Raw genomic sequence first — 69238 nt, forward strand, 5'->3', positions numbered from 1 at the left:
TCCCCCAGGGCCCTGCCTCTGTGCCCTGGAGATCGGCTGCTGCTCCGCCACCCTCCAGAGCGGCACCCCCCTCCTGACGTGCCTCCTCGGCTTCTGCCTGGATGGCATCTGGGGGGATGGGTAGCAGAATGAACTCTGAGCTGTTTCGTTGGAGGAGGAAAAATCGGAGGTCGCTGGCCCGTGTGGAGCCGATGGTGCCCTCAGTGGGGCTGGGCAGGCTACGTCCTCCTGTCCGGGACTCCGTCCGACCGTCCTCAGGAGAACCCCACAGCCCACCAACGAAAAAAATGACACAGAGGGGCTGCCGAGCGGTGCCGGACGCCGCTGTGGGGGCCTGGCATGGCAGCAGGCTCGCGGTGAAGGCGCCGCAGGGTACACGGACAGTGGCCTGCCAATGTGAGGCGAGCTGGTGGGCTGCAGGCCGGTAGCAGCCTTGCCCGGGAGCAAGGATCCTGAGAGAGTGCGGCCCGGCTGGGACCCGGGCTGCGACCCGGGCTGGGACCCGGCTGGGACCCGGGCTGCGACCCGGCTGGGACCCGGGCTGGGACCCGGGCTGCCCGAGACCTGTCCCTCATAGAAGGAGTACAACTTCCAGCCACAGAGGCTAGAGCCCCTTGCTTGGCCAGCAGAGGGGCCGCGTTGGCCAGGCAGCCGTTTTGCCCCTGCTGGGCTGAGGGTCCTTGCTCACCGGAGGTGGTGCAGAGCAGGTCCAGATGGGGCAGGCGCACAGACTCCAGCTTGGGGGGGGGGAGGGAGAGGGAGGGGGGCGAGCCCTCGGCCTCTGCCTCCCAAGGCGTTAGCAGGGCTGGGGGGCAGTCTTGGCCTGCCTGGGCTCCGGGCGGGCGGAGGGACCCCGTAGCTGTCCCTCCCACAGGAATGTCGGCTGAGTGGTCTCCATGGGCCTGGCGTTCAGGCGTAAGCCCTGGACCCTGGGCAGGCGTTGTGGTGGTCCGGGCCTTGGGAAGCCAGGAAATCATGGCAAACCGCAGGGGTTCCCATGGCCCCAGTGAAGCAGGGGTAATGGTGGCGACTGGATTGTGGGTGCACCCCAGGAACCCCGTCTGTCCAGGAGCAATGAGCGGAGCCACTGTGGTGGTCTCTGTGCTGCCGGGGCCTGGCTGGCTGCTGCGCATGGACTTGACCTCAGGATCAGGACAGGAAGTCCAGCAGGCTCTGGGGGGACCGGGTGTGAGGGCTGGGGCTGCTTCCTCCCCTGCAGCCTCCGCAGAGAAGGAAACCTGCAGGTGTTACTGTGTCTCCCCCACGCGCGACGCCCGACTCAGTCACAGAGGACACGGCTCACTCCCAGGCTGGCGGCTGGCGTGGGCTGGGAAGCGGCTCTGCCCCTTGGATGGGAAGCTTCCTGCTGGGGGCGGGGCAGAGAGACGGGGAGGGAAGGAGGGAGAGAGAGTTCTAGATGCCAAGCAGAGGTGGGAGAGGGTGGAGCTGGGAAACCTGAGAGAGACGGGGAGGGAAGGAGGGAGAGAGAGTTCTAGATGCCAAGCAGAGGTGGGAGAGGGTGGAGCTGGGAAACCTGAGAGAGACAGGGAGGGAAGGAGGGAGAGAGAGTTCTAGATGCCAAGCAGAGGTGGGAGAGGGTGGAGCTGGGAAACCTGAGAGAGACGGGGAGGGAAGGAGGGAGAGAGAGTTCTAGATGCCAAGCAGAGGTGGGAGAGGGTGGAGCTGGGAAACCTGAGAGAGACAGGGAGGGAAGGAGGGAGAGAGAGTTCTAGATGCCAAGCAGAGGTGGGAGAGGGTGGAGCTGGGAAACCTGCCCTTCCCCCTCCTCAGCTGGGAGCTAGGTACCCCCCATCCAGTGCCCTCCAGTGCTGCTTCCCATCAGTGGGCACCAGGCATTTCCAAGGGCCTTCCCCCGGCAGAGACAGCGGCCAAGAGCCTTCGGTGGAAGTTTGGACAAGCCCTGGGGGTGGGGGGTGCTGGGGAGAAGTCCAGGTCCAACCAGCCTGGAGGAGGGGGGGCACTGGAGGAGAGGGGCACCGGGGAGGGCCCTGGGGGAGGGGTCACCGGGGAGGGCCCTGGGGAAGGGGGGTCACCGGGGAGGGCCCTGGGGGAGGGGGCACGGGGAGGGCCCTGGGGGAGGGGGCACGGGGAGGGCCCTGGGGGAGGGCACGGGGAGGGCCCTGGGGGAGGGGGCATGGGGAGGGCCCTGGGGGTCACTGGGGAGGGCCCTGGGGGAGGGGACACGGGGAGGGCCCTGGGGGGCAGGGGGAGGGCCCTGGGGGAGGGGGCACGGGGAGGGCCCTGGGGGAGGGCACGGGGAGGGCCCTGGGGGAGGGGGCATGGGGAGGGCCCTGGGGGAGGGGGCATGGGGAGGGCCCTGGGGGGCAGGTGGAGGGGCACAGGGAGGGCCCTGGGGGAGGGGGCATGGGGAGGGCCCTGGGGGGCAGGTGGAGGGGCACAGGGAGGGCCCTGGGGGAGTGGGGGGGCACCGGGGAGGGCCCTGGGGGAGTGGGGGGGCACCGGGGAGGGTCCTGGGGGAGGGGGCACGGGGAGGGCCCTGGGGGAGTGGGGGGGCACCGGGGAGGGCCCTGGGGGAGGGGGCACGGGGAGGGCCCTGGGGGAGGGGGCAGGGGGAGGGCCCTGGGGGAGGGGCACGGGGAGGGCCCTGGGGGAGTGGGGGGGCACCGGGGAGGGCCCTGGGGGAGGGGGCACGGGGAGGTCCCTGGGGGAGGGGGCAGGGGGAGGGCCCTGGGGGAGGGGGCAGGGGGAGGGCCCTGGGGGAGGGGCAGGGGGAGGGCCCTGGGGGAGTGGGGGGGCACCGGGGAGGGCCCTGGGGGAGGGGGCACGGGGAGGGCCCTGGGGGAGGGGCACGGGGAGGGCCCTGGGGGAGTGGGGGGGCACCGGGGAGGGCCCTGGGGGAGGGGGCACGGGGAGGGCCCTGGGGGAGGGCACGGGGAGGGCCCTGGGGGAGGGGGCATGGGGAGGGCCCTGGGGGGCAGATGGAGGGGCACAGGGAGGGCCCTGGGGGAGGGGGGGGGGCACCGGGGAGGGCCCTGGGGGAGGGGGCACGGGGAGGTCCCTGGGGGAGGGGGCACGGGGAGGGCCCTGGGGGCAGCCCCACTCTGCCAGGCACGGTCTTCAGTCTTCAGCTCCTGGAGCCTCCACTATCTCCAGAGGCACAGGCGGTTCCAGCTTGCCTCGACGTCTCTCAGGCGCTCTGTGTCAAAGCCAGCCCCCACCAGCCCTACCCTAACCTCAAGGCCCGCCCCCGTCATGTGATGCCCCTACCCTAACCCCAAGGCCCGCCCCCGTCAGGTGACCCAGCCGCCTGTGCTGAGAGATCAGGCTGCTGCAGACGCGCTCTGCCCCAACCTGAGGCCAAGAGGCTCACCAGACCCACGCGGACCTCACCTGTACATGGGGGCGGGGACTGCAGGAGAGCCCAGTCTGGACACCTGTGGCTCAGGTCTATAATCCTAGATACTCAGGAGGCTGAGAGCTGAGGATCACAGTTCAAAACCAACCAGAGCAGACAGATTCTTGAGACTTTTATCTCCGATGAACCAGCAAAAAGCCAGAAATGGAAGTTTGGCTCAAATGGTAGAACACCGGCCATGAGGGGGAGAAGCTGATGGAGAGCATGAGACTGAGCTCAAGCTCCAGTGCTGGTTCAGAGAGACAGACATGCAGACACCGATCTCGATGCCAGCAGGGAGGCCATCGGTGAGGCAGAAGGGTCATCGCCCGGGGAGCAAGTGTGCACACCCCCACACCACTCATACACCGCCCCCCACGCTGGGCTCGCTCGTGCTCTGAGCAAGGGACGAGGGCTGGGGGCCGGTCCCCTCACCAGCTTCACTCTGGGTCATGTTCTACTAGAAAATGATACACATTTAACTTCCTATATTACATGAAGAGAAAGACGAGACTTAGAAGCAGGCTGGGGCTGGGAAGGTGGCTTGGAGGTAGAGTGCTTGCCTTGCATGCATGAGGCCCTGGGTTCGATTCCTCAGCACCACATAAGCAGAAAAAGCCGGAAGCGGCACTGTGGCTCAAGTGGTAGAGCGCTAGTCTTGAGCTGAAGAGCTGAGGGACAGCACCCAAGCCCAGGATTCAAGCTCCACGACTGACCAAAAAAAGAAGAAGGAGGAGGAGGAGGAGAAGGCTGAGAAGGGGCTGGTAGAGAGGCCCCAGTGAGCAATGACCAGAGAGTCCTGAGGTGCCCCAGGCGCTTCCTTGAAGGCCCCAGCGCAGCCTGGCTGGCTGGCGACCAGAGGTGTGTGTGGTAATTTCTATATCAAGTATGTATGAGGTGCTTTCCAGCTGGAGAGGGAAGAGATGTGGGCACGTTCGGTGGCCAGGGCAGGTGGCTGGGGTCACTGGGCCAGGGGTGGACAGGGAAGGCGGGTAGTGCCCCTTTGGCAAGCCTGGGTGTGTTGGGGTCGTGGCAGGATCATGAGCAATCTGGGGAGTTTGTCTGGATGGTCGGCACTCTGTGGGGCTCCTTCCAAGTTCACGTGGAATTGGGGTAGCTTGTACATGTCAGATAACTGTAACACAGCCAAGAGCTCCTGCCGAGCCCAGAAGCCTCTCTGTGGAGGCAGAAGAGAAGGGAAAGGGCTTGTCCCCGCCTGAGTGAGGCTGGGCTGCCTGAGCCAGCAGCAGACGCAGCAGCGTGCGCTGTCCCGGCGATAAACACAGCTAGGCCTCACATGGGGGGGAGGGGGCAGCACCATTTGTCACTCATACTCTATCCCAAACCCACCTGGGGATTGTGCCGGCCATCTGTGCTAGCTAATTGGCTTTCTCCAAAGGGAGATAAGCTTCTGTGTCTCTATGACAGAAGCTTGTTTGGTGCAACCTGCAGCTGGCGTTTGGCCCCGGCCTCCCCAGCCGCCCTCCAGTGCCGGCCCCGTGCGGTACGAGCCCTGACTTTCCTGCTCTTGACATTTCAGAGAGACAGACGACTCCCGGGTCCTGCCGGAAGAGCTCTGGCTGTGTGCAGCCAAGTAATCCTTAGCTTCTAAAAAGATGGACGCACGTGTCAAGTGCAACCCGATTGTGTGTTCAGAGTCAAAGCTGAAGGAAAGAGGAGGTTGCTCTCCTTCTGGCCCTGAGAAATTTTTCTTTTCTCTTTGTGCTTGGCAGTTACCCAGATGGAGCATCCCTCCGCTCAGCATCATGGGATTGATTGCGTTGGGCCCTGGGTGCTCGGTGGCTGCCAGAGGGGAGCTAAGGGCAGAGTGGTGAAGGACCGGCCCCCCGCCTGCCGTTTTCCTTGCCTGCCAGAGGGCGAAGGCCATGGAGCTCCTTCCTCTGGGGGGTGTGCTGCGGCTCCCTCCAGGCGGTGAGCTGGCCCAGGGGCAGGTGCCGCTCAGGGGAGCAGGGAGGAGTGAGCAGGTCCTGGGGACAGAGGATCGGAGGATCACCGAGGCGGGGCCAGGACCCGAGGGGCTCCAGGGATGAGACAGGAAGTGCCCAGGTCTGGCATCTGGTTGCCAGGCACAACCAGCCCTGGACAGGATCTGGCAGGGCCGAGCCCCCTGCTGAAGATGTTGCAACACTGTGATGTGGAGGCCAGAGGGGGCTGGGGACCGTGCTGCCCTGCCGGGGTCAGGGGAGGTCAGAGGGGGCCGGGGACCGTGCTGCCCTGCCCAGGGGTCAGCGGAGGTCAGAGGGGGGCCAGGACCGTGCTGCCCTGCCCAGGGTCAGGGGCTAACGCTGTGATGCGGGGGTCAGGGGTTAACGCTGTGATGCAGGGTCAGGGGCTAACACTGTGATGCGGGGGTCAGGGGTTAACGCTGTGATGCGAGGTCAGGGGCTAACACTGTGATGCGGGGTCAGGGGTTAACGCTGTGATGCGGGGGTCAGGGGTTAACGCTGTGATGCAGGGTCAGGGGCTAACACTGTGATGCGGGGGTCAGGGGTTAACGCTGTGATGCGAGGTCAGGGGCTAACACTGTGATGCGGGGTCAGGGGTTAACGCTGTGATGCGGGGGTCAGGGGTTAACGCTGTGATGCGGGGTCAGGGCTTAACGCTGTGATGCGGGGGTCAGGGGTTAACACTGTGATGTGGGGTCAGGGGCTAACATTGTGATGCGGGGGTTAGGGGTTAACGTTGTGATGCGGGGTCAGGGTTTAATGTTGTGATGCGGGGGTCAGGGGTTAACGCTGTGATGCGGGGTCAGGGGTTAACGCTGTGATGTGGGGGTCAGGGTTTAACATTGTGATGCGGGGGTCAGGGGCTAACGTTGTGATGCGGGGTCAGGGGTTAATGCTGTGATGCGGGGTCAGAGGTGGTAGGGGCTGTCCTGCCAAGGTCAGGGGTTTCAGGGGTGGAAGCTAGATTTGGAGCCTCTGCCACATGCACGTCTCAGGCTGACTCCTCCCTGCGCTACCGTGCGGGGCCCTGGGGCAGAATGCCCCGGGGATGGGGCCTCCCCTCCTTAACCCATGGGCAGGGAGCCACTCCTCAGGCCGCCGGGAAGCCAAGTGCTGCCGTCCAGTCCCCGCAGGCCCAGAGCCACGGTGAAATGCGGGTCCATGGACTGCCTCCCAACACGCACCGCACGCACCGCACGCAGGCTCCCCATACCCCGTGCCCGCTGCCGTACCCGGGCGCAGGCTCCCCGTACACCCTGCCCGCCGCCGTACCCGGGCGCAGGCTCCCCGTACCCCCTGCCCGCCGCCGTACCCGGGCGCAGGCTCCCCGTACCCCCTGCCCACTGCCGTACCCGGGCGCAGGCTCCCCGTACCCCCTGCCCGCTGCCGTACCCGAGCGCAGGCTCCCCGTACCCCCTGCCCACCGCCGTACCCGGGCACAGGTTCCCCGTACCCCCTGCCCACCGCCGTACCTGGGCGCAGGTTCCCCGTACCCCGTGCCCGCTGCTGTACCCAGACGCAGGCTCCCCGTACCCCGTGCCCGCTGCCGTACCCGGGTGCAGGTTCCCCGTACCCCGTGCCCGCTGCCGTACCCAGATGCAGGCTCCCCATACCCCGTGCCCGCTGCCGTACCCAGATGCAGGCTCCCCATACCCCGTGCCCGCTGCCGTACCCAGATGCAGGCTCCCCGTACCCCGTGCCCGCTGCCGTACCCGGGCGCAGACTCCCCGTACCCCCTGCCCGCCGCCATACCCGGGCGCAGGCTCCCCGTACCCCATGCCCGCTGCCGTACCCAGACGCAGGCTCCCCGTACCCTGTGCCCGCTGCCGTACCCAGACGCAGGCTCCCCGTACCCCCTGCCTGCTGCCGTACCCGGGCACAGGCTCCCCGTACCCCCTGCCCACCGCCGTACCCGGGCGCAGGTTCCCCGTACCCCGTGCCCGCTGCTGTACCCAGATGTAGGCTCCCCGTACCCTGTGCCCGCTGCCGTACCCAGACGCAGGCTCCCCGTACCCTGTGCCCGCTGCCGTACCCAGACGCAGGCTCCCCGTACCCCGTGCCCGCTGCCGTACCCAGACGCAGGCTCCCCGTACCCCGTGCCCGCTGCCGTACCCAGACGCAGGCTCCCCGTACCCTGTGCCCGCTGCCGTACCCTGGCGCCTGCAGCCTTTGCCCTTTGGTCTGGACATGTCGAGGGGCACTGAGTGGTAAACAGACGTGCCTGGCAGAGCAGACTATGAAAACGGTGCAGAAGCCCCCGAGGACTGTAATCAAGCCTGGGATCTGTGGGTGCGCCAGAGTCAGTCCTGGCAGGCCCTGTCCGTGTCTCCAGTCAGGCCCTGTCCGTGTCTCCAGTCAGGCCCTGTCCGTGTCTCCAGTCAGGCCCTGTCCATGTCTCCAGTCAGGCCCTGTCCCTGTCTCCAGTCAGGCCGGGGTCTTTTGGATCACACTGCCAGTTAGACTGTGGTCCAGACTATCTGCCTGGACCCTGGGCCTTGGGCCAGAGGTGGGGTATTGGCTCTGCACTGGCTGGGGGCAGAGGTGGGTGTCTGCTCTGCTGGAAACTGAGCTGTGACGCAGACGGATGAACCGGCTGTGTGGTGGAGCCGCACTGTCGCACAGAGGAGGCCGTGATTAACGGCAAGTTGGATTCAAGAGAAATGGCCGACGTGGACAACAGAGCCAGTGCTGCCGGCTGCCGCCCCGACAGCTTCAGTGGGTGTTAGGTCCCAGCCACAAGCTTGAAGCCTGGGCTTAGTGTGGGCACAACGTGGCTGCCAGGAGCTGTGACTCCTGGCGTCAGTCCCTTGGCTGCATACCTCAAGACCTAGAGATAAGAACCCCCCTTTCCTGACTTCTCCCTTGGCTCACCTGGGCTGGGACAGGGAAGGGGAAGGGAAGGCCTGGGGCTCTGCGTCCCACCCTTGGGCACTGGGCTGGGCTAGGACGGGGGGGGGGGGGATTCTGAAGCTGTTCTCCTTTGTGGCCCTGCCCTGCCCTCTCTGCCCCTCAGTGTGGCTGAGGGCATTGCGTCTGGTGCCCCCACTGCCCACCCCCAAAGACCGGCTCTCTGCTCTGTGCTCGGGCAGCAGACCTGAGTGTGGCTGAGCTGGTCTGGGTCCCCATTTCCCTGAAGCCTCCTCCTCCAAGCCTCCTCTTCCTGGCCTCCTCCGTGGCTCCTCCTCTTCACTGCTCCTCAGCCTCCTCCTCCCCGCCTGCTCCTCCTCACTGTTCCTCCAGCCTCCTCCTCCTCCTGGCCTCCTCCTCCCGGCCTCCTCCTCCCAGCCTCCTCCTCCTAGCCTCCTCCTCCTCCTGGCCTCCTCCTCCCAGCCTCCTCCCGGCCTCCTCCTCCTAGCCTCTCCTCCTGGCTTCCTCCTCACTGTCCCTCCCGGCCTCCCTGGCAGCCACATGCGACTGTATGCAGGGAGGCTCACTCCTCTGGGTGGGTGCTTTGGGGTGCAGTTCTAGGGCTGTCCTCATTTGCTCCTTGGAGCTGCTGAGATGTTGGGTACCATCACTCTTCTAGAAGGATGGAGGGAGGAGAGCTCTGGCTGGCAAGTGGGATGGGAGCTGCTCTGACCTGCGCAGTCTTGAGGTGCTTGGGGTGAGGCAGAGCAGGCCTGTGGCACTTCAGTACCGGTCTGTCGGGCACCGTGTGGCGTGGAGTCTGAGAGCGCTTTCCCTGTCTGTTCTGGCCGTGGTTTGCACGTGGTTTCGGGTGGTCCCATCTCTGTGGGGCTCAGGGGACCCTGTCCTGGGCTCCAGGCCCCGCTGTGCCTGGGGAGGGGTCAGTGCTGAGATCCCCAGCATCTTCTCCTTGAAGCGTGCACAGCCTCAGCCAGGGACACGGATCCTGCTCTGGCTCACGCTCCTCCACTCCATGCTGCATTCCCACAGCCTTCCCAGCACCCCGAGGGGTGAGGCGGCCGGGTGCTGCTCTGCAGAGGGGACCCGGGCCCGAGGAGGCCACAGCACCTGAGCCTCGGCCTCACCTTACCCTCCTGTCCCTCCCCTCCCGCCCCCCAGCCCCCAAAGGTCAGTGCTGCTGGACACCAAGCCCCGGGAGGCTGCCCCGGGAGGCTGCAGAGGAGGCTGCCCCGGGAGGTTGCGCCGGGAGGCTGCCCTGGGAGGAAGCTTCCACGTTCCCCCCACAGCCCGCCTGACTCCTGGGCTGCTGAGGACTGCCCAGCCTCAGTGGCTCTGTCCTCCTGGCAGCCTCGAGCGGTCACACGGTGGGGCCGCGGGTGTCATGGCGGGGGAGCTTCCTGGACTTACCTGGCTGCTCCTCCTTCACCCCACGTCCTGTCACTTTCTCCTGGAGATCTGTTCCCAACAAACCTGTCACCCCTCGCGTCCCGGCCCTGGGCACAGCGGAGTCCCGAGGGCCCTCTGCCTCCACAGCCCTGGCGGCGGGCCAGGGGCCTGGCTGGACGGTGGGCAGCTCCGGGCCTCTCTGGGAGCCTCCTTTGCTGGCTCTCTGCCCCCAGGGCGGCCTGCGGGGTCCAATTCTTCCAGAGCGGCTCCTGGTCTGGCAGCACCTGCTCTCCTGGTGGCCTGCTTGCTCTGCCTTGGCCCGCTGGCTGCCCACCTCCTGGCACCATGCGTCCCAGACACTGTCCCCATGCCTGCCAAGGGCGAGGCTCCTGGGCTCATGTCCTGCCGGCTGCTAATGAGCCGAGAGCTTCAGCAGCCCCTCACCTGTCTGGCCTCTGTGGTCCCGAGTGCGGAAGAGAATTCCTCAGCCTCAGCCTCTCCCAACGCACGGCATCACTGCTGTGTGCTCCGGAAGGCATCAGTGCCGGTGTGACGCTCCCCCCCACAGCAATGCAGGGACTCCCCCCCAGCAATGCAGGGACTCCCCTCCCAGATCACCTGCAGGGACTCCCCCCTCCCCCGCAGCACCTGCAGGGACTCCAGGTGTGTGACAGTGCCCCTCCCCCCACAGCACCTGCCGGGACTCCAGGTGAGATCTGGCAAGGAGCAGCAGCAGGCCCTGGGTGTCTGACATCAGAGATGCTGCGGAAGGAGAGAGACTGCACCTGTGCCCCAGGACCTTGACTCCCCGTTTTCCACCCGTCTACCAGCCCTGTGTGGCTGCTGTGCACTTGGAGTATGGATTGGGCAAGGAAGGAACAACTTTTCTTTTATTTGAAATAATTTAAGCTTCAAAAAACACAACCATAACAAAACTTGATACTCGACGTAGTGATGAGGAAACTTCAGTAATTACTGTGTTTGGAACAACATACGTGAACTTATTTTCTGAATTGTGCAGTTTACAAGATCTAAATACAGATAAGTATTTCCAATGCAAATTTAGTGTCTAAATCGAGAGGCACTGAGCGTAAAAGATGGCCAGATTTCAAAGATTTAGCAGAAGGAAATGCAGTGCTTTGTGATATGAGTCTACATCGAAGTTACAGTAATCTGCCTAAATTAAATATGTCATTGAAAACGAGTATCTATTTCTCCAGGTGTGAACGTGGGTCAGGTCCCTGGTCTGCGGCCCTCATGTGGAAGGAAGGTTCCAGCACCAGTAGTGGTCTCGGGCTGGCGATGGGTTTCACCCCCAGGGGACAGGGGAGAGCTGTGACCCTGAAGAGGGGCAGCTGCCAGTGGCCTCCACCCACAGGCAGCCCAAGGCAGAGCTAAAGAGCATCACCTTCATCTGTAGGCCATGGATCCGATAGTCGCAGTGAGGTTAACATAAAGAGCCAGACATGGTTGTGCACGCCTGTAGCCTCAGGACTGCAGGCTGAGGCGGGAGGATCACTTGAGCTAAGAGTTCAAGACCTGCCTGGGTAACACAGCAAGGTCCTTATCTTAAACAAGACGAAACATACCAAAAATAAAAATAGCCAGGCTTGCTGAGTCCGTGGCTCACGCCTGTCATCCTAGTGACTTAGGAGGCTGAGATCTGAGGATCGTGGTTCAAAGCCAGCCCGGGCAGGAAAGTCTGTGAGAGTCTTACCACCAATAAACCACCAGAAAACCAGAAGTGGCGCTGTGGCTCAAGTGGTAGAGCACTCGCCTTGAGCTGAAGAGCGCAGGGACAGCGCCCAGGCCTGAGCTCCCAATCCCCCTCGGAGTCTGGAGGGCGGGATTACAGGTATCGGGCCATGCCTGCCTCAAAGACACTTCTCTCTGGCTTGGGTTTGCAGCCCAGGAGGCCCGGGTTCGGTGGGAAGCCACGCCGCATTCGCAGAGGCCAGGCCAGACTGCATCTCGTCAGCGAGGTCGCACAGCGCGACCACGGCTGCCGTGCGGGTCGGGTCTGCACCACGCCTGTCCTGGGCCTCGCTGCGGGCCTCTGCCGCCTGCCGGCTCTGCTGGCTTTGGTGGGGTTCTGGTGGGCCACAGTGCCCATCCCGGCACTCAGTGCTCCTCTCATTTCATCTGATCTCCAAACCTTTTGTCAAAAGGATGGAGAGAGAACAGACCCGATAATAATGCTCTTCAGCCCCATACTCCGCCTTGCAGCCCAGGAGAGAGGGAGACTGTGAGCTGTCAGCGAGGCTGAGAGCCTGCTCAGCCCTAGGCCTGTCCCCAAAGTGCTTCATCACAATCACTGGGCTATCATTTGTTATAGCCCCATAATTAAGGGCTACCTGGCTCACGGGGTCCCTTGGAGCTGAGGCGATCAGAGGCCGGAGGCTGGGAGGCCGGCGATGGGTGACAAGCAGCGGCAAGGAGCCCAGGAGCACCTGCCCAGCCCAGCCTTGTCTCAGGGCGGCGAGTGTGGCCCGGCCTGGGGTGGCTGGGGCTGCAGGAGTGGGCGTGCAGCCCCTGGGGCAGAGCCTGGGCCGGGCGCCTTCACCCGCACAGCACCATCAGGTACAAACCTTGACCTGGCATGAGGTTCCTGGGCGCAGGGACGAAGGGCGCCGGGCTGGGCACCGGCCTGCCGCAGTCTGTTGGAAGAGGACACAAGTCCTAGCAATAGGTGGCGGGGCTGGTTTCCTGGGGATCTGGGGAGCTGTTGCCCGTCCCTCCCTCCCTGTCAGCCTCCTGTGGCTCAGGGCACTGCTCTGTCTTGCCCTCACGCTGCTCTCCCCCCTCCCCCTCCCCCTCCCCCCTCCCCCCGGGGTGTCTGAGATGTGTGAGGGCTGGCCTGCTCCTCCTCTCCAAGCGTGACTCCAGGGCAGCTCTGGAGCTCAGAGCAGAGGGCGGGTGCTGAGGGACACCCTGATTCCACCCCCAAGCTGAGCACAGAGACCTTTTTCTTTGCTTTTGGCCCCGGGGCATCGTCTCCTGAGAGGGCAGCGTTTGAGGGCTTTCCTGTGGGCACAGAGCCCTGACCACCAGCTGCGTGGTTTTGAGGAGAGCAACACTTCACCCAGGGGCCGTGTGTGTGTGTGCGTGTGCGTGCGTGTGCGTGCGTGTGCGTGCGTGCGTGCGTGTGCGCGTGTAGGTGTGCATGTGTGTGCGTGCATGTGTGTGTGCGTGTGTGTGCATGTGCGTGCGTGCGTGTATGTGTGTGTGCATGCGGGTGTGTGCGTGCCTGTGTGTGTGTGCGTGCCTGTGTGTGCGTGGGTGTATGCGTGTATGTGTATACGTGTGCGTGCATGTGTGTGCGTGCGTGTGCGTGCGTGCGCGTGTGTGTGTGTGTGTGGTGGACCTCATCCCTGGCCTGCAGGACTCTGTGGGGCGGCAGCTGTGGGCTGGTGGGGGGCCCAGGACAGGAACGGCTCCCAGGACCCCACCCTTGGAAGGCAGGTGTGGGAAGCAGGGTCCTGCAGTCTCTGGGTGGGAACTTGGGGGCCTCAGAACTGTGCTGTGCAGTGACCGGGAGCCTCTGCCTGCCTGCGCCCGGCACACGCACAAGCCGGCCGCCGCCCGGGCGGAGGGCAGGGCCTGGGTTTAGTTCCAGCCCGCACTGGCATCTCTGGGACCCTAGAGCAGTCACTCCTCTTTTCTAGGCCTCAGTTTCCCCAACTGTACCATGTTCACAAGAGGAGGAAGGGCCCCTCCAGCGGGGAGGCTGTCTGGGGGGGGCCCTTTCCACCCATCCTCCACTGCCCGGTGGAGGCAGGGAGCCCTGGGTGACGGCAGCTTTGCCTTTGCCAGGACCATTCCCACCCCCCGCCCCCCGCCCCTGGCCTGGGCACAGACCCATTCCCCAGGAGGCCTCTGCTGCGCCTCTTCTTCCTGGCCCTTTCCCCTCTCCTTCCCTTCCCCTCCTTTCCCTCCTTCTCTCCCTCCCTCCCTCCCTCTTCCTTCTCATCCTCCAGTCTCCACACCAGAACCAGGGCTGGGCCCTGGGGCCTGGCCCAGCTTCCAGGTCCCTTTGGCTGCCTGGCCTGCGATGGCATGGGGAGTCTTGGTCTTGTTTGCCAGGCCACTGACCGGGAACCAGGCTTGAGTGTTAGCCACTCATTCGTTCATGAGGTGACTCCGGGAAGCAGAGTGGGGTGGGGGTCTGGAGGGGCAGAGACAGAGGACAGGGGTTATTCAAGGAGGGACAGCTGGCCAGGGGCACGAGCGCTGGTGTCTGAGCTCAGGAAGGGGGAGCTGGGACCTCGTCAGCTCCTGTGGGTCAGCGGGTGAAGCTCAGGGTGGCCCTGGAGCCTGTGAGGCCCTTTGGGGCTTCCTGCCCTCCTCAGCTGGGACCCGCCGCTGCCCGCCCTCAGCAGACAGGGGCTGGTCTTGAGGTGGGGACAGCAGTCTGGGCCTGCCCCAGGCTCCAGGGAAACGGTTGCTTTGGGGACTGACCAGGGCCTTCCTGGCTCCCAGTGGTTCTGCTTCACAGCACGAGAGGTTCCTGACTCACAGGATGAGAACAGACGAGTCCCAGATGAAGACGAGGCCCTAATGGTGAGGCAGGAGGCCCCCGGGGGAGGGCGAGGCATGGTCTGCACGCGGTGCTGCGTGGTGAGGTGTCAGTGCGTGTTCTCATGCCTGCAGGACTGTGTGCCTGCGCTCCTTATGAGTGCACGTGTTGCTGGTGTGTGCGCAGGTGTGTGCACTCCCATTCCACAGGCCGTGTCTGTGTGTACGTGTGGAGCACGGTGCGTGTGCAGGTGCCTGCATGTATGTGCAAATACAGAAGTGTGCGTGTGAATGGGTGCATGCAGGTGTGGAAGTGTGCGTGTGAATGGGTGCATGCAGGTGTGGAAGTGTGTGTGTGAATGGGTGCATGCAGGTGTGGAAGTATGCATGTGAATGGGTATGTGGGGGTGTGGAAGTGTGAGTGTGAATGGGTATGTGCGGATTGCTGAAGTGTGAGTGTGAATGGCTACGTGCAGGTGTGGAAGTGTGCGTGTGAATGGTGCATGCAGGTGTGGAAGTGTGTGTGTGAATGGCTACGTGCAGGTGCATTGCTGAAGTGTGCGTGTGAATGGGTATGTGCAGTGTGGAAATGTGTGTGTGAATGGGTATGTGCAGATTGCTGAAGTGTGCGTGTGAATGGGTACGTGCGGGTGCATTGCTGAAGTGTGCGTGTGAATGGGTATGTGTGGGTGCATTGCTGAAGTGTGCGTGTGAATGGGTATGTGCAGATTGCTGAAGTGTGCATGTGAATGGGTGCATGCAGGTGTGGAAGTGTGCGTGTGAATGGGTACGTGCGGGTGCATTGCTGAAGTGTGCGTGTGAATGGGTATGTGTGGGTGCATTGCTGAAGTGTGCGTGTGAATGGGTATGTGTGGGTGCATTGCTGAAGTGTGCGTGTGAATGGGTATGTGCAGATTGCTGAAGTGTGCGTGTGAATGGGTGCATGCAGGTGTGGAAGTGTGCGTGTGAATGGGTATGTGTGGGTGCATTGCTGAAGTGTGCGTGTGAATGGGTATGTGTGGGTGCATTGCTGAAGTGTGCGTGTGAATGGGTATGTGTGGGTGCATTGCTGAAGTGTGCGTGTGAATGGGTATGTGTGGGTGCATTGCTGAAGTGTGCGTGTGAATGGGTATGTGTGGGTGCATTGCTGAAGTGTGCGTGTGAATGGGTATGTGTGGGTGCATTGCTGAAGTGTGCGTGTGAATGGGTATGTGTGGGTGCATTGCTGAAGTGTGCGTGTGAATGGGTATGTGTGGGTGCATTGCTGAAGTGTGCGTGTGAATGGGTGCATGCAGGTGCACGGCTGGGCATGCCCCTCGTGGTGAGGCTGGCCTTTGTCTGTCTGTCTGCCTCTGTTCCTCTTTGATGCCGTCTCCAGCCTTCCCTCACCCTAGTCTCTCTATGTTGGCGTCATTCCTTTCATAAATTCAGCCTGGACATGGTTTCCATGGAGTTCTGATAAAAACTGAAATTCAAATCATAATTGCAGGGAGCCGTTAGGGAGGAGGCGAGGGGGGAGCCTGGACCACATGGGGGAGGAGGGGAGGAGGGGGGAGGAGGGGAGGAGGGGAGAGCCTGGACCACATGGGGGAGGAGGGGAGGAGGGAGGAAGGGAGGAGGGGGAGCCTGGATTACACAGCTCTGGCTGCTCCTTCCTTTAATGCATTTTTAGAACGTACACACTTGTATGTACGATTCATACCCTGTTGCCTAGCGATGGTGATGGATGCGCCAGCCGGCTCCCCCTGCCCAGGTCTTGGAACAAGGGTGGAGCTCAGAAGAGCTGTGTGGTGGGGCGGGGCTCAGGGCTCCAGTTCTGCTTCCGGGGGGTGGTGCTGGTGGTCAGGGCTGGCTGTTGCCCCCACTCTGCTCAGGAGCGGAACCACTGGGTGGGGGGTAGTTCTGGTTCTGGGGTTTTTGCGGACCCTCCGCCTCGCTTTCCATAGTGGTTGCACTCATTCCCAACCCCTTGGCCAGCGTAGAAGGGCTCCTTGGGTCAAGATGAATGCCCAGCGCGCGTGCGCGGCATGTGAATGGATGCACACGGCCCTGGACCGAAGGGTCCACGTTGAGGTTTGCGATCGCCTTTATTGAGGGGGAGGGGGAGGGGCTGTTCTATTCCGGGGAGTATTTGGAGGGAGACGGGGGCACACAATGGGGTTCTGGGTTTTCCTGTCGCCACCGGGCTCCTGGCGCTCTAGACTCGGTGGCTGGATGTGCTTGTGGCAGCTGCAGACTCAGCTCCACGGTGACAAGGGCCAAGGGGTGACCGTGTCAGTGTCACGAGTGTGTCCTCACCCTGGAGGAAGAGAGGAAGAGCATCTCTGTGGACCTCAAGCGCATGCACAGGAGTGTGAGGATGGCCGAGCCGCAGGCCTCCGGCGCGGCTTGGCTCGGGCTCCTGGTGCCAGCGGTCCCGGGGTCTGCTCTGCTGCTGCGGGCTGAGGCCTCAGACGAGACCGTGGGGCAGCCATGCTGGGTCTAATAAAGCGGCTGTTTTGTCGTCTGGTCTTTCTTGTGGTAGGGGAGCTGGGGGTGAACTCAGAGGCCGCTGCACTCCACCACCTGACCCACATTCCCAGGCCACCATGTTGTCTTCGGAGGGGAAACCGAGGCTCGAGAAATTGTGGTGCGCCCCAAACTCTGAGAACCTCACAGCCGATGGCCGTGCTGCCCAAGTCCGAGACCTCATCCATTGATGGGCCTGTTCGCAGCGCGTGCCTGCTGAGAGTGGCACCTCACGAGCTCAGGCCTCACGGGACTGGACAGGGCTCCCCTGTCCCCAGCTGACCCCCATGGGGAGCTCCGGGTGGAGAAGGCTCCCTTCAGGCTGGGGTCAGTGAGCGGGCCTGGTATGTCCAGACCCCGCCCGTGGTGACCAGGAAAACCAGGTTAGCTGGCAGGGGTTTTGTGGGGTTCACTAGCATGCCGGCTCATCGAGTGGCAGGTCTAGCTGCCAGGAACACTGAGTCTTTCACTCATCCTTCCATAGTCCTGGGCAGTGCGGGCCCTGCGCAGAGGCCCTGTGTCCCGAGGACATCGGCCCTGCCGACTGGCTGTCCGTTCCCCTGAGTTCCCTCCTGGGAATGTGGGCAGTGAAATGGACTTGGCAAAAAGCCAAGCTCTGCCTCCTGGTCCTGCTGCTCCCGCTGCTCGGTCCAGGTCCCGTCCCCCCGCGCGGGGCAGCCTTCTTGGCAGGGACCTGGCCACCTTGTCCTGAGTGGAGAACCAAGCGTACCTGCTCTTCTGTCCTGTGTGGGGCCGGCTCTGGGGGCCAGGTGTGCCTGCTCTTGTCCTGCGTGGGGCCGGCTCTGGGGGCCAGGTGTGCCTGCTCTTGTCCTGCGTGGGGCCGGCTCTGGGGGCCAGGTGTGCCTGCTCTTCTGAGTGTCTGCTGTTCTAGCGGCCTGGAGTCTGGGGCAGGCCACTGCTTGGTGGCCGGTGACCAAGGAGTATTCATCTCAGCTGAGGGCTGCTGGCCCATGGGGTGGGAGTGGGGGGGGGAGGGTGCTTGACCCCTTCTCTTCCTGGAACGTGGGTCCTGGCACGTAGGTCCTTGCCTGGCCCACATCCATTTTCAAGATCCTCACCCTCAAGGCCCTCAAACCTTAGCCCACACAGCTGCGAAAGACCCAGCGGTGCCCCGCGGGCCAAGGCTGGGAGGGAAAGGCCAGACGCCACAGGTCTGCCGTCTCTGTACTCATCCGAGAGGCCGGGATCAAACGCCAACCGACAGCATCCCTGCTGGTCCTCCCCAGCGTGGCCCGGTGAGGACAGGCCGGAGAAGGACAGGGCTCTCCTCCCTGGGCCGTGCCAGCCCTGACTCCTTTGACTTTGTGGGAACGTGGAAGCCTGGGTCCCCTCGGTGGACCCTGACTGCCCAGGGGAAGGCAGGGAGACGGATGTCCTCACCCTCAGCCCCGGGCTCCAGGAGTGAAGGCGCTGTCAGGAGGGTCTGGCTGTGAGGCCCAGAGCTGCGAAGCCCACTGGTCCTGGGGCTGGACTGAGCTTTGAGCTGGACCGGGCGGGGGGGAGGGAGGGGAGCCTGGCCCAGGCCCAGGGCCTGCTCTTTAGACACTGGTGGCCCTGCCTGGGGGTCTGCGAGTCCATCAGCGGCCCGTGGGCCCAGCCCCAGGCCACCCTCCTTCCCTTTCTCTAAAATCCATTAGTCTGCGAACAAAGGAAACGGCCTTCGCGCAATTAGCTTTTGATCAGTGAGAGCAGCCATCTCTGCTCTGGCTTTAGAGTGGGGGTGGGAGGGAGGAGGGAGGGGAGGAGGGAGGGGAGGAGGGAGGGGAGGAGGGAGGGGAGGAGGGAGGGGAGGAGATGGGGAGGAAGGAGGGGAGGAGATGGGGAGGAAGGAGGGGAGGAAGGAGGGGAGGAAGGAGGGGAGGAAGGAGGGGAGGAAGGAGGGGAGGAAGGAGGGGAGGAGATGGGGAGGAGGGAGGGGAGGAGGGAGGGGAGGAGGGAGGGGAGGAGATGGGGAGGAAGGAGGGGAGGAGATGGGGAGGAAGGAGGGGAGGAAGGAGGGGAGGAGATGGGGAGGAGGGAGGGGAGGAGGGAGGGGAGGAGGGAAGGGAGGAGGGAGGGGAGGAGGGAGGGGAGGAGGGAGGGGAGGAAGGAGGGGAGGAAGGAGGGGAGGAGATGGGGAGGAGGGAAATGGAAAAGAAATGGGTGAGCGGCCGCAGGCCTGGTTTGCGCGGCCAAGGACCAGTGCCCCACCACATGTGGCCAGCATGGGGTGGCTGCCGGGCCTCGGGGGGGGGCCAGGGGGCGGCCGGGCCTAGTACAGCGTCTCCCGGGTGGCGCTGCTGGAGAAGGCGTGGTTGCTGGACACGCTGTTGGGCTTCCTGGAGAGCGCCGGCCTCTTCCTCCTGCGTCGCCACACGGGGCAGAGGCAGGTCAGTGTGGACAAGAAGACCTGGCGGAAGTTGGCGGAGACCAGGTTGTACAGGATGGGGTTGATGGTGGAGCTGATGTAGAAAAGCGCGTTGGTCAGCATGTAGAAGTAATGGTAGAAGTCGTAGAGGAAGCTGAGGGAGAAGGAGAGAGGTGCTCAGAGCTCGGCCGCGGGGCCTGGGGGACTGCAGGGTGCTGGGGTCCCGGTGGCTGCCTGGGGTGCTTCTCAGCCCAGCTCCGCTCCCTGGCCGGCCAGACCTGTTCCTGCAAAGGTTGGACCCGCCGGTCCCTCCGCCGTCTTCTCTGTCCAGCGGCCTCACCCAGGCCGGGGGCTCAGCACCCCTCACCCCTGCCTGCATGGGGTCCCCAGCGTCCCAGTACTCACGGGGTCCACTGCTCATCGGAGACGTAACAGAACATGAGGCGCCGCACGTGGTAGGGCAGCCAGCAGACCACAAAGGCAATGACCACGGCCCCTGAGAGAGAGAGAGAGAGAGTGTGTGTGTGAGAGAGAGAGAGGGAGAGAGAGAGGGAGAGATGGGGGAGGGGGTGAGAGAGAGAGAGAGAGAGTGTGTGTGTGAGAGAGAGAGAGGGAGAGAGAGAGGGAGAGAGAGAGGGAGAGAGAGAGAGGGAGAGATGGGGAAGGGGGTGAGAGAGAGGGAGAGAGAGAGGAAGAGATGGGGAGGGGGAGAGAGAGGGAGAGAGAGAGAGGGAGAGGGAGAGATAGAGGGAGAGAGAGGGAGAGAGAGAGGAAGAGATGGGGAGGGAGAGAGAGAGAGGAAAAGAGAGAGAGGGAGAGAGAGAGTGTGTGTGAGAGAGAGAGGAAGAGATGGGGAGGGGGAGAGAGAGGGAGAGAGAGAGTGTGTGTGAGAGAGAGAGGGAGAGAGAGTGTGTGTGTGAGAGAGAGAGGGAGAGAGAGTGTGTGTGTGAGAGAGGGAGAGAGAGTGTGTGTGTGAGAGAGAGAGGGAGAGAGAGAGGGAGAGAGAGAGGGAGAGATGGGGGACGGGGAGAGAGAGGGAGAGAGAGGAAGAGGGAGAGAGAGAGAGAGGGAGAGATGGGGGAGGGGTGAGAGAGGGAGAGAGAGAGGGAGAGAGAGAGGGAGAGAGAGAGGGAGAGAGAGAGGGAGAGATGGGGGAGGGGGTGAGAGAGGGAGAGAGAGGGAGAGATGGGGGACGGGGAGAGAGAGGAAGAGGGAGAGAGAGGAAGAGGGAGAGAGGAAGAGGGAGGGGGAGAAAGAGAAGGAGAGAAAGAGGGAGAGAGAGAGGGAGAGAGAGGGAGAGATGGGGAGGGGGTGAGAGAGAGGGAGAGAGAGGAAGAGGGAGAGAGAGAGGGAGAGAGAGGAAGAGGGAGAGAGAGAGAGATGGTCTCATGGGGACACCTTGACTTTGTAGATGGGAAGAAATGCTATTAAGATATTATTGCAAGCCAGGTGCTGGTGGCTCACACCTGTAATCCTAGCTACTCAGGAGGCTGAGATCTGAGGAGCATGGTTCAAAGCCAGCCCAGGCAGGAAAAGCCATGAAACTCTTTCAATAAACCACCAGAAAACCAGAAGTGGCGCTGTGGCTCCAGCGGTAGAGCGCTAGCCTTGAGCTGAAGAGCTGAGGGACAGCGCCCAGGCCCAGAGTTCAGGCCCATAACCAACAACAACAACAACAAAAAGAGAGATATTATTGCATTAAATGTATGGACAAAGCTGTCCTCAAACTTATCCATAAGTGAATGGATAGAGCTGTCCATACGCCCAGTGCGACCCTGTCGATGTCCATTTGTTGGCAGTGATGTTTGCTGCAGTGATGTTTGCTGCAGTGATGTTTGCTGCAGTGATGTTTGCTGCAGAAAGAAAAACATTTGTCCTAAAACTCAGGTCTTCAGAGAGGCTCCGCACAGCAGCAGCAATGCAAGGACTTCCGAACGCGTGTGGGTAGCGATGTCGTGAGCGTGGCTGCAAAGCACGGACCACAGGAGGAAAAAGGAATCAAATGGGACAACATGAAAACAAAAGAAACTTCTGGAGCAATCATCGGCGTGGAAGAGCAGCCCACAGAAAGGGGGAGAAATCTCGCCAGCCATGATATGGTGATTATCAAGACACTGTGCTGAGACAGCCATCTGATGTTTGACAAAGGATTTCTGCTTTGTTTTTGTTGGTCATGGGGCTTGAACTCAGGGCCTGGGCACTGACCCTGAGCTCTTTTGCTCAAGGCTGGGGCTCGTTTTCCAGTGGTTGATAGGAGGTAAGAGTCTCACGGACTTTCCTGCCTGGGCTGGCTTCAAACCGCGATCCTCAGATCTCAGCCTCCTGAGTAGCTGGGATGGCAGGCGTGAGCCACCCGTGCCAGGCTGACAAAGGATTTTCAATAAATGGTGCTGGGAAAACAGGATATGAACCCATACCTTTGCCTCTCATCCTGTGTCAATACCAATTCAAAGTGGATTGAGGATTTAATGTAAGACCTGAAACTTAAAAATCACTGTGGGAAAGAGCAGAGAAAACACTAGAACATATTGCACAGGCAGGAGCTCTAATGGCTCAGAAAATAAGAGCAAGGATTGACAAACGGGATCGCGTCAAACCAAGAGGCCCCTGCCCACCAAAGAAAACAGTCACTAGATTGAAGAGACAGCCTACAGAACGAGGGAAAAATCTTTGCCAACAGCACAGCTGGCAAGGGATTCATAACCAGAATAAACAGGGAGCTCAAAAACTGAGCTCCCGGAGAACCACAATCCAATTAGCAAGTGGATGAGTGAATGAAACAGACAATTCTTGAAGTACCAATGAAGAACTCCACAAAGAACTACATCGAGAAGTGCTCATCATCCTGGCCATAAGGGAGATAGAAGCCAAAACAGCTGTGAGGTACCTCTCACTGAGCAGAACGGCCATCAACACAGACAGGAAGTGCCGGAGTGCACAGGGAAGGGCCTCATGCACTGGAGGTGGGAATGTAAACCAGCGTGAACAGGGAGGAAGCTCCTCAGAAAAGCTAAAAGCAGGACACCACATGATGGATCCAACAGGTGCTCAAGGATCGGAGCCTGGGTAGAGAAGCGCCCCTGACTCTTCACGATCGCCAAGCTCTAGAAACCGGCCAGATAGCCCTGCAACTGGCCAGTGAAGACGCGAAGGCCGTCGCTGTACACAGGGGAGCTCTCTTCAGCCCCGTGGAGGAATGACACCATGTAGTTCCCAGAGAAGTGGACAGAACTGGAAACCACAGGAACGAAACTAGTTCAGGTTCAGAGGACAAAGGTCATATGCATCTTCTCACAGGTGGCCGCTAGACCTAAAAGATAAGCAAGCATGTACAAGATCGTGTGTGTATACGTACACACGCGCACGCATGCGTGCATACAGAATGCTTGTGATAAGAGACCACTTGAGGGGGTGGTGGGGAAGGGGAGGGAGCAACGCTGAAATGCACAGCACTGTCAATGAAGATGACAAAACGAAGCCCTGAAAGCTGCAACACAGGGGCCAGCGTGGTGAAAACGTGTGCAGCGTCACCGTGAAAACGGAACAAAGCACACGCTGAAGAACGTGGATGACAGGAATGGAGAGCAGGCGCTGTCTAGGACAGGGCACGCGTGTGGGAAGAGGGACGTGGAGGGAGGGAAGGAGGGTGAGCCCAGTGACAATGCTTTACACAAAGCTGAGTGCGCGTGGAACAGTGCTGGCTGGGGCTGGCTTGGACGGGGGGGGGGGGGGGGAAGCGAGGGAAAAGGAGGGCGGGTGAATCTCAGCATGGTACCTCCGACAGAGCCCACCCATACAGCTAACTGACGCTAGCGAAAGACACAAAAAAACTCAAAAAGTGATGTGAAGTTGCCTGCCAGTGAGCCATGCCTGTCATCCCAGCGACTCAGGAGGCTGAAATCTGAGAGTCACGGTTCAAAGCCAGGCTGGGCAGGAAAGTCAGTGAGACTCTTATCTCCAATAAACCACCAGAAAACCAAAGTGGAGCTGCGGCTCAAGCGGTAGAGCGCTCCCCTGGAGCACACACACTTAGGGACAGTGCCTAGGCCCTGAGTTCAAGCCTCAGGATCAGTGAGCTCTCTCTGTCTCTCTGTCTCTGTCTCTGTCTCTCTGTCTCTGTCTCTCTGTCTCTTTCTCTGTCTCTCTCTCTCTGTCTCTCTCTCTCTCTTTCTCTCTCTCTCACACACATATACACACAACAAATCTTGTATGCTTCCATGTATTTGGGGTCCCTACCAGAGTCAGAGTCACAGGGACAAGAGCTGAGCAGGGGGTCTGGGTGGGGGGCTGTGGAGCTGGTGTTTTGCAGGGACAGAATTTTAGCTGGGGAAGCAGAAGAGATCTGGAGATGGTCCATTTTATGCTTTTTTTGGGGGGGGTTGGTCATGGGGCTTGAACTTGGCCTGGGCACTGTCCCTGAGCTCTTCAGCTCAAGTGAGCCATGGTGCCACTTCTGGTTTGTTGGTGGTTCATTGGAGCTAAGAGTCCCACAGACCTGCCTGCCTGGGCTGGTTTTGAATTGTGATCCTCAGCTCTCAGCCTCCTGAGTAGCTAGGATGACAGGCGTCAGCCACCAGCACCCAGCTTATGCTATGTATTTTTAAAAGCATAATTTAAAAATTCCCCAAGTTTTAGGGGTCCCTTTAAATAGAGAGCCCCAGAGCCCAGGGGTGTGGGCTGCATCCGAGGGAGGCCAGGCAGCATGGACCACAGCAGCGTCAGGAAGAGGAGCCCTGGCTGTGGTCTTGGCGCGCTCCCCAAGTCACTGCACAGAGCCAGGAGAGGCCTCTGGACTTCCAGGCGACTTCCCCGGACCTCTGACTGCAGGGAATTTGCACAAATGCCTCCTGCCTGGGGCTCCTGGTCCTGAGGAGTGGACATCCACTCTGAGCCGCCCCAGCCGCCCGTCCAGCGGCTCCGCCTCACCTTCTCCTCCCTTGTATTTGCCTCTGAATACTACCGCGCTGCGTGAGCTTCTCAGCAGTGCTCGGCTGCCTGTGCCAGGGCTGACCCCTCCGCTGACCCCCTCTGCTGACCCTGGTGCCCAGCATCCCGCGGAGTGACCTGGTGACGGAGGGACGTGGGGAGGGGGGAGCGGAGCGGGGCCTCTGGGCCCCCGGCACTCCAGTGCCTTGCTCCAGCAGCACTGGCCACCCTTGCTGACCTCTGACCCGAGGGTTACGTACTCAAGACCCGGACGCCGTGCCTCAGGGCCTGGATCCTGCCGGGCTCCATGCTCATGCTGAAGGTGCTGGGCTGGGCCCCTGCGGCACACACTCGGCCCTGCTCGGCTGCCTGGCGTACCATGACGGTCAGCTTGTTGGCGATGACAGTGTTGAGGACGGAGATGACCACCATGGGGAACACGAAGGATGTGAAGGTGTTGACCTGCAGGAGGCAACAGCAGCCATGGGGGGGGATTGAGGCGTGTGCCCACCCAGCTGGTTGTCATGGCCAGGCTAGGGCCTGCGGCAGGGAGGACCTGCCCTGTCCAGTGCCCCGTCCAGGTTGTGCTGCAGACCAGCCCCTTGGCGCCCCATCCACCCACACCCAGAGGAGGGGGACCTCTGTTACGCTGGCAAGCTCCCGCCGGCTCCCAGAGTTGCACAAACCCCAGGGGTCCCAGCGGCCTGAAGCTTTGGGCTGAGTTCCCAGGGGCAGACAGGTATGCCCACCTCCCCAGCCCCAAGTTCAAGGCCACTCCAAGGAGGCTGAAGCTGTGGCTCCCCCTTGCAGGCGGAGAGTTCATGTCCTTGGAGAATCACATGATCCTCTTCCTCCCCACTGCCGAGGGCATGGGCAGTGCCAGCCCCTCCCACCACCACTTCCAACTTCCACATCCATTCTGCATCGGGGAAACTGAGTCTGAGAGCGGCCCCCCCCCAAAGTGGCTGGACCTGAAATCTTTATCTTTTTGTGGTACTGGGGTTTGAGTTTAGCCTCACGGTTACTAAGCAGGTGTTCAATCACTTGGCGATCCCTCTAGCCCCTGGGGTCTGGGAGCCAGCCCAGGCACCCTGAAGCCCCCAGCCCCGGCCCCTGCCTCAGGCAGCTCCAGACCCCACTCAGCAGGACTCTGAGGAGGAGGCTTGAGTTCACCTTCAAGTCTCAGCTTCACAAAGACAGAATGAAGAGCCCCGAGGGCAGAGCTCCGGCGGCCCCGTGGGTGGAGGGGGTCTTTTCCCCAGAGTGGGGGTCTGGAGCCTGTGGCCCCCCACCATTGCTTGTTTTGTTTGCAATCTGCCTTCTGTCCGGTGAGGGGTCCTCTGCCCGCTCACGGGCGCCGGGTCTGGCTCAGGAGACAACGCAATGCTGGAGTCACTGCAGCCGGGGAAGAGCTGAACGGCGCGAGTGTGCCCAACACGGGTTTTAAATGTCAAAACACTGAACACACCACACACCTCACCCAGCACAGGCAGCAAAGACAGCTCCCGATGGGGGCCGGCAGCGGCCGGCAGGGCCCAGCGTGGAGCCCAGGGTGGGGCCCAGGCCTCCCAGCTCCCAACCCCTCCATGCTTCCTACCCCGCAGGGGAGAGGCCCTGCCTGCAGCCCCGGCCGGCATGGTCCCGTGGAGGGTGTGACCCCAGCAGATGAGGAGCGTTTCCAACAGGCTACACGTCAGAGCCTCGGGGAAAGCTCTGACAGCACCAGGAGAGGCCGTGCTGGGATTCATACCTCCCATCTCTGCACCTGGCAATGCGGGGTTCTGAGCATGTCTGTTATGAATGGTGACAAGCGTCAAGCTAAGGAGCAAACCCCACGCTTCACACGGTCCTTTTGGGTTAGAACACCTCAGATCTACTCTTGTCCCAAATGTGCACAGAATGGGGTGGCCATCGATGACACAGGCTGTGAGATCGCCAGAGCCTGGCCATCGGGCAGAACCGAGAGCTCCTGTTGTCTAATCAGCATTGATCGCTGCCCATCCTTGCCCTGGCGGCCACTGTGCTGCTCTGCTCCCACAGGTGAGACCACGCAGCGTAGAAGGGCAGACACAGGAAGGGCCCTGGGCCACAAGGTTAGCCACGTCTCCAAAAAGAAAGAGAAGTGGGGGAGGGTAGGAGGGAGGAAGGAAAAGGAAAGCAAGATACCACGGGCTAGTAAAACCCAAGTTCTCAGGTGAAAGTTAGAATTTTGGAACACGCTGATAAGATCACTGGTAAAGTTAAGAAATGTGGATTTTTTGGGTGGTACTGGGGTTTGAACTCAAGGCCCTGTACTTGCTAGGCAGCTGCTCTACCACTTGAGCTACAGCCATTCTTGCCTAAGCTATTGTTTGGAAAGAATTTTGAATGTTTGCCCAGGGACCACCTGGGACAGTGGCCCTCCCACCAACTGTCTTGTGATGAATCTGGCATTCCAGCGGTGAGCTACCACACCCAGCTGGATTGTTGACATCGGGGTTCCATCAAGCAACATTAAAAAGATGCACAAGACCATAACACAATTCTCATCAAATTTCAGTGTGTTTTGGAAAAAACCCGCCAAGCTGAGGATGGAGCTCAGAGGGAGAGGATATGCCTGCACAGGGCCCCTGGTTCTGCCCACAGCATGTGCAAACACACACACACACACACATGCATGCACACAAAACACACATGCATGCATGCAGACCCATGCATGCACACACATGACACAAGACACAGTGCACACAAACACATACACACACACACACACACACACACACACAAGAATACTTTGCATAGCTGGGTGCTGGTGGCTCACACCTGTAATCCTAGCTACTTAGGAGGCTGAGATCTGAGGATTGTGGTTCAAAGCCAGCCCTGGCAAGAAAGTTCGTGAGACTCTTATCTCCAATAAACCACTAGAAAACTGGAACTGGTGCTGTGGCTCAAGCAGTAGAGCACTGGCCTTGAGCTGAAGAGCACAAGGACAGCGCCCAAGCCCAGAGTTCAAGCCCCACGACTGACAAAAAAAAAAAAGAATACTTTGCATATTTGGGGTCTCAGGATGGTCTTCTCACGGCTATGCAAACCGTGACTGGATTTGGTAGGGAATGCCCTGCAGCTGTGTCTTTCCTTCTGTATTTCCTTTCATTTTTGTTCATCAGTGTTTTATAATTTTACAGATTTTTCATCCCCTTGGTTAAATTTATTCCGGAGAATTTAATTTCTTGTTGCTATTGTAAATAGAGTTGCTTTTGGTTTCTTTCCTAGTTTATTGCTAGTGTGTAGACACAATCCATTTTTGTGATGCTGTAGTGTATGAAATGTGGCATATTTTGCTTCTCTGTGTCCCGTAGCCATGCTTAATTTGCTCATTAGTTCTAATGGCTTTTCGGCACCGTCTTGAGGGTTTTCTATAATAACATCATGTTGTCAACAAACAGACAATTTCACTTCTTTATCGCTTTCTCCTGACACAGTGCTGCTTAGCTGTGCTGGATCAGCGGGGAGAGTGGTCTCCAGTCCTGATCCCGGAGAAAAGCTCCTGTGATGCTGGGGGTGGGGTGTGTCCCCTTTACTGTGTGGGGGGGTGCTGTTTACTGAGTTCTCAGTTTGACTCTTATCATGAAGGATGATAAATTTCTTTTTACATTTTAAGTTGTTATGTACGGTGGGGTTACAGTTGCAGGATGGTGAATTTTGACAGATGTATTTTCTGTATCTATTCAGATGCTCTTATAAATTTTAGCCCTGGGTTTTATAATTGTGACATATCAATGTATCAACCAGTGAACGTTGAAACATCCAAGACAAATCCCAGCCTCAGCAGGAATTTAAGCCCAGAGCAACGCTGGAGGTCACCTGGCTGGATCGGTGTTGGCGTCTGGTGAGGCCTTGGCTTGCAGTGACCTCTGTCTCTCCTGCGCCTGTCTGCGGCCAGGGCACTGCAGTGCTGGCTGGGTGTTGGCCAGTGAATGAGTGCTCTAGGAAGCCGGGTTGGTGGGGTGTACCAAGCATAAGGCCCTGGCCAGGGCATCCACGCCTGGACCCAGAAACCCCGAGGACATCTCAGCTCTCCGCGCCCCCATCTGCCAGCCACACCTCCCAGCTGGCACTGGACAGTCCTGAGCATGAGCGGGGCCTCTGGGCGGTGGCCGGGCACCTGGGAGCAGGGGTCTGTGAGTTGTGGTGGGGACGTGAACCTCAGGGAGATGGAGCCCCAGCCTGTTCTTGGGCAGCTGTGACGTCGAGATGGTCCTAAACAGAACTCCAGCCCTTTTTCCTGAGCAGGCTCTGCTTTCTCATTTCTGCACGAGGACTCCACAGGTGCTGAGCCCTGAGACTGAGCATGTGTAAACCAACAGAACCCAAGGTGGTCACCAGGGGCAAGGCAAGGGCTGGGTTGGGCCTGGGCCTCTGCCCTGTTTGCATTTGTTCTTTTGTGGGGAGGAGAGAGGCAGAGGGAAAGGGTAAGATAATCACAAAGGGCCTGTGCTTCTGTGCAGCGGGTGTGAGCTTGCTGGGCCCCATCTTGCTAGGACAGGGCAGGAGGGGAGGATGCACACAACACACCTGTTGCTGCGGTGCAGGCCCGCCCGCGGTGGTGCTGGCCTGCCCGCTGCGGTGCAGGCCCGCCCGCTGCAGGAGGCGCTCTGATCCGGGCTGAGGATGGCCGGGAGCCTGGAGCCCGCCAGGTGCTGCCTCTCGCCACCGTCTTCCCTTGCTCTGCACGGTGTCACTTGTTTTGCCCTGGGCCTTTTTCTACCTAATGAATCCTGATGTGTTTAGATAGACAACCCTGACTCCTGCCTGCAACCGGCCCGTGCGAGGTGGTAGTGGAGGGTGGGGGTGGGGTGTCCAGACTCTATTGGGAGGTTTGCAAATCCCAGAACTTCCTAAGAAGGGCGAGGTGAGGAAACCTGCCACAGTGGGGACCCCCATGATGCCCGCGGGACCGGCTGGGGCCCACATGGCAGGGGTGCCCCCCTCTTCCAACCTTGGTGGTCGAGCATGTGAAATCTGGGAGGCAGAAACTATTATTTCCCTCCTTTTGTGGGGGGAGAAACAAGGGCCATTTGTGAACCCAGACTCAAAGCCCCAGCCTGAGCAGTGGCTGGTGCACCGAGTGACTGTCTACAAGCCGACAAACAAACACATAAGCACCCGCCAAGCACAGACCACGAGCCAGACCAGGCAGTGACTCCATCCCAGAGAGATGCCCTGGGCCATGAGTCCTTGGGCCTCTCCTAGGCTGACCCTGCTCAGCAGCCTCTGCCCATGTTCCTCATGTACCTGTCACCTGCCGCCTGGTCCCTGACTTTCTCCTCTGGTTTGGGATTTCTGGGAGCAGCTGGACCACAGTGTCTGGGGTCACTGACAAGAGGCTTCAGAGCCCCAGAGAGCTCAGGAAGTCAGCACCACAGACAGCACCCAGACACGCCCAAGGGCTGGGGACCAGCAGAGCCCAGAGCTGAGGCAGGAGTCTGGGCAAGGCATGTGCCTACTGGGGCAGGGACTTTACCAGGGACAGCTGGGCCTGGCCGCTCCTCTGAGTGAGGCAGACAGGCGGAGACAAGCGGTGGCAACCTCCTTCCACCTGGCCGCAGCCCTGGCCCGGAGAGCTGACCACAGAGACCACTGAGCTTGAGCCCCGAGGAACAGAAAGCCCTCAGGGCCACAGCCTGTCTGTGCCACGCTGTGCCATGCAGACTGGCACCAGTCCCACTGCTGGGAGGCCACCAACTCAGCTCAGAGGCCGGAATTGGATTGGGGTCACCTTCCTGAAAGCCCTGGACTGTCCACCTGCTCCATGCTGAAGCCCTCAGGGCTGCCCCACACCCCGCCCTCCCTGCAGGAGCGGTGAGGGCCTGGCCTCCGTCAGAGCCCTTGTCAGCCCGGAGTGGGTGGATACTGACTCGGAGCAACGGTCTTTCACAGATGGACCAAAGCCACGCGCATCTGGGAGCCAGCCCTCTGGGACAAAGGTCTGCCTGCCATGGCTTCAAATAGCTGCTGGCCAAAAAAGCCCACTAGAATGTTCCTGTCTGCGGGACGTCTGCGAAGCTGCGAATGGCAGGGCTTTGAAATCCTTGTCCAGGCCAGCGGCAGCTCAGAGCCAGGAGCTGGGGCCGAGGCTCTGCCCTCACGTTCTCTGTGCCCAGCAGTGGGGGGCAGGAGGGGCCCTTCTGCCGGCCAACGCCCACTCTGCTCCGCAGGAAGCCACCGCCCACACTGTGGGCTGCGGTGAGTTCAAGGCCCCGCTCTACCTCTGTCTCTGCAGGAGAATGCCCTTTGCCTAACAGCCCCAATTTTGCGCGTGTCTGCTGCTGTGTGCTGGCCTCTGAAGCTTGAGCCACTTCAATAAGATTTACTAATAAGCCCTTCATTTGCATTTTCTAAAACTGAGCAGTAATTTGACTTCAAAGGATTAAACATGAGGCCAAGTCACTCAGCACAGCAGGCTTCTAGGCTTAGCCTGTGCCCTGGCCAGAAGCTGAGCCCGGGGGACAGTCTGCTCTGTGCCAGGGAGCCTGGGGCCTACGGACGCTGCTGTGGACATCCAGGATTTGCACAAAGCCCTCAGCTGGGACCAAGGAGGCGAGGCTCTGAAAAGCTGGGCAGAGGGCTGGGCTGCAAGGCTTGGCAGGGTGGGGCTGGGGCAGGGCTCCGCCGTGCACTTCAGAACACATACTTAGTCCCTGCCCTGTGCCCAGCCACAGCCCGGCTCTGTGGCTGCAGCGGAAACTCCGGCCCCACAATTTCCAGGGCTGTTTTGCCTTGAATTGTGTGGGCCATTTAGCAAATATCCTGTTCCTCCCAGTGGCTAATTACCAACCACTGGCAAAGTTGGCCACTCTGCTTCCCCGGGGACATTGGGCACTGCCCTGTGTGTCAGGCGCTTCCATAGAATTATGCTTAGCAAATCTGATTACACCAGACACACAGCTGAGTGTTGTTACCCACCGGAAGAGGACCAGGGGAGGCGTGTGAGGGCTGCCCGCCCCCAGCCTCCAGCACAGACAGGGCCTCAACCCACCTCAGATCGAACTAGGTTCTTGTCTTGCCAGCCCACCAGGCCCCAGCCCCCAGATAGGTGACGCTTCCTGCTTCAGCCCGGCCACCTCAGGGCTGCCAGGCTACGGGGTTGCAGGCACCCCTCCTGCTCGAGAAGGGGTTAGAAGTGCTCTGCTGGCCATGCTCAGCCCCAGGGCTCATCTGGAGCCTGAGGTTGTAAGAATGGGGGCCTGTGCGCCCCCACAGGGGCTCAGAGTGCTTCTCTCTGCCCAGGCCGCACTTTCCTCCCCGCTTCGCCCCTCCAGCCCCTACCCTGTTCCCCTCCCACTTCTGTTTTTCCTTCACAGCTTTCTCGGCAGCAGCGAGCAGCGAGCAGCGAGCAGCGAGCAGCGAGCAGCGAGCAGCGAGCAGCGAGCAGCGAGCAGCGAGCAGCGAGCAGCGAGCAGCGAGCAGCGAGCAGCGAGCAGCGAGCAGCGAGCAGCGAGCAGCGAGCAGCGAGCAGCGAGCAGCGAGCAGCGAGCAGCGAGCAGCGAGCGGGCTCTTCCAGCTTATGGATGGCACAGCGTGGGAACTCACTCCTCCACGTGCGTGTGGAGGGGAGGGTGGCTGGGGCGGGGGCTTGCTCCCACTACTTCTCCTAGATAGGGGAGAGAAGAGGAGGCCACCCAGGGTTTGCACTTTGCCCCAGTACCTTCCCCCTCTTTGCTGGCTGGGCTTCCTTTCTCCCTGGGACGAAGGGAGGCAGGCTGCTCTCTGGCTCTGACCCTGACCCTCTTCGGCTACCCAGGGTAGCTCAAAGGCCAAGCCACGCCTTGAGGCCCAGCAGGAGCCTGGGGTAATGTGGTCACTACTCTGGCTCCAACGTCACCGTCGGCGGGGCAGAGGGAGGCTGATGCCTGGGGCTGCCACCCATCCCCTGGCAAGGTGTTTGCATGGGGTGCTGGCGGCAGGAGGACGCTGAGGCCTCTGCTACAGACCCCGGCTCTCAGGCCCGCCGAGCTGCTTCTGGAGCCTCCAACCGCTCATCAGCTCATCCTTTCCTCCGGCGGGAGAGCAGGGGGCAGAGCCAATCTCGGGAAGCAAGTCTGCGCCTCACAGACCTCCCCTGAGGACAGGCAGTGATTGCTGATTGCTGGGCCCAGCTGGGAGGCAGGGCCAGCTGTCAGCGCAGGCCCGGAGCTTGGAGCAGGCACGGCAGGCTCTCCCCAGAACGTTCCAGAACTCACTGACTGAATCTGCCTCCTGTCTATTCCACCCAGCCCCTCCCAGCCTCCCATCGACTCCACTCAGCCCTCCCAGCCTCCCATCGACTCCACTCAGCCCCTCCCAGCCTCCCATCGACTCCAGCCCTCCCAGCCTCCCATGGACCCCAGCCCTCCCAGCCTCCCATGGACCCCAGCCCCTCCCAGCCTCCTCTGCCCTCTGGCATCCTTGCAGCACTGTGTGCACAAGCTCACTTCTTTCTCGTTCCCACAGACATTTAGGAAGCACCTGCTGTGTACGAGGTGCCCTGCCCCCAGCAGTAAGATGGAGCTGGGCAGGCAAACATGAGCATGAGAAGGCAAGAGCGGAGGTGGGCCGGGCCGCAGGCGGGCAGGAGGCCGAGGGGGCCTGATCACGGGGGGGTGATGGGGTTGCTTTCTGACAAGGGTGCTAACACAGACCTGTGGCTCTGAACACAGAGGGAAGGCAGGGAAGGACCAGGCCGGCCTGGTGCTGAGCAGAGGAGAGCCCAGCTCTGGGCAGGGCACATGGCTCTCCAGCCTTGCGGTGGGTCTGCCACGGTGGAAGATCCACAAAGGCCGGTCTGCTGCGGGGCAGGCTCAGGGCTGGTTTGAGTGCTGAGTGGTCAAGAGAGGCCCCATGGTGGTCCTGTTCCTGCCACTGGGCTGACAAAGCTATGCTTTGTGAGGTGTGCTGAGACCGACCACACAGCCATCAAATCGACAGTGGGAAGCAGTCAGACAGACACCACTGCTGTTCTAGGACAGCCGCCCACAGATGTTTTCTGTAAAGGACCAGAGAGCAGAGGACTTTGGCTCTCTGGACAGATGATCCTTGTCACAATGGCTCAGCCAGGTCATTGTAGCCTGAACCTAGCCATAAACAATGTGTAAGTGAGCAGGTGGGCTGCCTGCCAATAAGGCTTTATTTACAACCGTAGGTGGGGCCCAGAGCTGACTCATGGGCATTTGCTGTCCCCCGGGGGAACCACAGCACACACACAGCACTATCTGTCCAGGAGAAGCTGGGACTAAGGTGATCAACAATGATCAAGGCCTGCATCCTGTGTGGAATGACCGGTCTGTGTCCCCTGTAGAAGAGCGATGTGTTCTGTGTGGAATGATCAGGGTTTGCATCCCGTGTGGAAGATGGATGGTCCGTGTCCTGTGTGGATCATGGTCTGCATCCCGTGTGGAATGATCATGGTCTGTGTCCTGTGTGGAAGATCGACAGTCTGCCAGTCTGTCCTGTGTGGAAGATCGACAGCACCCCTGACCCAGGCTCTGGACAGCACCCCTGACCCAGGCTCTGTGGACAGCACCCCTGACCCAGCCCCGTAGCTCTCAGGGTGGCACCCCTGACCCAGGCTCTGTGGACAGCACCCCTGACCCAGGCTCTGTGGACAGCACCCCTGACCCGGCCCTGTAGCTCTCAGGGCGGCCCCCCTGCGGTTGTGCACATAGCCGCAGCTGAGGAGTCTGGCCCACGTACGTCTCCCCTGCCTGTGGTCCCCTGCCAGTGGTCCCCTGGTGTCTTCCATCTGACCAGCCGCATTCTCTCCAAGGGGAAACGTCCCGCCAGACTTCTTTCCTATCAGGACCCAGGCCTGAGATGTAGGCCAGACTTGCTCCAATCCCAGTCTCTGCAAGAACCCAGCAGCCTAACTTCCCTTGGACGTTGCAGGCGGTCAGTCACCCTGCTAGGAGGCCCGGTCAAGCATGTCCAAGGGGGACATGGACTGAGATCTGCCCCACTTCAGTAGCGTTCAGAATAAACCATGGCGTCCAGACCTTCTTCTAGGGGAGGAGGGAGCTCCCTGCCCCCCCGGCCGGACAATGAGTGCTGTAGCCACAGGGCAGGCTGAGTTGCCCGGAAACACGGGGTCAGCTGCTGGCTCTCCAGGTGGCTGGCTTGCGTCTCCACCACTGACCTGCATGGTAATTGCAGCCTCGAAGCTTTATCCCAGACACAGCATGGACAGGCAGCACTAGCCAGGCTCTTGGGGGGGGGGGAGTGGGGCCCAGCCCTGCCAATCCCGTTGCCTGAGCAGTGAGCAGTCTCCTCTGATGGCTTTGAAATGGCCACTTGAAATCACTCAGACCTTGGTCTACAATTTCTCCTGGACCGTGGCAGCTACAGGGGAGAGTGAAGCTGGGCTGAGGGTGGATTTCTGCAACTCAAAGTCAGGCTCAAGGTCACCCTGGGGCTGGGAGGGAGTGGGCTGAGTGGCCCTCTCCCCACAATGCCCGCTCTGTCCCCAGCTGGTGCTCACACGAGCCCGTGCTGCTGCTGGTGGTGTGCTTGCTGGCTCACGCCACCTCTGTGCTGTGTCCTTGAAGCTGCATACACGTGTGCATGGGCTCACACACACAGGGCACAACCTCACGTGAAACCCAAGGGCCACCCAGGGTCCTGAGGACCTCCGAGCCATAATGGAGACAATCATCTTGGACGACTGACACGGAGGACTGAGTTAGGAGGGGACTGGCCGCGTGGTACAGCTGCTACTGAGAGGACCGCGGCAAAGCTGTAGGCACTGATCGAAGCCAATGTGTCTGGGCTATTTTGTTAAACAGAAGAGGCTCACGGGCTGCTGCCCTGGCTCGGAGCACATTCTCATGTGTCCGCACCCCCTCCAGTGTTTCCCCTGCAGAGGCCGGCCCTTGCTCAAATAAAACTCTGGAAGGGCAGGTGGGGTGTGGCGGGGGGCAGGGGACCCTGCTCTCCATCGCCCAGGGTTGGCCGGTTTTAGAGATGGCAGTGTGGTGTCTGTGCGGCCTCTGGCACGCTGGGCCTGGCCTTGCTCAAGCGTGCTTCCCACAGCAAGCATGTCATCAGGGCGCCCGGCCTCCAGGCCGATGCTGCGAAGAGCTGAGGCCCTTTGCAAGAGAAGCGCAGGGTCTGCCGCTGTCTACATGCAGCAGACGTCAGACACAGAGGGGTCTGGGGTGCGCTCACAGGGCTGGAGTGCTGGCGGAGTCTCCACATCCACACCGGTCAGCCGGTGCCACGCAGCGGCCTCTGCCTTCATTTGGCACGAGTGTGTCTGGAGGGGTGCATAGGTGTAGACAGGTGTGTCTATGCCAAGTGTTCATGAGTGTGTGCGCATATTTGTAAGCACGTCTGTAAACATGTGGCTGATGGGCATGTAGATGCGTGCATGTGTGTCTCTGAGGGTGTGCATGTGTACTTGTGTCTCTGGGTAAGCCGGTGCATGGGTGTCTGGTGTGCATGTGAGCACACGGGTGTCCCATAGTCTTGTCTTGGGACAGGGTCTTGGGGTGAGTCTTTGTCCCCAGTGGCTGAGGGTCATTCTCCTCCCCGCTGTCTTCCAGCCCTCATCTTTGGTGGCCGAGGGGAGTCATCCAGGAGACCCTGTCTGGATGCACACTGGGTGCAGGCCTGAGCTGAGCCTGAAGAGCAAGTCTGTCTCCCCATTCTCAGCCATGTTCTCTCTTTTTCCATTTTTCCTCTTCTTCCTATCCTCCTTCTCTTTGGCTTCTTCCTCCTCCTCTTCTTCCTCCTCCTCCTTTTCCTTCTCTTCTTCCTCTTCCTCCTCCTCGTCTTCTGTTTGTCTCAGTACTAGGGCTTGAACTCTGGCCTAGTGCTCTTGATCAGCTTGCTTGCTCATGGTGGCACTCTACTTTGGGAGCCATGTCTGGTTAATTGGACTTTTCTGCCTGGCTTGGTGTCAAAATGTGATGCTAGAGGTCTCAGTCTCCTGAGTAGCTAGGATTACAGGTACGAGCCTCTGTGCCTGGCTCTGTGCAGGCTTCCAGAGCCTTCCCCACTACCAAGCACAGGCCCAGACCCAGGCCAGACACAGCCTGGGCTCCTTCTGCCAGCTCCACCGTCAGTGGGCACCATGGGGCATCCCAGTGTTTGCAGGCCCAGTTCCTACGCCAGGACACACACTGCAAGGACCAGCCCAGAGTACTTTCCACTGAGCAAGCAGTGGCCTGTGTCCTGCCCTGCTCTGGCTCCCGTGGAGGATGAACACCAGACGATGTGGACAGTGATCACATGCGTGTGCACTGCCTGCGCACACAATTCTCTGAGGAGATGGAGCACAAGATCCAGCCCTGAGATGCAGATGGGACTCCCTCCAAGAGAGCTTCAAGCAGTCACAGAGCCCGTGGGCTCCTGTCACAGGCCATGGGGGGGGCTGCTCCCCTGGCCCCACCCACCACCCTGCTTCCTCTTCCTCTCCCCCTGCAGCAGCCAGCAGCGGGACAGGCGCTGGTCCTGTGCCCACCCTGGATGGGCAGGGAAGGGGATGGGTGACAGAGGCTGTTCCTGGGAGCCAGGACCCTGCCTCTGCACCCACCCCCACCCGCAAAAGGAATCTCATCTCCCCCTAATAATGAGTTTGTCACAAAGACATAATTGGTTCATTTGTTCGACTGAGCGTTTCAGGCTGTACGTTGGGCTCTTTGTTTCAGAGATGCACAACCTCCCGAAAATGCTGCCAGGCTTTGAGGAAAGCAAATGAGGCATTCATCCCCCCTGCCGGCCTCCCTTGTCCCCCCTCCCCCGCAGTGAGGATCTGCAGGCTGCCTTTGGGGACGGGCTGACCCTCCCGCTCTCTGGGTGTCGGTGCTGCTGCCGGCGCTGGTTCTGTGCAGCACCAGGCCAGGGGGCCACCCGACCACCTGCACAAGGAGCGAAGCACCCACCCCTGCCAGAGGAGCCAGGGGTCTCCCCAGCCTCCCCTACACGGGGCCTGAGCGCGGGACCGTGTGCTCTCCAATGCTGCCACCCCCACCCCCAGGGCGGCGAGGACAGGGCCTGGGATCCCAGGGCCAGGGAGGCGTGTCCCCCAGGGCCGTCCCGCCTCGAGGGGCCAGGCAGGCTCTGTGGAGTTCCCAGCACAGGCAGGCTGGCAGCAGGGGCACACAGGCTGTAGGCCAGAACAAACTGCGAAATGTTAGGAAACTCACACTGTACACGTAGAAAGAAATCAGTAAAATAACTGCAATGACATATTGCATTGAACCTGATACATGGAGGATATCATGTGGACATGATACCTTCAGCGAGCGATCACAAGGTCTCCCTTTTGTAAAATCAGACCGCACGCGCCCTTCCTGCTCACGCTTGCTTGTGTCACCTGGGCCACCAAGACGCATCAGCCTTGATCTGTGGAGTTCACCCCAGCGCCACGGCACCGCCTGGGCAGGCGTGACATCTTCCCAGGCCTGGTTGGCGGGAGTCACCCCCAAACAGAACTCCCCAGGCCAAGGAAGCCCCTGAGATAGAAAGGGCCTGGGCCAGGCGGGGTGGGCTGCGGGGCCCAGAGCGGAGCCCAGAGTCTCTTTTCTGCCCACCACCAGCCCCCGCAGGAGGGGCCGCGAGCTGCAGCAAGCTCTCACTGGGGTGCAGGTGTGGAGGCGCTCCAGAGATGTGTCAGGCTTTATTCTGGCCCCCACCGTCCCTGCTGGCCCCCACCATCCCCGCTGGCCCCCACCGTCCCCGCTGGACCCCCACCATCCCTGCTGGCCCCCACCGTCCCCGCTGGCCCCCACCATCCCCGCTGGACCCCCACCGTCCCCGCTGGCCCCCCACCGTCCCCGCTGGCCCCCCACCGTCCCCGCTGGACTCCCACTGTCCCGCTGGACCCCACCGTCCCCGCTGGACCCCCACTGTCCCCGCTGGCCCCCCACTGTCCTGCTGGTTCCCCACCATCCCCGCTGGCCCCCACCGTCCCCGCTGGCCCCCACCGTCCCCACTGGCCCCCACCGTCCCCGCTGGCCCCCACCATCCCCGCTGGTCCCCCACCGTCCCCACTGGCCCCCACCGTCCCCACTGGCCCCCACCGCCCCCGCTGGCCCCCACCGTCTCCGCTGGACCCCCACTGTCCCGCTGGACCCCCACATCCTCCTCTCCTGCGTCACCCCCAGCAAGCCTTGGGTGTGGACCTCGTGTGGGCCGGCTCACGGTGGGGTGTGGGCGCGACCGCGCCTGAGAGCGGAGAGGCCTGGGGACCAGAGCCCAGACCCATCAGACGCCCGCACCTCATGGCGCTCCAACTGTGCGTCTGCGCAGGTGGCTTCTCCACCCGGCCTCAGCCCTTCATGCCTACAGAGGGGTGGTCAGTGGCACCCCCAGCCTTGGGGCTGGGTCCATGCTCTCGGTCTTCAATGAGGTAAGATACAGGCCATCAGACACAGGCCATTGAGATTCACATTAATTATGCACTTGTCACACCAATGACTCATCCCTGAATGCGCATTCAGCTCAAAGCCTTTTGTCTCTCACCAGCTGAAACCCCAATCAAGAGTTGGGGGGGTGAGGGGTGACCCTCTCCCACTACTCTCTTCACCTCTCCTCTTCCTCTCCCCGGAGCCCCACCCTCAAGGCCCACCTGAGCTTCAGCCGAGAGCCCCAATGGCCTCGATCACAGCGAACCCACGGGAACTTTTCTCTGATACAGAATAGGAGAGTGGGCTGGAATTCATGGAGGGAAGGCGGGTTCTTGTGTGCATGGAGAAGCCACCGATTGGGGGAACCTTCTTATGGAGAAGCTGGTGAGGCAGGGAAGGGGAGCAGAGAAGGGTGCATTGCTTTAGCCGGGCAGCAGCGCGGAGGCTCGCCCTCGTGGAGCTGGATCGGGAGGGCCGCTGGCAGGCTGAGTGCGGCCGGGCGCTGCTGCCCTCTGCTGTGGCTGTAATGAAGATGTATTTCCTCTGACAGATCGGCTCAGGATGCCACGGGTGCTCAGGACCTTGGAACCTCAACGTCTGCCGGCACATCCTGTGTTTTCAGGACTATGCTTGTGCAGCAGGGCGGTTCTCTCCGCCCCTGGGGCCATGGTGAGACCAGCCCCCTCCCCCGCCCGCGCCTGTGGTGGTGCCCCAGCAGTCTGAGAGCGGCTCCCTGCCCGCGACGCTCTGGCCTGGACCCTCCCCGCGCGCCCTGGGTGACCCCGTGGTCCTGGACAGACGGCAAGGAACAGAGAAAACCTGGGAAGAGGAGAGGGGTGCTGCTCGCCGAGCGCTGCTCTGGGCGCTGCCGCCCGCCCCTCCCTCCCCCAAGAGGCCGCTCCTCCCGCTCTTTCCTTCTGCCACAGCTGGGCTCTGGCCCCGGAATGAGACCTGGGCTGGCCAAGACCCCACGTAGAGTCAGCGCGCACATCCCTCATCAGTTCTCTGGGAGCTTTAGGTCCTTTCCCCACATGGTCCCAGGCCCCAAGGGCAGGGCGGGCTGCCTGCCCCTCAGGGCCCCTCTGGCACAGGCTTGGGCTGCAGGGGCGCTGGCGTCCGGGAGCAGGGAGAAACAGATGGCATTTGGCCACGTGTGGCTGGGCCACAACCCGCTTCTCCCTTCCTGCTGCATGCATGGGTTCAACACTTCAGCCTCTGAGTTACACGTATTTCACTGTAAAGTGAGAAGCAAGGGCATTGGGGGGCCCAAGGCAAAGTTTCTTAAACTGCAGCCTGACACATCGGCAAAGAGCGTGTGGACTTTATTTAGAAATGTGGACATGGAGCCCAAATGATGCCACGCGCGCCAACTCACCCAACCCCCAAGATCATCCTGGGAGGACACTGAGGCAAACAGACTAGCCATCAGGTGGCTTGACGTCTGGGCTGACCGGCTTGCCCAGCACAGGCTGGCCTCCCGCACAAACTCCCAGGGCACCGGCTCCAGAGGAGGCTCTCGGCTGCAGCTTCTCTACCCATCTCAGCCTCCAGGGTGACTGTCAGGGGTGAGCAGCAGTGCTCAGGACCACACAACAGCAGAAATAGATCAACCATCTCCCCGTTCCCGGCTGGCCTGGTGGACGGCCACCGGGAGAGCTTGCTAAATCGAAACTGAACACAGGAATCCAGCAGGCAGAGATCAATACAATGAGAAGCAGTTTTCATCCCCCACCAAAGATCAGTAACAGAAACACACCTCTAGCCTAGGTAACAAAGAAGAAAGAAACGCGAAGTATCTAAATCAGAAGTGGAAGAGGGGCCCTCACTATGGATCCCATAGACAGGGAAAGAATGAAGGAATCTGTGGACACCTGCACACTCAGATATGATAGTTGTGTAAAATGGCCCAGTTCCTCAAAACACACAATCTACCACAACTTCCAGAGGAGAAATGGACAATCTGTATAGACCATTACCTCATTAAGAAAACTGAATCAATAATCGTTCCTCTTCCAAAACAGAAAGCATCAGACCAGAAGACTCACTGGTGAGCTCTACCAAACACTTCGGGAGCGAACGATAAATGATAAGAATGCTCAAGAAGCTGGGCGCCGGTGGCTCCCGGCTGTCATCCCAGCGACTCAGGGGGCTGAGATCTGAGGATCATGGTTCAGAGCCAGTCTGGGCTGGAAAGTCCATGAGACTCTTATCTCCAGTTAACAACCAGAAAATTGGAAGTGGTGCTGTGACTCAAGTGGTAGAGCACTTGCCTTGAGCTGAAGAGCTGAGGGGCAGCACCCAGGCCCAGAGTCCAAGCCCCATGATAAAAAAAAAAAAAAAAAATCTAAAGAGAAGAACGAAGCACAGGGAACACCCACCTTATATTCTACTAAGCCGGATGTCTAGAAGAAATGGATACATTTCTATGTGCATTTGACGTATCAAAATTGAGTCAACAGGATTAAACAGATTTATAACAAGTAATGAGATTGAAGCAGTAATAGACTCTCCCAAGAAAGAAGAATGCAGGACTAAATGGATTCACTGCTGAATTCTTCTAGAGCTTAAAGACGAACTAATACCAATGCTTCTCAAACTACTCCATAAATTAGAAAGGGAACAAACACTACCAAATTCATTCTATGAAACCAGTACCACCTTGATACCCAAACGCAGTTAGAACATGCAGAGAAGAAAATTATAGATCAATTTCCTTGATGAATATAAATGCAAAAGTTCTCAAATTCAAGAACACATTATAAAGATCGTGTACCATAATCAAGTCAGATTCATCCCAGGAATATGAAGATGGTTCAACATATACAAGTCAATAATATAACATAATATAGCACACAGACAGAATCTGGGGCAAAGATGCATGATCATCAAAAAGATACTTAAGAGGCCATTGAAAATATTCAACATCCTTTCATAATACAGAAGGCACATACCTCAATTTACTAAAGGATACCTAAAGGATACCCTGTACTAAACGAGAGAAAAGGAAAAGAAAAAAAGCTAAATGAACAGTGTGGGTAGAATAGAGAAACTAGAAATGGAGCCATACAAGTATGGCCAACCGATCTTTGACAAAGGAGAAACAATGGTCTCCCCAGAAAGGGTCTTTTTAACAAATGGTGCTGGAATAACTAGGTAGCTATATGTGAAAAGATGGACCTTATATTTTTAAAAAATCCTCAAAGTGGATCACAGACGTAAACACAAAATGGAGGTAGACTTGAGTGGCACGTGGATGATGGTCGCACTTGAAGTCCCCTGTGTGTGATATCACTCCCTGCCGTGCCGGCCCCCAGCGGAAGCTGGACGGAGGGCTGGACACTCTCTTCTTCCTCCTGTGGCCAGCGTCATGGCACCGAGCTAGCCGAGGCCTCCTCCTCACCTGAGCATTCCTAGGCTCCTCCAGAATAAAAGCCACCCACAGCTCTCTCAGGCTGTCCGGAGAGAGGACCCGGGAGGGCTGGCTCTGGGCAGAGCCCTGTGGCACCTGCTGCATCTCCGGCCAGGATCCTCATCAGGTTATCCTGGTGGCCCGCGTCCTTTTCACCAAGAAACAGTGTTTTTTGGGTCAAAGCAACTTCCCAGAAATCTGCTCGATGAAGGCGCCACCTCCTCACCCCGGCTCGCGTGCCCAGATGGTCTTTCCTCTGTTCCCATTCTGAGTGAGACTCCCGCACAGCGTGTCTCTGCTGGGCAAGGCTGGCCTTTGCAGACACGCACCCAGCCCCGCTGGGAACTGCCCCAAACCAGTCACTCGGAGTGCTACAGACACGAGTCCAAAGTGGTACTGAAGCAGCTCTGGTGAGCGGGGAGAGGGGAAGCGTCCGCTGCTGATTTTAGGCACGGAGCAGTCAGGATCCTCAGACTGCGGACCGCTCCCGTGCGTGCCGGGTCAGCCCTTGTTCATCCGACAGAGGGACACTGAGCCCTCCAGCGCTGGGCACCAGAGGTACCTGCTCCGCCCAGCAGAGCGCGGGCCACAGGTTCCCAGGGAGCCGGCCACTGGGATGCCCGCCGTGTGCAGCCCCGACCTCCCTGTGGGTGCCGGGCTGGACACCTGGGCCTGCAGTGGCGCGTTGGTTCTGCGAGGTGTGAGTACCCCGCGTCTCCCCGAAGACCCCCACACGTGGCCGTCCCGGGCCACTGTGACGCTGGGGCGGGGGGGGGGGTCCCAGCCAGCCTGAGGCGGACACTTGTCAGAGCCGTCTGTGTGGAGCGCAGACAGCCTTACCTGCCCGGGCTGGCTGCAGGCCTACCTGGTGGACGGATCCCATCTCTGGGGAGGAAGCCCTGTTGGTCCCCAGCGCCCGCTTCTCGTGGGTTCCCGCACTTAGACCACTTACTCCCTGGAACCTGGCTTCCTGGTTGGGACTCTAAGGGATGGACGGTGTCCGAACAGTCCCAGAGATAATGTGCAGCATCTGGACGCAGGGTGAGGGCAGCGGGGCCTGGGCGCATCTTAGAGATGCTGGACCGGCTCGCGATGACAGCAGTGCACTGAGTGCTGCCGTGGACGCCGGCGGCCGCCGCCACAGAACATGGAACTCGTCTGCTTGACCTCCAAACAGCCAAGAGGTTAAAAAAACACAGCAACAAAACCAACTCCGGGGTTTGCTCAGAGCCGCAGGGGCTGTCTGAGCCGCAGGCACGCTGGCCGCTGCCCGCCCACAGAGGTAGAGCGAGGCCCCTCACGTTCATCTGCCCCCGCGGAGCTCCCCACCGTGGCCATTCCCCAAGGCAGGGGTGACCCGGATTCACTCACTGCCAGTCAACGTGACAGCTCCCTGGACCGCCGGGGCCAGCCTGCCACTCCTGGCCTGGGAGGGAGGGCCAGCTCCTCAGGTCCTGCGCTTGCGTTTTCACCGTGACTTCTACAAGGTGGCTCAGGGGACGACTTTGAGCTGAGTACGTCAGGGGGCTGGAGTGGGGTGCTCCCAGTTGTTCTGTGAATGTTAGAGGTCAGGGAAGAAAGCCATCAACCCGGCAGGCCCGAGGAAAGGCTTGAAATTGGTTCTGTGTCCATCACAGCTGCTCACCCTGCTGCAGGGGTCCACGCCTGGCTGGGATTTGGCAGGTCCCGGACCAGATGGCCATGGTCAGGGATTGCCCCCTGACCCCTGACCGCAGGGCAGGACCAGGGCAGGGGTCATTTGGGGGCCCAGTGAGATCTGGGAGGTGGATAGGGCAGGGATTGGGGCACAAGGTAGATGCCAGGGTCCTAGCCAGGGCCAGCTGCCCAGCCACATCCTCCTGGGGCCTGGCACTCCAGCTGGCCCTGAGAGTGCCCACGGGGACAGCCTGGGCTCGCCTCCCTTGCTCCCTCCGGCTCCCCTGGCCCCAAGGTGAAGCCCAGCATGGGAACCAATCCCACGACGCCCAGGGCTGCTGGGCTTCACGGTGCCTGGGGCAGGGCCTTTGCTGACCGAGACCACGGCAGGGCTGCTCCGGGAGCCGCTAAGGAGCCGCGGGAGAGCCGGGGCTCTCTGGCTCCCTGACACCGCCTTTCTGAGGCTGACCGCCTGACCCCAGCGAGGCTCTGCGGCCCTGTAGGCTGACCGACTGACCAAGTGATGCTCTGCGGCCCTGTGACAGGACCCGTGGAAAGCACCCAGCACTGTCAGCCGCTGCTGGAAGGCCTATGGGCTGCAGGGCCACTGACCGGCATGGGCAGCGGGCCTAGAGGGAATCCCCCATCTAAGGGGGAGGGGCACAGACAGCGGCGGGGCTGGAGGCAGACGTAGGGTGGTGGCGCTGGCAGGAGAATCACCAGGACCTCCTCATGTCTCACCTGTGGGTGGGCAGTGACCAGGCTCACAGACAGCAGTGCTAGTCTCAGGACTTGCGGTGGGACAGAGAGCTCAGAGGTCACACAGGAGCTGGGACTTTTCCCGAGAGGGCTCACGTCCTGTCCTCCCGTCTCCTGCGCCGCCTGGCGGGCTTGGTGATGGCCAGCTGCTGCTCCAGGCAGCTGTATTAGGGGCTACGACTCTGCGGGCTCTATCCAGTCCCGCCCGATTTCTCCCCATAGTTACCCAGGGCCCAGCGAGCCCCGTCAGGTGCTCAGAGGAGGGCCGGTCCACAGCTCGGGCTCGGCGTGGCCCTGGTCCCACCTCGTCTCCTCCCTGGAATGATGACGTGGGGCAGAAACTGGGGGTTCCAAAGTCCATGTGGGGCCCTGGGCCTGCGAGCATGGCGGTTCTGGGTGTCTGTACAGATAGAATTGAGGATCTGAGTGGCAGTGTCCTGGCTTGGCCAAGGTGGGCCGGGATTCCATGGACGCACAGAGAAGATGACGTAAGGATGGAGGCAGAGGCCAGCGCCGGGCAGCCTGGCGTGGGGTCCCCGGCCTCCAGAACTGTGAGGGTTTGAATGATCACTGTGGGAGCGGTCTCTCACCACAGGGACCTTGTCAGATCAGCTGACACCCCCCGCCCCGCCCCGCCGTGCTCTCCAGACCCCCAGAGCCCAAGGGCTCTTCGGAACAGCCCAAAAGGTGCTCGGGGCTTGAGATTTTACAACACACAAATATCCGCCCCTGTCGGTGTCCATGGGGGGCTCTGCGCTCGCTTCATGCATCTGACACGACACAGGTATTTTTTAATCCTCTAGACGAGCTTCTTTTAAACAAGCTGTCAGGAAAATTAATTGCAGGAAGTTTAGCAGGCGTTAACCTGCCTAAGAGCCTTGCAATTACCGGCTTCCAGTCTGCAGAGCGCTGACAGCGTGGGGCCTGCGGGCGCCGTGCTGTTCCAGAAACATTCCCTCCCACGGGGGCGTCCTAACCCCACACCGCCACTCCCGCGTCTCCGTGTCTGGCTGATGTTTGTCTCTAACTTTCTGGGCCTTGGTTGGCTCTCTTGGGAGCGCCCCTCCCACCTCTGGAGACCTTGCAGGGTGGCTAAGCTCTGAAGAGGGGGCGAGAGCGACGGTCCTGCCCTATCAGTGGACGGTGCTGACAGTGCGGTGTCTGGCTCTGCCACACGGTAGAGACCAGGCACTTCCCAGGCCTGAAGAGCCCCTGACTCTAAAGGCTCAGGGTGCCCGCGGCCGCGTCTTCCCCTCGGGGCTGCCAGGGATGGGGAGGCGTGGGGGGTGGGCCCAGCTGTGGGGGTGAGCCCAGCTGTGAGGGCTCCACCTTCCTCTCCAGGCAATCCACCCTGACCCTGGACAGTCCCATGCTGGCGTGCACAGCCGGAGGCAGACACCCTTACAAATGACCAGCGCCCAGGCCTGGCGGGCGCTGTGCCCAGACTCGCTCAGCGCCCGGCCCCCGCCCGTCCTGGGCCACCGGGGCTTCCTGGTCCTCACACATGGGGACTTTGTGCGGGTGACAGCATCCCTCGGCTGTCTCCAGCCCGGGCGATTCCTCGCCGCGGGGCTGGCGGAGCCTTGGGGCAGGGTGGCGTCGTTTTACACAGGAGCGGTCCAGCACAGAGCTCTCAAGCCTGCTCTTAACCTTTAAATATGTCAACGCAGAGCTACTGAAATTTACAATAAACTCACCTTTCCACAGACAATGGGCTAAAAATGTTTAAATCCAAACAATGCTGCTCTTTAGTGTTTTTAAACAAACCTTAATATAAGATTTACTCAAACACGGTGGCCGCTCTGACTGTGCTTCTGGGGTGATTGTGTTTCTTTGTAACCCGTGCTTTGGAGACGTTGTTTTAATAACACTTCGGAGCCAGTCTTTTATCTTCTGCTGCCTCTGATGTGTCTGAGAGTAGGCAGCGCTTAGTCTACAGAGGACTTTCATTTGGGGTCCTGGACTAGCTCTCCTGCCAGAAACAGCCAGAAAATGCTGCAGGCCTTTGACGCTGTGTTCAGACACGGGCCGGCCTGTGCCCTGTGCTCCTGGGAGCCTGGAGACCACCTGTCCTGGCCTTTGTGGTATTTTCCTCCCAGAGGTGTAAGATGCTCAGGTCTGGACAGAACTCTGCTACCCAAGCAGCCCTGTGAGCGGCTTCCCCGGTGCCCCTGGGGTGCCCTGGGCTCCGCTGGCCTGGGCTGGCAGGAGACTAGAAAAGGTTTATTGTAGGCCAGCTGGTATTCGCTAGAGTTGGAAGAGAGGGGGCTCTGAACACACAAGCCTTCAACAGACTCCAGCTAACTACACCTCAGGAGTCAGTAAAAACCGTGTCCCAAACCAGGAGCTGGTGGCTTACGTCAGAATCCCAGCTATTCACGAGGCTGAGGTTCGCAGTCTGAAGTCAACCCAGGCAGGAAATGAGACTCTTATATGGAGATAAGTTAGCCAGCAAAAAGGCAGAAGTGGAACTGTGGCTCAAGTGGTAGAACACCAGCATTGAGCAAAAAAGTAAAGGGACAGTGTCCAGGATCTGAGTTCAAGCCCTGGTGGTAGTGCACGTGCACACGTTATACCCTCATAAGCCTGAAGCAGTCCTTACCCCCAAAACCACAGAAAGGAGCTCAGGGCCTTCCTCAGCATATCTCAGTGCAGCCTGAAACAAGCTCAGGACGGCCAGCCTGCAGCCGAGCACCCACAGACACAGAAAGCAGTGCTCTCCACAGACAGCCAGCAGAGTCCAGTGCAATGTCCGGCGAAAATTAAAATTTCCAGATATGCAAACAGGAAAATGGGCCCTGTCTGGAGGAAAGAGAGCAACTGGGCAGAGCAGACCCCAAGTGCACATACAGTGGACCTTGGGTGGACACAGGGAAGGCCCCCAGGTAGAGTGGACCCTGGGTGGGTACAGGGTGGACCCCAGGTGAACGATGGGCAGATTCCGGGAAGACGTGGTGCAGACCTGGAGTAAGTGTTGGGTGGACGCTGGGGGGACGTAGGATGGACCCCCAGGTAGAGTGGACACTGGGTGAGTGATGGGCAGACCCTGAGTGGACATGGTACAGACCCTGGGTGGACGCAATGGCCCCTGGGTGCACGATGGGTGGAGGAGGCAGGGTAGCACTGGCCTCATGAGGTCCCAACACTTGAGGATGTGCTGGGAGCCCCAGAGCCATGTGGCTCAAGAGCAGAGCGCCCCCATCCAAGTGCACAGTGGCCCATCCTAGTGCACAGTGCCCCATCCAAGTGCACAGTGGCCCATCCGAGTGCACAGTGCCCCATCCTAGTGCACAGTGACCCATCCAAGTGCACAGTGCCCCATCCTAGTGCAGAGTGCCCCATCCTAGTGCACAGTGCCCCATCCTAGTGCAGAGTACCCCATCCTAGTGCACAGTGCCCCATCCTAGTGCACAGTGCCCCATCCTAGTGCACAGTGCCCCATCCTAGTGCACAGTGGCCCATCCAAGTGCACAGTGCCCCATCCAAGTGCACAGTGCCCCATCCAAGTGCACAGTGCCCCATCCAAGTGCACAGTGCCCCACCCAAGGACTTCCCAGGATATAAAACAGGAACTTGGGCTTCCCCGGCAGAACTCAGAGAGGAGAGCGTGCAAAGGGCTTGACTCTGTCTGCACACAGCCCCTCCCTCTAGGACCTCAGGGCTCGTGTCTGGACCCCTCCTAGGGGGCCGTAGTGAAGGATTTGGAAATGGAGCCTTCGCCAAGATCCAAGATGAAGACTGAATGGAGTGGGCCTGGAGGAGGGCCGCCCAGCCCGGCAAGGACTTAAAAACAGCACTGATGTTGGAACCGCCACCAACAGATGGTAAATCAGAAGTGGCAGCTCTCACTGGGCAGACTGCCTGCTACAAGACAAACACCAACATTCTCCAAAGGATTTTAACATATCCTGAAATACCACAACAAAATGGAAAATGCTCAGGAAGCAATCCAAAGTTACTCACCATTCAAAGAACCAGGAAAACAAGATTCACTCAAAAGGAAAAGACAATCATTACACATCATCCTTCCAGAGAAAGGAGTGACCCAGGACAACAAAGCAGGCAGACAGCTAGGCATAGTGGCGCATGCCTGTCGTCCCAGCACTGGGAGGTGAGAGAGTTGCAAGTTCAAAGCCAGCCTGGTATATGTAGTGGGACCCTCATTTCAAGCAAAAACACAGGCATTATGACTGTGTCCCCTGCACTGTGGAGAACCTTGAAATGAAGGAAAAGATAAGAACTTTTATGAGAGAAGAAAAACAACAATAAAAATGCTAGAAATAAATCAGCACTGTTGGGCAAACGGACCTTTATAGAATAATTGATGGCGTAAGCACACTCTCCTTGTGTTTACTCAACAGGGGCTGATGGGCTGCAGCCCTAGCCCCCAAACAACACTAACACACAGATTCTGCACTGAGAAGCATGTTCTCAGAGCATAATAGAATAAACAGATAGCAAAAGGATATTTGGAAAAATCTCCAAAAGTAGACATTAAAAAACATATTTCTAAATGATCCGAAAGTTTAAAAAGGAGTCGGTCGTGGGGCCTGAACTCTGGGCCTGGGCGCTGTCCCTCAGCTCTTCAGCTCAAGGCTAGCGCTCTACCACTTGAGCCACAGCTCCACTTCGTTTTCTGGTGGTCAAAAATTTTGAGATGCCATTAAAGTGATACTTAGCATTAATTATTCATGATAGGAAAGAAGAAAGATCTCAGACTGAGTGTTGTGTCATATTCCTATAGTCTTGGCTACCTGAGGGGCAGAGATGGAGATTGTAGCTGGAGATCAGCAAGGGTAAAAGAGTCGTGAGAAACCAATAGAATGCTGAGTATCATGGCGCATGTCTGTCATCCCAGCTCTGGGTATAGTATAGATAGGAGAATGGCCAAGCCGGCCAACCTAGACATAAAAGCAAGACCCTACTCGAAAAACAATGAGAGGAAAAGGGCCGGGGCAGGGCCGAAGTGGTGGAGTACCTGCTTAGCAAGAGCAAGACCTGGGGCTCCAAACTCCATGACCGCCAGAAGTGAAAGGAAGAAGGGAAGGAAAGAGAGAAAGGAAGCTCTGAAATGGATAACTAAGCTTCCACCGTCAAACAAGGAGGAAAGCCAGAGCAAATCCTTCACGAAAACCAGCAGCTCAAACCCAGCTGCAGCATGAGCAGCGACGTTTATTCCAGGAATGCAAGCGGGCGCCACACTTCCGTCCCCCTATGCAAGGCGCGGGGTGCAGCTGGATTCCCGAAGCGAAGGACAGCAGAGAGCTGCCGGGCGGGGACGGCACTGGACCAGGAGTTGGTGATGGATGGCTGGAGAGTCTGCACTGGGGACGCGGAGGACTTCCGGCAGGCGATGGCTGCTAATGGTGCTTAAAGTGGCTGAGGTGGTGACATTTATTTAATATGTATTTTCACACCATATATAATTCACCGCATCAACTGACATATGAGAAAAGCCACGTGATCATGCTAATGGACACAGAAACCATCACACAAAGCGCAACATCTACTTATGATAAAAAAAAAATAATGAAACGAAGACCCTCATCCAACGAGGAGCAGAATGGAGCTTTCTTGTTTTGATAAAGAACAGCTGCTGGAAATCTTGGGGTGTCATCTGCACATTGGGGGAACGAAGCTCAGGGAGGTGAAGGCCGGCGTCTGTGGCCACAGCCAGGCCAGGGAGGAGCGCGGGAGCAGGGGTGCGCGTGTGCTCTGGAAAGGATGGGGTGATGACCCAGCCTGGACACTGCCAGAACATCCCCAGATCTTTGAGCATTCGTGTGCACTGGCCATGGTGACAAGAGGCAAGGGCAAATTCACAGACGGCGTTTACTGTGCGAAGCAGGGACCGTTGGAAACAGAGAATGTAAGCAAAGGCACCAGACGGAACAGCAGTGCTGGGAGCCCGGCCGGGCCACACTCAAACCCCAGCACGCGGCAAAGGCCTGGAGAAGGGCTGAGCCGTGCAGCCTGCGCCTCTGAGCAGTATTTCCACCCCCACGGCTCGGGGCCCTCAGTCCCCATCTGCCTCCTGTCCCTGTGGCTGTCTTTTCTAGAATGTCAACCTCTGCCTGAGCACTTCCTGAACTCAGTCTGAAATATTCCTTTGTGAAGCCCGAAGACAGGATGTGATTGCACGTGAACGAGAATCACTAGATCCAGCCCTGGGGGGGGGGGGGAGGCTCGGCGGGGCTCGGCGGGGCCAGTGCTGGAGGACTGAATCACTCCGGGGAGATGGAGACCTCATGGACGGATGATGACGAGGCTGTACCATGCCCTGAACTGTGCCTAACAAACGGCAAACCATAGTTTGATATACTTTATTGCAATAAAAAAAAAGGTCAAGAATTGTTTTCCTCTTAAACACAAACAACCAGATGACCCGTGAGGACTGGCTTTCTGTGGCTGGGAGCACGGCATGGGCAGCCTCGAACTCCCAACCTTGGCTCACGAGCTGGACGCACTTGCTGGACTCCTGGCTCAGGACAGAGCTGGCCATGGAGCAAGCTCCTCTGCCCGTCCACTGGGAGCTGCAGGTGGCGTTCTGGAGAGGAGAAGGGAGACGTCCCTCACTGTCCCCCCCCTCCCCCAAGAGCCAGGCCTCTGGACACACTGCCTTCTTGAAGAGAAACGCCCTCAGAAAGCCAGCCGGGGGCAGGACAAGCCGCAGCACCTAGGCCTCGCCCCATAGCAGTGATGGTGGCCCAACCCTCTGGCTCTGGTCTCCTTGAGGACGCACACGGGCTGGGTCAGCCCTGACCAGCTCAGCAGCCACAGCATGGCACAGGACCTCTGCCCTGCACTTGCTCTTCTTCCGGAACCTGCCTGACAGATGTGATTCATGACGCCCAAGTGCTGGCCAGGTTTCACAAGCCAAAGTCAGTGTCCTCAATATACAGCTTTTGTTTTTCTTTTTGAGCAGGGTCTGTAGAGCCCCAGGCTGGCTTTGAACTCACATGTTCTCAGCCTCTACCTCTGGATGCTGAGAATACAGGTATATACCACCCTACCCAGCATCTTAGGCTACTAAAAGCCTATGGGAGGGCTGGGAAGGTGGCTCAGTGGTAGAGCACTTGCCTTGCATGCATGAGGCCCTGGGTTCGATTCCTCAGCACCACATAAGAAAAAAGCTGGAAGTGGCGCTGTGGCTCAAGTGGTAGAGTGCTAGCCTTGAGCTGAAGAGCTGAGGGACAGCGCCCAGGCCCAGAGTTCAGGCCCCACAACTGGACCCCCCCCCAAAAAGCCTATGGGATAACAGCACCGGTGGCTCACACCTGTAATCCTAGCTACTCAGGAAGCTGAGATCTGAGGATCACAGTTCAAAGCCAGCTCTGGCAGGAAAGCCCGTGAAACTCTTATCTCCAATAAAGCACCAGAAAAGCCTTTTTGTCAGGGCTGGCCTCGAACTACCGTCTTGCCAATCTTTGCTGGTGCTGGCCTCAAGCCTTGATCCTCCTGATCTTGGCCTCCTGAATCATTAGGAATACAGGTGTGAGCCACTGAGCCCTATTTATTTTTCAGCTTTCTAAGTGAAAGAGTTCTAAAGTGCGGAAGTTGGAAGGGCCGGGCAAAGACCTCTGTCCTTCCCTGGACCGGCTGGTTCTGCTCTACCGGGTTGGTCGCCCATGAGCGCTTTGCCCCGCGCCATTACCAGAGCACGCCTTCCATTTGGCCACACTGCTCTCTGATATTTGGGGGTGGGTCAAAGGTGTCCTGCTACTAGCGATCTGCCCGTGTCTGCTGGAGACCAAGTCACCTTCCATCAGTCTCCCTGGACGCTGGGCAGTGGTTTGGGCACCACCGCCCCTACAAGGGAGCCTGCACCCAGTCCAGAGCTGCCACCCAAGTCAGCTCCAGGCCCAGCCAGAGGGGCCTCTGCCTGGATCGGGACACAAATGCTAGAGCAGAGGCTGGCCGGGAGCAGACGCTCCCCGTTGAGAGAGCCCGCAGCCTCCAGCTCCTGCCTCCTGAGCCTGGCAAGGATGTCATACCTCCCGGTGTCCAGAGCGGCGGGGTGCTGCTCCAGTCCTCCACATTACCAGCAGAGCAAGCGGGGTCTGGGGGAAAGCACTCTGTGGATCGACTAAAATCAGCCTACCAGTCCTGCAAGGAGGAAGCCCTGGTGCCCACAGCCCTGGTGCCCGCAGCTCTGGTGCCCGCAGCCCTGGTGCCCGCAGGTCTGGTGCCCACAGCCCTGGTGCCAACAGCTCTGGTGCCCGCAGCTCTGGTGCCCGCAGCCCTGGTGCCCACAGCCCTGGTGCTCTGGTGCCCACAGCTCTGGTGCCCACAGCTCTGGTGCCCGCAGCCCTGGTGCCCGCAGCTCTGGTGCCCCACAGCTCTGGTGCCCGCAGCCCTGGTGCCCGCAGCCCTGGTGCCCACAGCCCTGGTGCTCTGGTGCCCGCAGCTCTGGTGCCCGCAGCCCTGGTGCCCGCAGCCCTGGTGCCCCACAGCTCTGGTGCCCGCAGCCCTGGTGCCCGCAGCTCTGGTGCCCGCAGCCCTGGTGCCCGCAGCTCTGGTGCCCACAGCCCTGGTGCCCACAGCCCTGGTGCTCTGATGCCCGCAGCTCTGGTGCCCACAGCTCTGGTGCCCACAGTCCTGGTGCCCGCAGCCCTGGTGCCCGCAGCTCTGGTGCCCCACAGCTCTGGTGCCCGCAGCCCTGGTGCCCGCAGCCCTGGTGCCTGCAGCTCTGGTGCCCGCAGCCCTGGTGCCCGCAGCTCTGGTGCCCGCAGCCCTGGTGCCCGCAGCCCTGGTGCCCACAGCTCTGGTGCCCCACAGCTCTGGTGCCCGCAGCCCTGGTGCCCACAGCTCTGGTGCCCGCAGCCCTGGTGCCCGCAGCCCTGGTGCCCGCAGCCCTGGGTGCCCACAGCCCTGGTGTTCTGGTGCCTGCAGCCCTGGTGCCCGCAGCTCTGGTGCCCCACAGCCCTGGTGCCCGCAGCTCTGGTGCCCCACAGCTCTGGTGCCCCACAGCCCTGGTGCCCACAGCCCTGGTGTTCTGGTGCCCGCAGCCCTGGTGCCCGCAGCTCTGGTGCCCCACAGCCCTGGTGCCCGCAGCCCTGGTGCCCGCAGCCCTGGTGCCCGCAGCCCTGGTGTTCTGGTGCCCCACAGCCCTGGTGCCCGCAGCTCTGGTGCCCACAGCTCTGGTGCCCGCAGTCCTGGTGCCCGCAGCTCTGGTGCCCCACAGCTCTGGTGTTCTGGTGCCCCACAGCCCTGGTGCCCGCAGCTCTGGTGCCCACAGCTCTGGTGCCCGCAGCCCTGGTGCCCGCAGCCCTGGTGCCCGCAGCCCTGGTGTTCTGGTGCCCCACAGCCCTGGTGCCCGCAGCTCTGGTGCCCACAGCTCTGGTGCCCGCAGTCCTGGTGCCCGCAGCTCTGGTGCCCCACAGCTCTGGTGCCCGCAGCCCTGGGTGCGAGTCTCAGGTGGGTTGGTGCTGTGCACACCGCACCACGGTGCTGACTGTGTGAGGGGCTCTCGGCTCTCAGTGTCTGGCTAGAGACATGACCTCGGGGGCGGGGCTCCGGTCTTCTCGCCAGCCCACTACAGACACCTGCACCCCATGTCCCACAGCCCTGCAGCCCTGCAGCCACGAGCCCTCTGTGATCTTGAGGAAAAGGATGAGTGAGGAGACTGACCCCAAGCCTCCCACAAGGATGGGAAGCCATGTGAGACCGCGGTCAGTGTCTGCAACGTGTGGTGTTGCCATGTGTGTGCACCTGTGCAATGTGTGTGTCAACATGTGTGTGCATGTGCAGGTGTCTATCACAGGTGTGTGCACACACACGTGTGTGTATATCACTGTTGTGCACACATCTGTGTCTGTATGTATGTGTCTATGTGAACAAGTGCTTCTGTGTATGCTTCTCTGGGTGCATATGTGCCTGTGTGTGTGTGTGTGTGTGTGTGCGTGTGTCAATGTGCCTATACCTACTTGTGTCCATGTGCCTGTGTGCCCATCCATGTGTCTGCGCCTGTGTGCCTGTCCATGTGTCTTTGTCTGTGTGCCCGTCCATGTGTCTATGTGTCTTTGTCTGTGTGCCCCTCCGTGTGTCTATGTGTCTGTGTACCCGTCCGTGTGTCTATGTGTCTGTGTGCCTGTCCGTGTGTCCGTGTCTGTGCCTGTGTGCCTGTCCGTGTGTCTGTGTGTCTGTCCCCTCCCACAGCCACACTCTCTACCCAGCTGTCTTCTGCAGTGACTGTTCTAACTCACTCAGAAATGTCACCATGACGCTCAGCCCCTTCCTAAGCCATTGTTTGCAATTGGCCGTGCTGAAGTCTCTCTGTGTGGAGGGCAGCTGGCGTGGTGGAGAATGTTCAGGACAGAGAAACCCGGCTTTAGGAAGAGGGCACTTTACTGGCCGCCATTCAGCATTTCCAAACGTCCAGCTCCTGGAAGAGGCCGTCAGGCTCCGTCGGGTCAGAGCCTGAGAGCAGGGCCTGTTCACCTGCCCTGTTCACCGGCCCTGCTCACCGGCCCTGCTCACCGGCCCTGTTCACCGGCCCTGCTCACTGGCCCTGCTCACCGGCGCTGTTCACCGGCCCTGTTCACCGGCCCTGTTCACCGGCCCTGCTCACCGGCCCTGTTCACCGGCCCTGCTCACCGGCCCTGTTCACCGGCCCTGCTCACCGGCCCTGCTCACTGGCCCTGCTCACCGGCCCTGTTCACCGGCCCTGCTCACCGGCCCTGTTCACCGGCCCTGTTCACTGGCCCTGCTCACCGGCCCTGTTCACCGGCCCTGCTCACCGGCCCTGCTCACCGGTGCTGCTCGCAGCTACGTGCGCACCCCGCCCAGCTCCAGGCCACGCTGCTTCCCACTCACGGGTGCTGTGCAGCGAGAGGGCCTGTCCCACAGTGCACCCACCCTGCGCAGCCAGGTCACAGCTGCCTGCTCTGGAAGCTGTGCTCATCATCAGTCACCCAAGAACTGCCGAGGAGAACGGGAGCTGCGCCCTCCCGGCACGCAGGAGGCCAGCGGGGGCTGCGGGGACCCTCGGCCAGCGGCACGTCCACCTCAGAACGGTCTCTCAGCGCCCGTGCTCAGTGGCGTCCTGGAGTGGACAAACCGCCAGGACGTGGCCAAACGGGCTACCCGGTGTCCACAGTGAAGCAAACGGTACTTTGGGAGGCGACGTGATCACCAAGGTCTCAGCCCACAGAGCCAGCAGGGGAGTAAGGAGGGAGGGGACGCTTTCGGGGCCCAGGGGCAGCTGTCCTCCCTCCCCCTCTTCTGCAGTTGATTTTGGAAGCAAACGTCCAGACGGCTCCAGACGGCCAGAGGGTGGGGTCTGCGTGAGGTGATCCGGGGGCACTGGCCCACCAACTGCCTGGTGACCTCCGGGGGCAGGGACACTGGCAGATGCCCCCATGTCTCCTGGGGGGGGGAGGGAAGGGGAAGAGGAGGCTCTAGCCCTGCAAAGCTGATCAAAGACAGAAGCTTGAGGAAAGAAAAATGAGGCCTCAAAGGACGCCGCACTGGTAACTGCCCTGTGTGTTCACCGTGCGCGGCGGGTGCCCGTCTGCTTCTGTGTGGAGGGAGACGGCTCAGGAGAGGTGGGGTGCCACCCACCCTCCCCGGGGGGCGCTCCGCACGGACACCCGTAGCACAGGTCTATGCACAGACTGCAGGGGCCCGGCACACCTCAGAAGGGGCTGTTGGGGAGTCTGATTGACCAAGAACAGCCCCTACGTGGTCTCGTAGAAGTGGCACCTTCTGAGGTGACCACAGAATTCTGCTGGGAGCCTGTGGAGGACGCTCCGGGAGAGGGGCCGCCGATGGGGACAGGCAGAAGCCGTAGCCCCGCCCAGAGACCCTGCCCAGAAGCGTTCATTCTCTGCCTTCTTTACCAACCCCGGGGTAGGAGAGACACCAACCTCCACAGCTGCTCAGCTCCACGTCCAAGATGCTATCCACAGTATTGTTTCCTTCCTTTCCCTCCTTCCTTCCTCCCTTCTCCCTTCCTTCTCTCCCTCCCTCCTTCCTTCCTTTCCCTCTTCTCCTCTTGGTTTTCTTGAGTTAGGGTTTCACTTTGCAACCCAAGTTGGCCTCAAGCTCATTCTTCTCCTGCCTCGGCCTCCCCAGTGCTAGGATTATAGGCGTGTACCACCACACCTGGCTCCAAGTGTCATTTCTGCCCCAACTTCTTCTGTGGGCCCATGCCTGATAAGCTCCCTCTGGTGCTGAGCCCGGCCCGATCGCAGACTCGCTAAAAGCTCCTGCCAGGACCCCATGGCTCAGGCTCTAAGGCCCTGGGGTCCCCTCCCTGTCCAGATACCTCAGAGCCTCCCAGCACCTCTCCCACTCAGACACAGGAGTGAGAGCCCCGGCAGCGGCGTCTGCACACTCACATGAGCAGCGAGGGACCCCCAGGAGCACACACACCAACAAGGAGAGCCCCGGCGGCGTCTGCACACTCTCCAGCTCTCGAACACTGCCCGCAAGCCCCTGCTCTCCCTTCCCGGCCAAAGCCATGTTCATCACACTTCACAGATGAGAAAACGGCACTTCCCCAGCCCAAGACGGCCTCACTTCGGCTCTGCCCCGCTTCCAGTCAGGGAAGGGCAGTGGGCATGGAGGGGCGGCCAGGGCTCCCGCGGCAGAGGGCAGAGCTGCGGCCCCGCAGGGGTGGGGTGGGGGGAGGTCACAAGGCTGCCTGAGAAGCTGCTAGAAAGACTTCCCTTAAGAGCACCGTCAGGCTGAACACAGCCTGTGGGGAGAAAAACAGAGACCCGCCCCGGAGCCCCTGGGCTCCCAGGCTCCGACACACCCCGCTGCAAAGTCCTTTGGGGTCTGGGGGAGGAAAGTGCTCGTACCCCCTGAGCAGAGGCCCCTGGCGCGCCAGGCTCCGCGGGGAAGGGACTCTCACCTGGATGACGACCTTGACCGTGGCGGCGTCCACAATGGTGGTGCACACCAGACCTCCCGGGTGCTGCCCGTCGGCGCTGCGGTTCTGCTGGCCCATGGTGAAGAGCATGGGCACCGCCAGCAGCCCCGACGCCAGCCAGATGGCGCCAATGAACTTCTTGGTGCGGCTGCGGGACATGAGGGTCTTGGCCTTGAAGGGGTGGCAGATGGCCAGGTAGCGCTCCACGCTCAGGCTGGCCACGTTGAGGGCCGTGGCGTAGGTGCAAGCGTCCCGCAGGAAGTAGTAGCCCCGGCAGACGGCGCCGCCGAACGCCCAGGGGTGGTGCACCCAGATGAAGTTGTACAGCTCCACGGGCATGGCCAGCAGCAGGGTGAGCAGGTCGGACAGCGCCAGGCTGCCCAGGTGGTAGTGCACGGTGCTCTGCAGACTCTGCAGCGACTTCTTCCGCGCCAGCGTGAACGCCGTCACCGAGTTGCCCACCGTGCCCACCACGAAAAGGGCCAGGTACACGGCGGTCACCAACGCCTTGGAATAGATGTCGGTGTTCACGTCCAGGTCGCTGCTGGGCGCGGCCAGGGCCGGCTGGGACGCGTTGCCGGAGCCATTGCCCACCCCCCCGAAGCCCGGGGCCGAGACGGCGGCCTCCAGCCCGGGCTGGGGCTGCGGGAAGGGCGCGACGCCCGGCACGCCCGCCCAGCCGGCCGGCGCGGAGCTGTTGAGGCGCATGGCTGGCGCCGGCGCGCGCGGCTTTGTCCCGCGCGGCGGGGAGCGGGCGTGGGAGTCCCGGGGCCGGTGGGCGCGGCTGGGGCAGGGCGCAGAGCGCAGAGCGCAGAGCCTGGGCGCCCGGGGCCGGCCGCTCCGCTTCGGACCGCTCCTCTCGGCTCGCGTCGCCCAGGGCTCCGCCTCCTCCCGACGCCGGGCTCCGCGCTCCGACTCCCGCTCCTCCCGCAGGCGGTGCGCGCCTGCCCCGGGATGCCTCGGACCGCGCTTCCCGGGACCCCCGGGGCCGCGCCGCTTCCGCGCTCGGGCTCCGCGGGGCGCTCGCCGCCCCGGCTCGGCTCGGCCGCCCGGCGCCCCCCGCGCACCCGGCCCGCGCCCGCCCCGCGCGCCCGCACCCGCTGCGCCTCCACCGAGCCGGCGGCTGCGCGGCGCCCCGCGGCGGGGGGCGTGGCGGCGGAGCGGGGCGGCCCCAGCCGCGTCCCCTCCCCACGCGGTGCGGGCCGGGGAGCGCGGGGCGCTGGGCAGCTCCCCCTCCCAACTTCTCCCGTCTCCAGGAAGGCAGCTGAGCCCCAGTTGCCATCATGGAGGGGGGGGCGGAGGGGGGCCGACAGGCCGCAGGGCCTCCGCGCAGCCCCCGGGGTGCGGGGCGCGGGACGTGGGGACCGATCCCCAAGCACCCAGGGGGCTCCGGTAGGAGGGGAGGCCGAGCAGGAGGACCGGAGGCGCCGCTCCTGGAGCCCTGGGCGCACACCCGGGAGGCCTGTGATGTCCTGAGTGTGAATGGCCAGGACGCTCCCCCGCTGTCCCTCACTGGGGCCGTCAGCGGAGGATCTTTGTGATCCTCCATGTCCTGCCCTGGCGAGAGTCCTGCCAAGGGTAACCAGGTTTGCCGCCCGTTTCCAGCTTGGCGCAGGATGCCCTCCATCGTCCTCCCCCCCTCGCGGAGCCCTCCCTGCCCTTTCCCCTGCTCCTCTCCTCTTCCCAACAACTCACACTGGATCCTGGGGTGTCGGAGGTTCCAGCCCAGGCATTGCAGCCTCAGCCACAGTCCCTGCCAGGCGCAGGGGCTGTGCTGGGGTCAGGAAAGACAAGACTTCACATGCCGTGGAGAAAGGGAAGTGGAGGCAGGAACTTTGGCCCAGACCTGCCATGGAGGCTGAGAAGCTGATGGCCAGGCGGTCCATGCCTAGACTGCTCTTGCCTGGTCCGGTTCTCCTGCTCCACCCACGCCTGACACCCAAGCCTGATGCTCTCCTTTGAGAGTCTCAGCTCATACAAATCAATGCTTCAACGTTCCATCTTCAAAGGCAACACAGTGGTCCCTTTGCTAGGAGGCAGCTCAGCAGGCCGAGGCGGGCAGGTGGGACTGAAGAGTTGGATGTAATGTCGTTGAGCCTCTGCTGGGAGGTTTGTAGAACAGCTGGCCCTGGAGTGAAGGTGCTGGGATGGATTGTGCTCTGACCCTGCAGGGCGGGAAGCAACGCTCACAGCCCAACCCAGCTCAGCTCGAAAACTCCCAGGTCGCGCTGGATTCGCACTCGGGAGGATCCACCTGCCAGGCAGGCCGGCGGTGGGGCTGCACCTGTCTCTGCAGCTTACCAGGCCCTGTCACGTCCAGGCGCCACCTGCACACCTCCATCAGCACCCACACAGGAGGCCGTGGCCAGTGTCCACTAGGGTCTGTCTCGTTGTCGATCAGAGCCGGCATCGCACCTCAGGCGGGCAGCAGAAATTGCTCTTGCTGGCTGTGTGAGCCACTGTTTGGTTTTCCAGCCTCTGACCTTTTGACTAAGCTAGCTAGCCTTCTTTCCAAAGCTTTCTTTCTCACTCAGCTAACCTAGGAGCTTAAAAAAAACACAATAAATGGCAACTTAGCACAAATATTATGACAAGGAACTCACTTAAAACCTTTCAGGAAAATGCCACAAAGTGCCTGGTCTGCACAAAGGGGCAGAGCCCTTGCTGAGGGCCCCAGTGACCTCTGGGCTGTGACAGACCACGTCCCGCTCCGAGCCAGAGAGACTGGATCTTTCATTTGAAGTGGTTTAGTTCTTCTCTCTATATACCCCCAAGACTCCAGTCCCTAAACAACAGCTGCTGCTGCTGCTGCTGCTCCTTGTCGTCATTCTCCTTTTCTTCCTCTCCTCCTTCTCCTCCTCCTTCCTCTTCTTCTTCCTTCTCTTCCTCCTTCTCCTCCTCCTCTTCTTCCTCTCCTCCTTCTCCTCCTCCTCTCCCTTCCTCTTCCTTCTCTTCCTCCTCCTCCTCCTCTTCTTCCTCTCCTCCTTGTCCTCCTCCTTCCTCTTCCTCTTCCCCTTCTCCTCTTTCTCCTTTGGTTCCTCCCACTTGCTAGGCTAGCACAGTGCCACTAAACTACACCTCCAGCCCTGGTTTTCGCTGATTTGTAGGATAGGGTCTTGCTTCCTGCCTGGTACACACCTGAGGTTCAAACCTCTCTACTTATTGTAAGCTTTCCATCCTCTTGGTGCTCCACAGTGTCCACTCTCCTACCATGGAAATGAAGTCTCTCCGGCTTTTCAAGCTGGCTCCGATCGCAGCCTTCACACAGTGTGGGATGACGGGTGTGAGCCACTGCCCTTGGTTATGATTTGAAAAAGGGGTCTCTCACTTTTCTGGCCAGGCTGGCTTTGAATTGCTATGTTCTCAGCTTCCCAAGCAACTAGGGGAAGGCGTGAAGCACTGGGCCCAGCTCAACAGTTGCTTCTTTGGAGAGGGGGGGGAGGGAGGGAGGGAGGAAGGAAGGAAGGAAGGAAGGAAGGAAGGAAGGAAGGAAGGAAGGAAAGAAAAGGGGGAAGGAAGGAAGGAAGGGGGGAAGGAAGGAAGGAAGGAAGGAAGGAAGGAAGGAAGGAAGGAAGGAAGGAAGGAGGGAGGGAGGGGGAAAGGAGGGAGGGAGGGGGAAAGGAAGGAAGGCTAGTGAGCCGCTCCTAGGAAAGCTAAGTCCAGGTACTGCAGTGTTTGCTGGTGACCACCGCCCTCCACAGTGGCGCTGGCATCGGGAATCCTGGCTCAGCTTACGTGGGCAGAGCCCTGGGGCGGTGTGTTTACTATGAGCGGCTCCGGCTGGCTGCAGCACCGTGGGGACCACGTCTTCGCCCCGTGTGTAGTAAGAGCCAGAGCCGTTGACGGGCTGTGTTTCTTGGGCATAGCCTGTGTGAGGAGTGACTGGCTTCTGTGATTCCCGCCTCTGTTCTGTAGGTCAGGTCCACCACACAGGCTGCGGCAGAATTCCGTGCCGAGATGAAAATCAAAGAGCCGTCGGCAAAAGATTACCTGAATGGAGACACTGAAGGACGGGGTCCTCGTTTGATCTGCTAACTTACCCTCTTTCCTCTGGTCCCAGACTGCTACTGCACAAGAAGAAGTCTTACCACATTTAAAAAATAAAATAAAGCTGGGTGCAGGTGGCTCACACCTGCGGTCCTAGCTACCCAAGAAGCTGAGATCTGAGGACCGTGGTTTGAAGTCAGCCCCAGGCAGGAAAGTTCTCTCCAATTAATCACAGAAAAAAGATGGAAGTGAAGCCATGGTTCAAGTGATAGAGCCCTACCTCTATCAAAAAGAAGCTCACAGACGGTGTTCAGACCCAGAGTTTGAGCCTCAGGACCAGCAACAAAGTAAATTAAATAAGTTCACAATAATACCTATATGGGTTATTGCTATATAACAAAGTGCCCCAACATTTGGTGGCTTAAAGCGGCAAGTATCTATTTACATATTTGCTTGTTTACAGGCTGTGGCACATAAGCACGTGCCAAGTGCTCTGCCACTGAGCTATATCCCAAGTCCTTTCAGTTACACGCGGGGTTAGGAGTTAACGTGTGGACTGTGGGCACTTCCCGACCACTCGCCCTGTCCTGTCTGTTCCCACCCTCAGGCTTGCTTCACTTCCTGCTCTCCTCATCCTGTGTGTGTTGAATCTTCCAGCTGTGTTGGTCCCCTGTGCCCTTCCTCATCTGCTCAACACTCCTCCCTCCCCGCTGCCCCCCCCCCGCTGCCCCCCACAATCTCATTCCAGCTTCCTCATGTTCATTTTGTTACACTGTTAATTTTTGAGCCAGGACCTGTCTAAGATGCTGAGTCTGACCTTGTACTTGAGATCCTCCTGCTTCAGCCTCCAGAGTGCTGCGGTCACAGGCGTGCATGACCACGCCTGCCTGTATGTATTGCAGTGATGATGCGATGTCCCACACAGAGTGGCTGGGTGTAACTGCACTTGAGCCGAGGACACGCAGTCTGCAGGCTGTACAGTGAGCTGAAGATCTCCATCACACAGCGTGGAGATTGCACATGCTCAGGACCCTCCGCCTTCCAAGGAGGAAGCTTAAAAATAGCACAACACGTGTGCATGCGGGAGCCCCCCCCCTTGCCTGGCTGTGCGCATGGCTTGCTCCAGGCTGCTGGCAGAGCCCAAGTTCAAGCTCTAGGCTGTGAGGCTTCCGCAAGAGCCACGTGGCCCTTTTATCCCAGCCTGCCCCTCGGCCCTTGGCCCTTGGCGGGCACCTGAGAGCTGGGTCTGGGAGGCTGGGGGGGGTTCGGGGAGGGGGTAGCTGCCACCCGTGCCCCGCGGCTGCAAGCAGACGGGCCTCACCAGGCCTCAGGGTGCAGGGGTCTGCTGGGGACTGAGGCGGGGTTTGAGGGTGCTTTGAGTCCAAGCTCCATCACGTCCTGACCGTGGCTCTGATAAGGTAGACAAGCCGCCAGCCCAGGAGGGAGGAAGGTTGGACGGGGAGGGTGGTCCAGAGCTGCCCTTCGTACTGCACAGGGGGTGCTGCTCAGGGGCACTAGCTTCACCCTCACGGGTCAGCGGTGCAGGCCAAGCACACAGAGGACCCCAGGACTCCCCCCACCCTGGGCCATCTGTTCCGGGGACCCTGCCGGCGTGGAAAGTGGTCAGGCGGAGGGTGTGGGTCCTGGCCAGCTCCGCAGACACCGGGGAAAGCAGACGCGCTCCCCACCGTGTCCCCACCGGCCTCTTGGAGTGGGCAGGTGGCAGGTCACGGTAAGAGGACCCCAAGGAAATGGGGTGTTCCTGGCTTTAAACAGAAGCCTGGAGACTCTGGATCCAAGGTGCTCCCAGTCCCAAGCAGGGGTTTGCCAGTGCAAGTCCAGTCGTGAGGAGATGCTGCGGGGCCCCAGGTGCTGGTGACCCCCCCCTCGGCGGGCCCCAGTCCCGCGGACGCTGCCCCCCCTGCCCCCCTCTCCCCGGCCACCTCACTCATCTTCCTTCTAGGACCTTTCTCCCCCACCTCCCAGGCCCAATGCCCAGGGCTTCTTTCCCTGCTTGCCCTAAAATGCCCAGACCTGCTGGTTCAGACTCAAGGCAGCTCAGCCCACCCTGCCTGCCCCCAAACCGGCCCTCTAAAAATGCGTGTTTCTGCTGGGCACCGGTGGTTCTTGCCTGTCATCCTAGCTACTCAGGAGGCTGAGATTTGAGGACCACAGTTCAAAGCCAGCAGGAAAGTCCGTGAGACTCTCTCTGTGTCTCTGTCTCTGTCTCTCTCTGTCTCTCTGTCTCTGTCTCTGTCTCTCTGTCTCTGTCTCTGTCTCTCTGTCTCTGTCTCTGTCTCTCTCTCTCTCTCTCTCTCTCTCTCTCTCTCTCTCTCTCTCTCTCTCTCTCTCTCTCTCTCTCTCTCTGTGTCGGTTAGGGGCTTGAACTCTGGGCCTGGGCACTGTCCCTCAGCTCTTCAGCTCAAGGTGAGTGCTCTACTGCTTGAGCCACAGTGCCACTTCCAGTTTTCTAGTGGCTTATTGGAGACAAGAGTCTCATGGACTTTCCTGCCTGGGCTGGCTTTGAACCATGATCCTCAGATCTCAGCCTCCTGAGTAGCTAGGATGACAGTTGTGAGCCACCAGAGCCTGGCCCATGAGACTCTTACCCTCAATTAACCATCAGAAAACCAGAAGTGGTGCTTTGGCTCAAGTGGTAGAGCACTAGCCTTGAGCTGAAGAGCAGAGGGACAGTGCCCAGGCCCAGAGTTCAGGCCTCACGACTGACAAAAAACAACTCATGTTTCTCCTCCAAGCGTTGCACCTAACATTTACCACACCTGCACACACCTGCACACACCCACACACACCTGCACACACACACCTGCACACACACCTGCACACACACACCTACACACACACACCTGCACACACACCTGCACACCCCTGCACACACACCCCTGCACACACACCTGCACACACACATCCTCGCACACACACATCCTTGCACACACACATACACCCCTGCACACACCCCTGCACACACACACCTGCACACACACCCACACACCCCTGCACACACACCCCTGCACACACACCCCTGCACACACACCTGCACACCCCTGCACACACACCCCTGCACACACACCTGCACACCCCTGCACACACACCCCTGCACACACACCTGCACACCCCTGCACACACCCCTGCACACCCCTGCACACACACCTGCACACCCCTGCACACACACACCTGCACACACCCCTGCACACACACCCCTGCACACACACACCTGCACACACACCCCTGCACACACACCCCTGCACACACACACCTGCACACACACACCTGCACACACACACCTGCACACACACCCCTGCACACACACCCGCACACACCTGCACACACACACCTGCGCGCGCACACACACACACCCCTGCACACACACACCTGCACACACACATCTGCGCGCGCGCGCACACACACACACACACACACACACACACACACACAAGGTCAGACAGAGGTGGCGCTGGTGAGCACTTCACTCAGGGCCTGCACAGGGAGTCACCTTTGAGAGTCACTTTCCTCCAGGCAACTCTGCAGGCTGGTGGACAGAGCGTGTGTCTGACGGCCCCAGCCCCTCTGCGATGGTTTTGCTTCTCCTGACCCTACCCCAAGCCTTCCTGTGTCCAGCAGGACTCAGCCGTTCATGGCTTGTGGGCTCCTGGTGTGTGCTGGCAGAAGCAGCCTGCCCTGGCCTCTGCCCGGCCTCCTGCGCCCTGGCCTCCAGTGCCCTGCCGCAGGCCCCCTCCTCCCCAGGCCTAGGAACCTACCTTGCAGAGAGCACTGAGCCAGAGTGGGGAGAAGCACTCTAGGCAGAAGGCTCAGGATCTGAGGGCTGACGCAATAGCTTTGAATCTTGGCTTTTTATCACCCCCAAAGCAAGGAGGCAGCCTCAAGTGCCTCTGAGCCTCAGTCTCCTTGTCTGTAAAATGGCTAATGATGTGAATGTGGCTGACAACATGATGGCTGCCAGCGGCACTCACATCTACCGCTAGACCCGAGAGAGGGAAAGGCCACAGAACAGACCCTCTGGGGCCCCCACAAATGCAGGCCAGGGAGCAGACAGCTCGGGGGCCATAGAAGAGGGGTGTAGCCCCAGCCGCGGGCCTCGCAGCAGGTGCCCCCCTGTGTGGGGCTGGTGTGGGGTGTGGGAGGGGCCAGGAGACACAGCGAGCTGTGCTGGGGAGCCGGGCCTCTGAGCTGACCCCCATTCCTGGGGCCTCCAGTTATGCACCTGCTCTTGAGTGCACAGCTCCGAAGGCCACACTGGCCATCATCAGCCTCAGCCGCGGCCTCCACGCGGTCCCTTCTAAGACCTCGGAGGCGCAGGGAGGGACCCTGGGTATCCTGTGTGTCCTCCATCATGGCTCATGCGTGTCCTCATGGGCCAGTGGGACACACACAATGGGAGGGGGGTCCCGTGGGGACAGTGTCCACTGGCTGCAGGTAATGCGGGGCCAGGCTGGGCTCCGGGGCCCTTCTCCTGAAACCAGCCTCTTCCCATAGCCCCGCCAGTCTCCAGGGAAGGGGAGGGTCTGCAGCAGGCTGGACGCAGGGGGTTCTGCCCAGTGGGAGAGCCCCGAGGAGGAGCCTGAGTGGATGGAGTGAACGGGGGACCGGCCAGGCAGGAGGAGCTTGGGGCTGGGCACCTGGCCTCAGACGGCCTCCAAGCCAGGCGGGCTCAGCCTCTGCCCAGCCCCTCTCCTGGCCCGCCCCGGCCTTGCTCTATTTCCCAGGAGGAATCCCCAGGATCTGCTCCGGCTTTCAGGCCAGGAAGGCCAGGGCATCCAGGGACAGGGAGAGAGGAGGGAGGCCAGGTGGCCGCAGCTGCTGGACACCTGTAGGAGATGGAGAACGGCCCCCTGGGGAAGGGGTGGGGAGTGGAAGTGGGGTTCAGCCTCTCCCCGGGGCTGAGCTTCCTGGGGACCTGCTCCCAGAGGGACCGGAAGTGGAGGCCACCCCGTTCCATGACAGCCACTGCCCGCTTACAGAGTCCAGTGCCGTCTCCAGACACTGACTAGAATAGCACGTTCATGTGACACTAAGGTCCCGGGCAGGGAGCAGGAAGCCCGCCCATGCCCTCCGTCTGCCCCAGGGCATGCTGGGAGGAGGCCCTCGTCACCAAGCTCCAGGGAACAGAAGTTAGGGTTTGGGGGAGCATCTTTTGGGGGTTTGCGCCTCCAGCACGTGGGGTGGGGGGATCCATCTGTGCCGTTGGCAGAGGCGCTGGGCTGTGTCTGCGCTCGCCGGGGTGGGGTGCCCTCAGCGGTGCACCAGCCCGCAGAGAACCTCCCGACACCCGGGAGCCCCGCGGGCTGGCAGCCAGGAGGGCCATGGCAGCCTCCCTGCTGTCCCCAGAGCTGGAATGCATGGCTTGGGCTCTGTGGACCACATGCTCTGCCAGGCGGCCAAGCTGAGGCCCGGTGCTGAGAGAGAGAAACCCAGAACCTCCCGCCGGCCCTCCCCCCCCCCCGCCCTCCCCTCCTCCCCGCCCTCCCCCCTACCACCCTGGCACTTTATCCTCCAGACTTCTCTGAGGACAGCGTTTGCACAAACATGCACACTTCTTTACCTGCAACTTCTACCGTGCTTGGAAATATGTAAAGAGGAAGGCCTTTTCAGTAGCAGCTATGTGAGTTCCAAAAATAAAATCCTAAAAGCTTCCTCCTTTGTCCTTCTGGCTTGAATCTCAAAGCCCAAGGCTCTTAACGGCTCCTGCAACACCTGAGCAGGGTGAATGGGTCCCTGGGCGGTGACTCACCCCTTCACCACAGCTGCAGAGACAGCCCAGCCGGGGTCCAACGCCACCCTCATCCCTGTACCCTGGCTCAGCTGAGCGTGTTACCTCCAGAAGGGGTGCCACCCCGACATCCCCCCCCCACAGGTGCTCCACCGGTGGCCCCTGCTTGTGGTGGCAGGAACCCCAGGGCAGAAGCTGCCTGCTGAGCGGCACCTGTCGGAGCTGTGTGAACAGCGCCGGAGGCTAGGTGGCTTGTACTGACAAAAGTTGATTTCCACAGCTCTGGGCTGGACGTCAAGGTCAAGGTGCCGCTGCTTTGGTACCTTGTGAAAGCCCATGTCCCGTTCACAGATGGCTCTGTATCTGTGTCCTCCCCTGGTGGGGTGCAAGGGACATTAGGGGAGCGGCTGTAACAGTCACATTTATACTGTCAGCCCTGATTTCCTCCTGAATCTAATTGCCTCTAGACCTTGCTTCCTGACGCCAACCACCCTCGCCACTTCTGTCTCTCCTCAGGCAGCAACAGGAGAGGGCCCAGCCTGCTTTGAGATTGGTCCAAGGTGGCCTGGCCCACAGCCAGCTGCCTGCTGCCGGGCGGGCCCGGCTCAGCCTGGTCTCAGGTCTGTCCTAGGGGCAGATGTGCTGAATTTTGGCTCATTCACTTTACAGAGGGTGAGTTCTGTTAACACAGATAATTGAGCGTAAAAATTTCCCTAAAAATAACGTGCAGGTGCTGAGCCAGGAGTTGGCCTCCTCCTGTGCTTTCTAGACAGACTGAGCTCTGCCACTGGCCCGTTGGCCCTGGTTGGTCCTTCTTACCCTGGGTCTGCATCCCCCCCCCCCCCCCCCCCGCTGCGGGGGCTGAGCTGGCGAGGCTGGGACTCAGAGGCTGGGCATTGTGGCCCGCCCTCTGGCTCCGCCCTGCTCCCCCGGCTTCCCACCTCCTGGCTGAGCAGGAGAGGTTGCTTGGCACTCCAGAGACCAGAGGTGTGGACCACCAGACGCAGCTGCTGTACCCACTCCTCCCACACAGCACTCCGCCCTTGGCACCCCACCCCCCATACCTCAGCCTGTCTGGATCCTTCTAGAAGTCCTTCCAGTAACTTGGGAAATGTGAGCCCTCTCCAAGTCCGGTGAGCCGGGCGAGCACATCAGATGAGGGGTGGGGAGTCAGGAGATGGACATCTAAAGTGGGGAGCATGTGTGGGCCCCGAGTCTGAGAGTCTGCATCACTCCAGTGGATGGCGTCAGAGATGGGCTGGAGTGGAGGCCACGGCCTGGGCCAGCTGCAGAATTGGTGCAGATGTACAGGGAGACCCCACGCATCTGGTGTTGGGGGATCCACACATCCAGGGTCTGGGGGGCCCACGCATCGGGGTTGGGGTGCCGTGCTGGAAGACGTCTCTTCTGTCCTCCCAGCCCACCCTACCCGGAGGCCCATCCCCTCAGGCACACCTGCTGTTCATGGGGCTGTGGATGGGGGTAGCGCTGGGGGCTGTGGATGGGGTTAGCGCTGGGGGCTGTGGATGGGGTTAGCGCTGGGGGCTGTGGATGGGGGTTAGCGCTGGGGGCTGTGGATGGAGGTTAGCGCTGGGGGCTGTGGATGGGGTAGCGCTGGGGGCTGTGGATGGGGTAGCGCTGGGGGCTGTGGATGGGGGGTAGCGCTGGGGGCTGTGGATGGGGGGTAGCGCTGGGGGCTGTGGATGGGGGTTAGGGCTGGGGGCTGTGGATGGGGGGTTAGCGCTGGGGGCTGTGGATGGGGGTTAGCGCTGGGGGCTGTGGATGGGGGGGTTAGCGCTGGGGGCTGTGGATGGGGGTTAGCGCTGGGGGCTGTGGATGGGGTAGCGCTGGGGGCTGTGGATGGGGGTAGCGCTGGGGGCTGTGGATGGGGGGGGTAGCGCTGGGGGCCTGGCCAGCACAGTGCTAGGGGCTCACAGGACTGTCCATGGAGCCACCTGTCCACCTGAGGGTCACACTCGCAGGCCAGCCCTGCCACAGGCTGCTGTGGGATGGCTCAAAACCTCAGCTGCCGGGCTGGAGACAGACACACTGGGCTGGGGACTGCGCCCCAGACCCGCTGTGGCCCGGCAGCGGTGCGACATTGGCCGCCGCAGTCTGCCAGTCCCTCCTCTCCGTTCCTTGCTGGGTGCTCGTCTTGGCGATCCATTTGTGCACAGGCTGCCGGGGCATTCCCTGGGAGCCGATGTTGAGGACGCGGCAGCCTTGCTGAATGGATGGAAACATCCGGAGAGCCAAGCACTGGGGCCTCCGCCAGGGCAGCCTCAGTTCACGCACTTCCGGAGGCTCAGGTCTGTCGGGGTGGAGGCCCGAGTCCTCTGGCTGGGCTCAGAGGGGTCTCGGGCAGAGCTGCTGAGGATTCTTCATGGGGGCCTGACACATGTCCCCATCCTGGCAGCTCAGCCGTCCACAAAGCAGGGTGTGCGGGACAGCCAGCCCTCCTGCGGACTCAGCCTCGGGAAACTGACCTCACGGCGAGCTGGAGCCTCTTCCAACATATCCCCCAGGT

At 60.6% G+C, this 69238-nt stretch overlaps 1 protein-coding gene across 1 annotated transcript; it reads right to left on the minus strand.

The window, feature by feature from the left end:
* Window positions 1-18892: 18892 nt before the first annotated feature.
* On the minus strand, window positions 18893-57686 carry LOC138837739 (neurotensin receptor type 1). Its single transcript, XM_070036678.1, has 4 exons — window positions 56961-57686; window positions 24175-24376; window positions 19394-19484; window positions 18893-19142 (listed from the first exon to the last, which is right to left on the minus strand). Exons 1-4 carry the CDS (start codon window positions 57684-57686, stop codon window positions 18893-18895), a joined length of 1269 nt encoding a protein of 422 aa, XP_069892779.1.
* Window positions 57687-69238: the final 11552 nt, after the last annotated feature.

Source organism: Dipodomys merriami, unplaced genomic scaffold (genome assembly GCF_024711535.1).
Source record: "Dipodomys merriami isolate MVZ:Mamm:240054 unplaced genomic scaffold, mDipMer1.0.p SCAF_275, whole genome shotgun sequence".
Classification (NCBI taxonomy): Eukaryota; Metazoa; Chordata; class Mammalia; order Rodentia; family Heteromyidae; genus Dipodomys; species Dipodomys merriami.

Coding starts and splice junctions, on each gene's coding strand:
- LOC138837739 (XM_070036678.1), bottom strand. CDS start 57,686: ATGCGCCTCAACAGCTCCGCGCCGGCCGGCTGGGCGGGCGTGCCGGGC. Junction 24,377..56,960: donor CGGTCAAGGTCGTCATCCAG/GTGAGAGTCCCT, acceptor TGCCTCCTGCAG/GTCAACACCTTCACATCCTT. Junction 19,143..19,393: donor TCCGATGAGCAGTGGACCCC/GTGAGTACTGGG, acceptor CTTCTCCCTCAG/CTTCCTCTACGACTTCTACC.